A 72,089-nucleotide genomic window follows, 5' to 3' on the forward strand; every position below is an offset into this window, starting at 1 on the left:
AGCCACTTACAGATCTACTCAGACAATCATACACCCAGTCACAGATCTACTTAGACACTCATGTACCCACTCACAGACTCAAACACCCACCCACAGAACCCTCGGAGACTTACACCCCCTGTCACAGACCCACTCACAAACTTACACACCCACTCAGAGACTCACTCTTAGACTCATGCACTTACTCGCGGACCCACTCAGAGACTCATGCACTCACTCACAGACTCATGTACTCACTCAAAGAACCACGCAGATACTCACACACACCCACTCACACCCACTCATAGACTCATGCATCCACTCACAGACCTAAGGAGACACTCAAACACCCACTGACAAACCTGCTGAGACACTCATGCACTCACTGGCAAAAGTTAGTGGTTACAGTTAGGAAATAAAATTTAAAAAACTTTAAAAATTCACTTAAAAAACTAAAGGCTACAGGGACGTTTTAGTTAGGAAACAACATTGAAAAAAACTCAGAAAATCACTGGAAAAAAACAAAGGCTACAGGGATGTTATAGTTAGCAAATAGAAGGTAAAAAAACCTAGTAATTCGGTAAAAAAAACAAAGGTTACAGGGACATTATAGTTAGGCTCACATTTCACTCGTACAAAGTAGTAGGTGTGTGAGTAGCTATGTGGCATTAGTGAGTGACTGTACGGGTAGGTGAATGAATGTGTAAGTGACTGTATGGATGATTGAGTGGGTTTCTGAATGGCTGTATGAGCAAGTGATTGGCTGTGTAAGTGGCTGTATGGGTGAGTGACTGGCTGTTTGAGTGAGTGTTTGGTTAAATGAGTTCATGTGTGAGTGGCTGTATTGTAGAATAAGTGTCTGTGTGAATGGTTGTATGGGTGAGTGAGCGGATGTGTGAGTACTTGTATCGGATGTGTGAATGGTTATATACGTAGTTGTGTGGGTGTGTGAGTGAGTGAGTGTGTAAGTGCTTCTATTGGTGAGTGAGTGGCTCTGATAAGAGGCTGCATGGGTGAATAAGTGAGTGTGCGAGTGGCTGTATAGGTGAATAAGTGGGTGTGTGAGTAGCTGTATGTGTAAGTGCGTGGCTGTATGTGTAAGTGACTGGTTGTAAGAGTAGCTGTATGGGTGAGTGAGTGATTATATGAGTGGCTTTATGAGTGAGTGAGTGGGTGTGTGAGTGGCTCTGTGGATGAGTGAGTGGTTATATAAGTACATATATTGGTCTGTGAATGGGTATGTGAGTGGTTCTGTGGGTGTGTGAGTGGGTGTATGAGAGGCTGTATAGGGGTATAAGTGGGTGTGTGAGTGCTTCCATGGATGATGTCATCAGTGATGTTATTTGAGATGTCATCAGTGATGTCACAGACCATGTCATGAGTGATGTAATGTGTGACGTCATAAGCACCTCCCACACTCCTTGCAGATCGCAACGAGGTACCGACGGACAGAGCGGGGCCTCTATCACCGAGCAGTTGCCGGTTGAGGTGGGGCTTACTCCCACAGAAAGCTGGGAATGAAGACAATGTTCTCACCTACACACACATGGGAATTATGTCTGGTAGGGTGGTAATAAACCACTGACTTACTTAATCTTTCACATGCGAATTATCATGTTCAACACATTTTTAGATTGCTTTCCTTGCAGTAGCATTTAACCACTTCTAGGTCCTGAAGAAAGCCGGGCGAGTCAGCCAGACGGCTGAAACATGTCGACCTCACTATTCGCCAGGAGATAGTAATTTTGTTTCATACTATCAGGCGATCTATTTTATCCTATGGCATTTGGACAATACTTAATAAACTCATTTTTTGTCATCATAGTCATTTTTAACTGCACTTGTTTATCACTTGCACTGCACTCCATCAGTTGTCTCATGTCTTGAACAACTACTGTGGCTGAGATCACTGAGAGTAATAGGTCAGGTATCTATCAATGTTAGCCTTGGAGCAACATTTGGCTACGTTTGACCTTCCTCTCATAGTCTTCCAAATGACGAAGTTCCGCCAAAGGGGTGGGCTGATGGAGACTTCTCTTTAGCGAAGTATTGGGCAAGCTATTTAAATCTGGTGAACGGTTCCCTTCGAGCATTTGGGGTGTTTTTGTCATACGATCAGACTGACCTTCTCCTTATATTTGTGCAAGTCTTTGATTAGGGGTATGGAGTAAAGTTGGTCTATAAATACTATCCCCTAGACCCTCCCACACATATATTTTTCTAGGTCATAAGCAGTGCCTTATGGGGGTGTACGTTATAGTTAGCTCAGCTAACTATAACTGTTGAATTTTACTGGCTTTGTACCAGTAAAATGTGAGCCTAACTATAACATCCCTGTAACCTTTTATTTTTTAGTGAAATTCTAAGGTTTTTGTAATTATATTTTCTAACTATAATGTCCCTATGACCTTTGGTTTTTTCAGTGAATATGTGTGTGTGTGTATGTGTCTCTGTGTGTGTGCATGTATATTTGTATGCAGAAAAACATGAATAATGAATTAAGGAGCACATCTTCTTACTTTCCCAATACATGAAAAGAACTCTAAGATCCTTTGGGATGACTTATGCAGTATAGAAAAAAATAATAAATAAAATACTAAATAACTAATAAATAAATAAACTAAATATATGAGTTGCAAATTGTTGCCTCGCTTGAGGCTCACAATGACTTTTAAAATATATATTTAGCATTTATTTTTTGATTTAAAGAAGGCAAACAACCTTTTGAAGAATGGCAATTTGTCTTAATCAGTAACAATCAGTTGTACCATGCATTATGAAAACTGTGCCACATTTAGTAAAACACAACTGGAAGATATCAATAAGCAATTGTTCCTATTGACGGAAATTCCTATTTCAGTGTGTAGAACCAGATGCATGCCACTTTTGAATGGACAAAATATCATCAAAATGAATAATATTTACTGTGCCATTGGTAATAATAAAAATACAAAGTACACGGACATTTAGTGCCTCTATATTTTTGTCTTGTTATATAACATTATACAACCAGCGCTTTCATTTCATTTAAAAAGCTCCAGTAGCTGCACTATGCATATTTACTGTAGCAGATACTTTGTTACTGATTGACATAACATATCAGTATAGATATGATTGAATTGGTAGGCTATCCACATTGCCCACAGACGCTTCAGTGATCCTGGGCAAAGAGCAAAAGGTGATATTGTTTCAGCAGTGATTCTTAATGTCCATTTAGAAAATTAGACCTTGGACTGAGCTGGCATTTTCCCTTTGTCACCCTTAGAAGTTGCTGTTCTTTATGTGTCTCCTATGAAAGTACACAGCTGTCTACACACATAATAAGCAGGGCTGCCATGTTGCAATCCCTGTTTGCTGAAGCTAATGGGGTCGAGGAGGTCGTTTTGCTGGGTGAAAGGTAACAGGCAGACATTATATCCAATGCCTAGTTAGATAACTTGGCGGTACAAAAGGGGGTGGTGGGGGGCCTGGCTGAAGATGGCTGTAATGCCAGAAACCGGTCCTAGGATGCCTGTTTCCGGTCCAGGGAGGTCTTGACTTGGCAGTTCGGGCTGGACTGTCCCATGAGGCACAGGGCCAGACTGATTTGCATATGGCCATGTCTGAACTGGGGTGGCAGAGTGGGCTAAAGAACGATGATGGATTAAACCCAGATCTATTGACTGGGTGTGAGTGTTTGATTGGTTCAGATGCTCCTTCCATCACCACCCCCTTTTGTACCGCTAGTTAGATAACTTGTTCAGCATAGTATTTCTTTCCACTCTAGTGCTTGCTATTAATCCGCCTCTGCTATGATGGAACAGTCAACTATATGAAAACAAGCTTGGTACCAAAATCACCCCTTCACCTTATCTGTGGCCAGCTACACCATAATGGTTGATACCACAGGGATACCATGGGGCATATTTACGAGCCCAGTCGCCTAACTCTTGCACCATGCAAGGTAATGCAGGAGTGACGCATCTAAATATGAGATTTATGAAACTACGCAAGGCCACCTTGTGTGGCGCTGAGTGGTTGCATCAATCTCGAGTAAAGCAATGCAGCACATATTGCCGCATTGTCTTACACTGCGCCAGGGAGTGTTCCATGGGTAGAGCATGTCTGTTCCCACGCAACATGCATGTTTTTTCATGCATTCCTAGATTTTTCAGAAGTGGAAGACCTGGAAATGCACCAACCACCTACACCTTCCCAGGTGAGGCGTAATGAATAGAAATATGTTAATTTCTCCTTGTTTTTTCCTCTTTCTGTGTGTGCAGAAACAGAACAATTCCTCAGGGGATTGTCTTTGTGCAGCAATGCAGTGCTTTCTGCACAAAAACAGTCCACCTTACAACACAGGCACCCTTGCACCATGGCGCCCGCGTTGGTGCTAGGCTCCCAATTGTGCGCCAGCGCAGAAAAAAGGCAGGAATGCACTGTATTCTTTTCAATACATTGCATTCTTGCCCTCTCCCTGTCACACAGTGCAAGGTGACTTGCTACGCTGCATGACAATGTCATAAATATACCCCTATGTACGGCCAGTATGGGCAAGGTGGAGTGTTTGATCTCGTTAGTATCCTCCAAGAGTGTTGACAGTAATTAGTCAAGACTGAATAAAAAACATGTAAACATAGTGATATGTGCACATTTCAGTACATATCAGTGCTTTATTGTACATTGTGTCTTCGAAATGAGAGCAAAAGTTTAACAGCAGTCGCTAACAGGCCTCAGAGGAAATTTGGAAAAAAACACAATATCATTTTTAATATTTTAAAACTCATTCCAGTAAAACTAAACCTATGGAGGGTGCTCCCTTGTGCATCATTTGGACACCCCGGAACTATATTGGACGCCGCCGGTCAAAGGTGTACAAATAGCAAAATGGCAAAAGGGTTAAATCAAACAGAAATGCGAAGGGCAGAGTGTTCCAACGCCAGTATGCATCGTGGGAAAAGCCTGGTGCCAGGCCACGTTGTCCATAAGAACTTGTTTCTCCATTTCAAATGTACTTCTGTGCAGAGAGCTTCAAGACTCAAACTGCTGCTGGTAAGCACAGTGCCCTTTCCTGTATGAAGAGAAGACAACTTTGGTTATTGAGGTGAGCTTGGCAGCATTTACTCAAAAAAAACTAAGCCAATCCCTCTTAGCATCAAAAGGAAAGAGTTACCTTTTACCACCAGAGCATTCTGCATTTAAGGGGTTTTCTTGCAAGTTGTCAGAACTTTCCTCAGTGTTTTAACTCACATAGGGTAGTGATAAAATATACTTATTTGATATGTTGTCATTTACACAAATGTTATTTCTTTACCTTAAACATGTGAACATTGTATTATGAAAAACAGGATGCCGTTTTCATTCATGCTCGGCACCCACGTGAGTTATCCCCCCATTCAAGAATCCATTGGTGGCAGCTCTCCTATCTCTCAGAGTTACCACCATCTGACTGGTTCCTCTGGAGACTGGCTGTGCTCAGGTATATTGGAATGCTTTGGAAACTTAAAGGCCAGGTTAACGTCTGAATTTGTCAGAGTATTGCTAAAGTTTAAATTACAGACACAAACTACACAATCCCTCTTCTGTTTCCATATTTATATTTACCCCCGATACATTGATGAAATATCGAAACCCTGGTATAGCTTTTCCTTTATAAGCACAATTAATATCCTATGTCCTCTGATACTTTCCTCATCGCCCTAACTCAGGGGCATATTACCAACAACTAGCGATAATTATCGGTAAGTTGGCTTAGCGGGAATATTTCTATCAACACCCTTCACCTGTTTTTATCGCTTAGATACCTTGCTATTAGCAAGGTTTATCTCAGAAGCGATAAAAAACAGGCGAAATGCGTGAATATCGCTGTCAATACAGCGATATTCAGGCATTACCGTGACAATGCTCTTAGTCATGTTATCCAACTCTCATTGGATAACATGGCAAAGAACTGGTCAGGGCAGGCGTTAGCTTTTGGAGAAATTCACGCTTAGCGCGAATATTTCCAAAACTACGCCTGTGTTGATCATAGGTGATAGCGATTGCAGCGACTGTTTTCAGTCGCTGACATTTTGGCACGCCCACTTTGCATGTCATTAGCGATAATTATCGCTGACATGCAAAGCGGGCCCCAAAATGCCCGCTCTCGCCTACAAGCTGTCGCTAACTGGTGTTAGCGACAGCTTGGTAATAGGACGATGAAATTATCGCCGCTTTAGCGGGAAAAAGTCCCGCTAAAGCGGCGATAATGGCCCTTGGTAATATGCCCCTTAATTCACTATTAATGCCTTTGTTGACCTAACTTGATCACGGGGCATTAAAAAAACACTACTTTGTGTGCCAGATTGATTGGTCCAGATTGTGTTATGCCATCCAAACTGGAAACTTCTGTGCTCAAATTTGTAGCCAGTTACAGGATGTGTATGTCAATTATCCATTTTCTTAGAAGCTACTATTAGTTTATCTGTATAGTTCATAAAATATTTGTCACTTCTCCGAAAACTCACCAAAATAGCCTGAGCAGAAAACATGTTAGAGGAAATCTACCCAGTATCAAATCATTTACATGTATTCAAGTTACACTGTGCCTCATAGCGCTTTAATGCTTATTTTACACTTTTCAAAATGGAGGGTGCAATATGGTCCTGTCACGATTATCGGTACTAACTCACTATTCATTAGTCATTGTGGACATCTTCTAAGAGTAAGGCGACTCCTTTCCTCTGTTCTGTTCCTTTTCTGCTGGATGCTTCCTGCCTGCACCTCAATACAACAGCACACGGTGAAGCAGGTATAGGAGAGGAAAATATACATACTGCAAAGGGTAGATTTGGGGGTGACCTCCATTAAAAGAATGAAAGGAAAGGTTTATGGACACTTTCTGTAACTAAACCCACTCTTCCCCAAAAACCCCAGAAACATAAGAGTACTGGGTAAGGGTGGCACATAAAGTAGATGTAAGTGGGTTGAAGGAGCAGTTAATATAGCTGTGTGGGATACTTTTAGTGAGAACTCCTCGATGCCCCTATTACATGTTATTAGCATGAGAGTTGCAGCCGTACTGTTCCTAGGCACTATCTTTGTGAAAAAGTGCTTGCACAACTCAGTGCCATTGAAGCGATTTGACAATCTTGTGAATGCATGGGAGTGTGAGTGAGTGTGCAAGTGAAGATGGATGAGTGTATAGGTGTCTGGGTGTAGCATGCCCATCCTCCCCGCTTGAATTACCGGCTGCCACTGAGGTCAATGTGTGACAGAGTAAAGGAGGTGGAGTTACGAGGAGTGGAGCTTGAAAAGCAGTCTGACAGTCAACTTATACATTTATTAACAAAAAAACATGCTGTTAAAAAAATGGCAGCAAGAACAAATGTGACAGAAAATCTGTTCTATCTTACTTAATGGCTCACAAAGAGGTTGGATTTTAAAAACATCTTACCGGGTTAAGACACCTGCTGCTAGGATCTTTGTCTGCTCAGCAATTTTGGGGGACTATAATAGGGGTAAGATAACTTTGGTGGTTTATTGAGTTCTGGGATACCTCTGTGTTTTGTTTAATCACAGTTTTGACTCAGTGATTTCATGAGTGATGTCACTGACCATGTCATGAGTGATGTAATATGTAAATTCATACGCAGTGAATTGTGGGGACGTGACTTATAGTTATCTTAGCTAACTATAACTGCTGAATTTCTCTGGTTTTGTACAAGTGAAATATTAACCTCACTATAACATCTCTGTAACCTTTGATTTTTTGCCATGAATTTCTAAGTTTAGTTTTTCTATTCCCTAACTATAACGGCCCTGTAAACTTTGGTTTTTTTCAGTGAATATATATATGATATATATATATAAATATATATACATATATATATATATATATATATATATACATATACACATATATATATATATATATATATATATATATATATATATGTATGTATATATATATATATATATATATATATATATATATATATATATATATATATATATATATATATATATATATTCACTGAAAAAACCATAGCTTTCAGTAGTTATATAGTTAGGAATTCGTTTTTAAAAAACCTTTGAAATTCACTCGAAAAACTATAAGTTTTAGTGGTGTTATAGTTAGCTGGACATTTTACTCATACAAAACCAATGAAATTGCTCCTATATAGTTAGTTGTACTAACTATATTTCGCGCACCTGCAATCCACTGCTGATGATGTCACATATTAGATCATTCATGACATGGTCAGTGACATCACTGATGACATCTCAAATGACATCACTGATGACATCACTGATGACATCATCCAGTGAATGTGGTTTGCTTCGTTATTTAAATATGCATTATATATATAGCAATTTACATTGAAGAATGAGTGGATATATATAAATAAATATTTGGATGGAGGATTTAGTAGCAGTGTAATTGACTGTTTACTTGACCAATTTATAATGTCTCACTAAATATAGTGGATAGTGACTAAACTATGTGAATATCTGTATCACTTTGTCAGTTGTTGTGTAAACTGATTCTACAGTTGGTTACTAGCTATGTGAAAGTCTAGAGTAGTTATTGATTAGTTAACTGAGTATTTGTATGGGAGTGTGAAAGTGTGTGTGGTTCGGTGGGGGGTGTGTGACTGTCCAAAGATGTGTGAATAGTTGATTCAGTAGATATATGAAGTTAAAACTACATGTTCTAACAGTTTGGGTGAGGGAATCTCTTTATGGGTGTGGTGATGAGCAAATATAATTCTCAAAGGTACAGGTCCAACAAACTAGAAAAATAAAAGGCAGTGTATGTGTCAGTTGTTGTATATAAATAGGTATACATAAGACACAATGATTGTGTGAGTGACTGTATGGATAACTGTATACTTGTAATAATGATTTTATAATTCACTAAGTATGACTTACTATCTAAATGAATAGAAGAAGTGGTGTTTGTATAAGTGTTTTGCTAAGTAAATATGTAAGTATGATCCATTGTTTGCATAAGGGAGTAGGATGACTTCATATGTGAATAGGATGCGTGCTGTTGTTTAATGTCGATATAGATGTATAAGTATTTTTGATAGTGTTCTATTGTTCTTTGACAGCATGTATGAGTGAATCCATAGGTAAGTGATTAGATGTGTGTATACATCTATGAATCACTGAGTGGATTTTTAGATACTTGTATTGCTGTGACAATGGATTTAAATATGATACTCTGTATTTTACAAACAGTGATCAAAAATTGTAATAGTGTATGAAAAGGTGTATGTGATTGTCACGTGGATGATGTCATCAGTGATGTCATCAGTGATGTCATTTGAGATGTCATCAGTGATGTCACTGACCATGTCATGAATGATCTAATATGTGACATCATCAGCAGTGGATTGCGGGTGCGCGAAATATAGTTAGTACAACTAACTATATAGGAGCAATTTCATTGGTTTTGTATGAGTAAAATGTCCAGCTAACTATAACACCACTAAAACTTATAGTTTTTTGAGTGAATTTCAAAGGTTTTTTAAAAACGAATTCCTAACTATATAACTCCTAAAACCTATGGTTTTTTCAGTGAATTTCAAAGGTTTTTTTAAATGCTAATTCCTAACTATATAAGGCCTGAAACCTATGTTTTTTTCAGTGAATTTCAAAGGTTTTTAAATGCTGATTCCTAACTATATAAGGCCTGAAACCTATGGTTTTTTCAGTGAATTTCAAAGGTTTTTTAAATGCTAATTCCTAACTATATAAGGCCTGAAACCTATGGTTTTTTCAGTGAATTTCAAAGGTTTTTTAAATGCTAATTCCTAACTATATAAGGCCTGAAACCTATGGTTTTTTCAGTGTTTTAAAAAACAAAAAAATTGATTGGTTAACTGGCTTATTAAGTGTATCTTAGTGAATACATATATTAGCGAGTAATGTTTAAATATTTAAATATATGCATCAGTGATGTAATATGTGACGTCATCAGCAGTGCATTGCAGACGTGCAAGTTATAGTGAGTCCAACTAACTATAACGTGGGAATTTCAATGGTTTTATGCGAGTAAAATTTCCAGCTAACTATAACTGGTGTGAAACCTATGGTTTTTTCAGTGAATTTCAAAGGTTTTTTAAATGCTAATTCCTAACTATAAGTGGTGTGTAACCTATGGTTTTTTCAGTGAATATATATATATATAAAATTTCTATGGCAAAATGAAACCCCTCATTTTGTTCCTTTTCAAATTAAATGTATTAAGTGTTACCACTTTATTCCAATCAAGATGACTTCAGGTGTGCCATACTTTTGTCATAAGTAAGACTGTTAGCGTTCTAGTTGTTCTTTAGAACACTCTGGGACATTCTGTCATTGGGCTATAGTTGGGCTACATCTGGCTGATATTTGGGCTACATTTGGGCTCTTTTGTCTCTGGTGGCCATCTTGGGAGACTGCATATCAGAATTTTTTTCATGAAATATAAGAGGATTTGAGAAGTCACTCAAAATGTGCCCTAATTTTTCTTTCTTCAGCACTAATCATAATTTCTATGGCAAAATGAACCCCCTCATTTTGTTCCTTTGCAAATTAAATGTTTTAAGTGTTAACACTTTATTCCAATCAAGATGACTTCAGGTGTGCCATACTTTTGTCATAAGTAAGACTGTTAGCGCTCTAGTTGTTCTTTAGAACACTCTGGGACATTCTGTCATTGGCCTATAGTTAGGCTACATCTGGCTGATATTTGGGCTACATTTTTTTTTTTGTCTCTGGTGGCCATCTTTGGGCTACATTGGGCTACATTGGGCTACATTGGGCTACATTTGGGCTCTAACATATATATAGCCCAATGCAGCCCAATATATATTTTTTCAAAGTTAATTTTCGTAAAAACCACTGGAGCACATATCTTGAGACATAGCAAAGACACATCGGGCTACCAGTCCCTACAATTTTGCCAAGTTTGGTGGAAAACCATTCAGCCGTTCGGGCTAAAAGTGAGTCCAACCGCCCTATGGAAATTAACACGGGGAAAACACGTTTTGGGACACCCTTTTATCTCAGCCCCCGCTTGACGAATCCCCCCAAACCTTCAGGGAAGGAGCGGAGCGCCGCGAGGCAAAGTTAAGGAAAATTTTCGGAAGATTCCTCAACCGGCGCCAAAGTTATTCCCAATAGAAAGTTGCTATTTCCCTATGGAAAACAATCCTAACTATATATACCTACTGGCTATCGCCAGTAGGTAATATATATATATATATATATATATATATATATATATATATATATATATATATATATATATATATATATATATATATATAAATGTAAATGTAAATGTACAGGAATTTATATAGCGCAAATCACCAAGCAGTTTCTAAGCGCTTGCTTAGGGAACCCGTCCTGGTATTCCCCTGTGAGATAAACCCGGCAGGGTATCCGCAAGGTGAAAGCCAGGCATCCCGCCGCAAGGGGCCATTGTGGAGATTAAGCAAGCTATTGCCCAGAGTCGCAGAGTGTGAACCCATGAATCGAGTAGGCACCGGAGCAAGAATTGTCGAGTCCATGGACATTTTAGGACTCAAGACCCCGCCGAGCCGGGAATTGAACCCTGGTCCCGGGCTGACCTCTGCTTCCAGGTCTGCCTCCTCTAACAAGTGAGCCATACTTCTCCCATACATATATATGTGTATATACTTATTACCTACTGGCAGTCGCCAGTAAGTAGTTATAGTTAGGACCTAGTTTCCATAGGAAAAGCGTTTTTTGATTTACCAATAACTTTGGGTCCGTTTAAGGAATCTTTGTAAAATTTTTAAAACTAATGTGGGGGTCACATCAGCTGCTCTCTTGAAAATCTCGGAGTGATCCGTCAAGCGAGGGCTGAGAAAAAGGGGTTTCCCAAAACGTTTTTTCTCGATGTTAATTTCCATAGGAATCTGTTGACGCAGCGATAGCCTGAACTGCTGAACGGAATAACATCAAATTTGGCAGAAAGGTAGCTCTTGGACCAGAAAGCACTCTTTTTGTTAAATGGTGTAAATCCGTTCAGTAGTTCCTGAGAAATGTGAAGATTTCTCAGATCTACAACTGTGGCCACTGTGGATCCGTGAACCCTCCTGATCTCGTGCCTGAGATCTGATTGGCTACCAACACTTCAAACCAGGAAGTGTTGGCAGCCATCTTGTGACTCGGTTGAACCGAGTCACAAGCAAAAACATTAAAAAACAAGAAAATGGGGCATGGTAGAAACATGCTGCATTTCCTGTTCACAAAATTGGTTTATAAATACAAAAAAATAAATTTTGCAGTTCACAAGGTTTGCGGCCTTAACATAGCTTTGTTCACCAGGTCCATAAACGCTTTATTCTTTATTAGCATTCTTGCCCAGTGTTGCCTTTGCATTTTTGGATTGTGCCATTTGTTATCTGATCCCTTTCGCCTAAATACTTTGCTCAGTTATGGATATGTATCTCATGGCTAAGAAAGACCTTAAATGTTCACACACTAGCCCAACTTGCATATCTGGCATAGGATGTATTGTAAAACTTTTCTCAATTGGCCTCTCAATTGGCCCCTAATATCAATAGACTAACCAAATGTTCATAGCTGACCTAAGTAACCTGGTTACTTACAGAAAATCTGAAAGGGGCGTTGTTCAGCAACATTGTTCCCCAATAACTTATTTTCTGCAGCCAGGCTGTGGCCTCACTAGTTGTTAGTATTATATCTGGTATTCCACCAGAACATCAACTATGCTTATTCATGGTTTGAGGGTGCCCTCTGTTATAATGCTGTCCCTTGTGTAAAGGGGGTAATTCAGGGTGTATTGTGGGAACATGTGGCATTATGGTGCCATGACTTTATACAATATGACCCCTGGCATAACAGGGGCATTTCATAGCATATTTTAGGCACCCATCACATAGTGATGACACACTCTGGAATATTGAAGGCATATTGGTAACAATTCCTGAAACATTGTGGACGTCCAAGGCATTGTGGTGTTCACCCATGGTATAATGTATCCCTGGTGACACTGTGGTAAATCTTGGCATATGCCAACCAGTTGCTCTGCCCTGTTTTATTGTTGATCCTTGCACAACAGTAATAACTATTTGTATATGATGGGGTGCCCCGGCATGAGATGGTGATGCATAGGCTTGCAAGGCAGAATCAATCCATTTGTGCCAGGAGGACATGTGAGCACTTGATGCAAATGGTAAACTGTTATTTGGGCGTAATAAAAATTTATTAAAAATGAAAGCTTTTATATCAAGGCAAGTCAGCCATTTGCAGTGCAACCTGCTTAGATTGTGGAGCGTACAAGTTGTATCCTTATCAGGCTTGATTTCTGGAACAGGCTAGTCCGAGAAATTCATCAGCATGTAAACTGTAGGGCCTTGAGCACTACAGATAACACTACCTTACTCAGAGGTATTTGCGCTGCATTTTGGTAGCCTCTTCACCACATTCCCTCCATATTCAAATGTCTTCAGAACCAATTGATGAAGAAGACGAAGAAGGAGAAGAAGAATTTGTGAGAAGGAACTCAACAATTTCCTACACGAAAAGAAGAAGTTGTGAGAAGAATCTCAACAATTTCCTGCTACGTTCTTTGATGTAGATTTGATAGGGGAGAAAGGAAAGATAATGAGTTACCATTTACTGATAGAGATGAATGTGTTTGTACAGGTGATCCACCGTCTCACCTGCACAATTTGGTGGTGCACTCTAATCCTTGCAGGCAGTAGGCTCCCAAGGGTTTGCTACCAACCATTCTCCAGAATGGTGTCATCCGAGTAAATCTCCGAAGAGACTGAAGTCTTAAGTCACTCATCCTTGACGTTAACATAGATGCTCCCTCTCGAGCCAATGCATCCAACAACATTTGGTCTTCAAGGATGGGGTGTGAGAACACCTGTTGAAAAAGAACACATTTATAAATAATTGAATTTGCACCACTGATATGAAAAATATGCTGAAATCAACCATGCAACAACCAATGAGTTGTTTTTCACTGCCACACACATAGGTTGTCCTGTTAAGCTAATATTGTGCATCTCATTAGGCATTGTGACACAAATAACACTGGTTGCTCTCTTCTTCGAATCTAAAGGATACAAAAAAGTCATGGATGGAATTAATGAATTGACTGGGGGTGAGTGCTTGTATTGTCAACGCTCCGTCCATCATTTCCTTTGGTTTTTCTATGAATGAATTGATCACAGTCCCTGGTATGCACTCCGGGCCGCACTTAGGTTCTTGGGTTATTTGGTGGGATAGTTCACACACATATATACAGAGAGTGCAGCTTTATGCCAGGGTGATGTATGCACCACTTTCTCAGATGGCTACACTGGACACTGGCCTGGGGGCTGTATTATAGAAGTGCCCCAGGGGCACAACGGGCATTTGCACCTGCTTTGCACACCCTTTGGTATTACAGAAGGGACCACAGACACCTGTTCGTCCCCATATGTGGTACATAAAGCGCCAGCGCTATCTTCAGAGGGCGTACCCTCATTTGCTTGGGGGGTGGCCCCATGCAAATGAGGGAATCTCTTTGCCTCTGCACCCACGCCGTATTACAGATGGGGCGCAGAGGCAAAGAAGCTGTCAGGAGGTGCATTGACAGTGCGCCACCTAAAGGGAGGTACACTGTCAGTGCGCACCCTGATGGCAGCCCTCTGGAGGGGGTGAAGAGGGTCCCAAGGAACACCCACAGACATCTCCTTGCAGGTGGGTGCAGTCACTCACTGCACCTGTCTGCAAGGGGATTTCTAATCCCCTTTAAAAGTGCAGGCGGGTTGCCGTCTGCACTATGAAACACGGATTGGCTGCTACAAAGATTCTCTGTTTTTCACATAAATGCCCTGCCCCCAGGGCAGTGCAAGTTTGCGGCTGTCCTGGGGCCAGAGCATTCCATGTAATAGGATGCACTTTCCCGGTTTGCCCTTGGCGCACCTGTTTTAAGGTGCGGCAGAAGCACACAGGGAAAGTGCGCCCTTTACATAATAGGTCCCCTTGGTGCACAAATTAGTGGCCTCTAGTGCTCCCATTTTATTCAACTTCAAGATGGACTTTGATTCTGTCAGCTGACCCTTCCTCCATCAAATATTGAAGAAATGAGCACTGGCCTCTATTTCTGTAGAATTATCGAGGTATTATATTCTAGGGGCGGCTCCTCTGCTATGGCGGAGTCACGTCACCCAACTGCTTTCAAGCAGTGCAGAAGCAAAAACATAAAATTATAATAACTTTCAGTTATTATAATTTTATGTTTGGCTGCTCTGCAGGCGGGTGGGGATGCACTGATCTGCGAGCAGGGCAGTGGTGGAGTGGTTTGCCCACTCCTAAAAGTGTGCAGTGACTGTTTGGTCGGCCCTCTCGGGCCACCCAAACCAGTCATGCGCACTTTCCCATTTCTCTGAGCGCCCAATCTCAAAGCTGCAATTGCAGTGTGGTGATTGGGATTAGGGGATAGAGCCTGGCTGCCTGCTTCCTGTTCCTGAAATCGGAAGCAGGAGAGCAGGAGTAGCGATGCGGGACCGGGCGGTAGCAAGGTATGTGTTTTTCTAATTACATTTTTTCCCCTCCCTCCTGCAACCACAACCCTGTGCGACACCCTAGTCCCCCGGCGACCACTACCACACCCGCCCCCCCCCCTACTCAAGAGTCATGCCCCCTGCTGCTGTTATATACATTATACTGGGGTCAGGCCAGGGTCAACAGGACTACATCCCCTATCAACTAAAAGAGCAGGGAACCTGTTATGGCTCCCGATGTACCCTCAATTGTTTGTCCTGGTGATTGAGCAGCTTGCAGAGTGGATGAGATGTGATGCCTAGGTGACAGGTTTTGGGTGGCAGGAAGACAGAGAAGATAGGGCGTCACTGTACCTGGATGAAATGCTATTTATCCAGAACCACAATGTTACTGGGCTTATAACGATGCAAACTCTGAAAGTATACAAAGAGGCCCTTGGATTTAGGGATACATTGGATAAACCCACATATGTTTCGGTAACAGGTGGGACAATGGTAGCAGAGTTGTGTGTGTTGCACCGGGTTAAAAGTGATTGCTTCAAGTACCTGGGTATGTTCAGCTCCAAAGATGGCCAACAGTACTGGGACCTTAACATGGTCCCACTAGGAGGTCAAATATCAGGCGACTTACAGAACTGGGCTAGCCTTCCACTCTTGTTTATTGAATTAGAAGGGCCTGTAAATCAAATGCTACCACTGATTGTGCCACCCACGTGAGTGGCCCTAAAAAGGCAACTCAGACCTGCCATCGCAGAGTCTGCGCGCAGTTGGTAACTGCTATGTCGACTTGGCAAGTGCACCCACTTGCCAGGCCCTAAACCTTGCCTTTTCTACATGTTAGTCACCCCTAAGGTAGGCCCAAAGTACCCCGGAGAGCAGGGTGCAGTATATGTGAAACGTAGGACATGCCATGGTTTGTGTGGCATGTCCTGATAGTGAATTACAGCCCATTTCGTTTTTCACTATTGCAAGGCTATATGTTCCCCATAGGACAGAATGGGAAGTTTGTTCATAACATCTTATAAACATAATTGGCCCTGGGAACTAGGTAGGGAAATAACATTTAGTATGCCTGAACTCAGAATCTAAAGATTCATCTTTTAGTGAAGGTGATTTTTACATTCTGTGTGTGAAAATAACACTTTTAGAAAGTAGGTATTTTCTTGCTCAGTCATCTCGTGTGCCTCTGCTGGATTGTTAATTGCCTGTCTGGGTTTTGGATGACAGAAGGATGGGGAGGAGGAGTGGCTCCAGATAGTCTTGGTAGGGTCAGGAAAGGGCTGAATAGACCTGGGCTGCAATGGGGTAAGGGGGAGGAGATTTCCTTGCACCTCAAAGGGCCTGGTCTGCCTCTGACAATGCTGTCTCCCCCTCCTGCCAGGAAATCACACCAGAGAAGGCAGAACTGGTTCTGGGTGGGCACAGACACTCTCTGCGTAAGAGATCAAAGGACTTTGGGATATAAATATTGGGGCCCAGACCCCTGAACTTTAGAACTCTTTTGGATCAAGAAGACTGCCAAGAAGAAGAGCTGGAGAAGTTGTGAGGAGGGGCTACCACTTTGCTGTGTGCTTTGCTGTGTTGGCCTGCAGTGGCTGCTTCTGTCTTGGGCAGTGAAAGGACTGGACTGAACTTTCTGCAAATTACTTTTGTGAGTTTTTCCATGGGCTTGAGGTAGAGCTTGCCCCCTGTTCAAGAAGTCTCAGGAACAGCAAAGACTACAAGCTCTTCTGCCCTCAGCACTGGGGACTGTGTGTTTTGTGCTGCAACAGAAGAAAAGCAACTCGACTACGTCTACGACGCCGCTGCCAACTCCGTGTCCTGAAGGCACCGCAGAGTGCACCGCCGCAATGCCGCACCGTGACCCTGGTCTCACCGACGACGCCACTACCGAGCCGCTGCTCGCACCGCAACCTGTGGGCACCTCACTCCGCACCGCTTCACTTCACGATGGCGCCTTGGCACCGCCGCAATGCTGCACCGTGACCCTGGTCTCACAGACGACGGCTGTTGGTGCCACCACCGAGCCGTTGCTCACACCGCGTCCTGTGGGCACCGCACTCCTCACCGCCTCACTTCACGACGACGCCCTGGTATCACCGACGACGTAGCTCCATGCCAAAATCTGCGCTGCTGTTTGCACCGTGGTTCGAGGTCACCGCTCGTAAAGTTACACGACACATCGCCCTCATCCCGCACCGCAACCTTGGCCTCCCGACACCGGCGCCATCGACTCCAGTTCGTCAGCCGACGACAGCGCTTCAGCAACGACAACGCCTCTGCCTGCACCGTGACCTGCCAGCACCGTGACGAGCACCACCTTCATCTCCCACTGCGACCCTGGTCTCACCGACGCCGCCATCTGATGCCGCCACCGAGCCGCTGCTTGCACCGTGACCTGAGGGCACTGCACGTCGCACCGAAGCACACAACGCCTGTCGACACCATCGCTCCTGACTCCATCAGAGAGGAGATCGACCTGCAACACTTGTGACTTCGAGGGCCCCCAATGACTCCTGCACTGACCTCCGGAACCGACGCCTGTGGATGCCGTGTTTTCGGAAGCTCAACAAGAGGTTATCGATGCCCTGCATTTCTAAAAGGTACTGTTTGCGGGTCTTCCCGACACCGTAGCTGGCCCGTGAACAGCCAGAACTGTTTGGATTTGCTTGTTCACAACGCCGTGATAGCCCCGGATGGAGACATCAAGGAACTATTTTTAAAGCATATTTTGATAACTGTATATTTTTAAGTACTGTACTGTGGAAGTTTATCGTTTTTGGTCTTGTCTTAAAGTATATAAAAATATTGGCTATTTTTCTAAACTGTTGTGGTGTCCTTTTGTAGTGCTTACACTGTATTACTGTTGGTTATGTGCAAATGCTTTACACACTGCCTCTAAGATAAGCCTAACTGCTCGTGCCAAGCTACCAAGGGGGTGAGCAGGGGTTATTTTAGGAGTGTAACTCCCTTATCCTGACTAGGAAGAAGGGTCCCTATTTGGACAAAGGTGCAAGTCCTTGCCAACTAGAGACCCCCATTTCACAATCTTTCGTCCCAAATTATAAATTTACCGTTTTGAGACCCCTACGGCTTCTACACTCAAATATCCACATCTTCCAGTTGGTGGAAGATGGGGTGGCTGAGGGTAGCGAACTTTGGCCTTTACTCCTTGGCAGCCTAGCTGCTTCTTTTCTATGACTACTTTTTTCACTGATAGAGATGATCTGGGTGAAATACTGGATTGCCTTTCTAAATACTGGACTGACGTTGTTGTTTGGCCATTCCCCACACACTTCCTCTGGCCATAAAAGTGACCCTCTGTTGTTGGCATAAATCCCTTGAATGGATAAACTGGGAAGATACGTTTACACGTGAGACCTCTCTTTGGCTGACTAGGTGGGCTAAACCTTACCAAGCTAGAGGGTTCCCGATCCCAGGATTTAATATGAATCTCATAACTCAGGGAGATGTGGACAGAAAACAGCATTGAATCATTCTAAGAGTTAAAGGAGGAGTTTGCACTCCAGCTTCTACTACTATCTCCAGGAATGGCGTGCATTGGAAGAGTTGATTCATTAACAGACTTTACTCCAATAAAGGCTGAGTTGACCATCAACTCAGTTTGCAAGAAAAGAGATAATCTAGATACATAGATCTTTGGTAACTAACACAACTGATTCTCTCCAGACTCACAGAGAGAAATGGAAATAAGACTTAGGTACATTGGACGAATCGGAGTGGACCAAAGTGGTTCCTCAAGCCTTCGAGAGGCTATCCCGCCTGTGTCTGACACTATCGCCGACCTCATTAGCACCCTCGCCCTCGCCTCCACGGTCTACATCCCCCTCGGGGACCTGAACTTCCACCTCGAGAACAACAACGCCAACTCCACCGCCCTGATCGCCAACCTCGCCAACCTTGGACTCAAATAGTTTGTGACGACACCCACCCACGCCGCCGGACACACACTGGACCCCATCTTCTCCGCAAGTCCCCACGTCTCCTTCAACCATACGACCGAACCCCACTGGACCGACCACAGATGCGTCCACTTCACCTTCAAGAAAACAACCGCACCCAATAGCTGCCATGCCGCTGCTGGGGCAAGATCACCAAGGATCAACTGACCACCACCCTCGCCGTGGACCCCACCGACCCCGACACCGCCGCCATCAACCTCAGCCAGTGGATCAACGACTGCGCCGACACCTTTGCCCCACTCAAGACCTCCGCTACCAACCACACCAACAAGAAAGCCGCATGGTTCACCGATGACCTCCGAACTTCCAAGCGCACCTGCTGGAAACTGGAGAAGAAATGGCTCCGCGACCAAACTCCAGACAGCTACACTTCCCACAAGAACGCCACCCGCAGACATCACCAACTCATCAGGACCTCCATCACAAGACTTGTGCAACTCACTGGCCACCTTCTTTCACCGCAAGATCACCGACATCCACGACAGCTTCAATTCCGACACCTCCACACCCACTGCCGAGGCCACCGGGTCCACCACCCGAACGACCTCCACCCACACCAATCGCCTGACCACCTGGTTCTACATCAGCGAAGAAGACACCATCAAGACTATGAACTTCATCCTCATCCACTCCGGATCCCCATCTGACCCCTGCCCTCACCACGTTTTCAACAAAGCCAGCACAGCCATCGCACCTTATCTCAGGAAAACAATCAACACCTACTTCGAGACAGCAACCTTCCAGAAGAGCTGGAAGCACACCGAGATCAACTCCCTACTGAAGAAACCCAAGGCGGACCCCAAGGACCTCAAGAACTTCCGGCCCATCTCCCTGCTCCCTTTCCTGGCGAAAGTCACGGAGAAGATCGCCAACAGACAGCTGACCCCCTACCTTGAAGACAACAACATCCTGGACCCCTCACAGTCCGGCTTCCGCAGCAACCACAGCACCGAGACCGCCCTCATCGCCGCCACTGACGACATCAGGATCTTGATGGATAAAGGAGAAACAGCCGCCCTCATCCTTCTAGACCTATCAGCAGCCTTCGACACGGTCTGCCACCGCACCCTAAAAGCACGCCTCCATGACGCTGGAATTCAAGAGAAGGCCCTGGCTTGGACCACATCCTTCCTTTCCCGCAGAAACCAGAGCGTCCGCCTCCCACCCTTCCACTCCAAGACCACCGAGATCATCGGCGGCGTCCCACAGGGATCTTCCCTCAGCCCGACGCTGTTCAATATCTACATGGCACCTCTCGCCCACGTCGCACGACAACACAACCTCAACATCATCTCCTACGCAGATGACACCCAGCTCATCATATCCCTCACCGAAGACCCCCACACCGCCAAAGCCAACCTCCACAGAGGAATGAAGGCCGTCGCCGATTGGATGAAGGACAGCAGGCTGAAACTGAACTCAGACAAGACGGAGGTCCTCATCCTCGGCCCCACCCCATCAGCCTGGGACGACTCCTGGTGGCCAACATCGCTAGGAACAGCCCCAGAACCCACCGACCACGCACGCAACCTGGAGAACTTCCTCGACTCCGCCCTCTCCATGACCAAGCAAGTCAGCGCCATCTCAGTGTCCTGCTTCAACACCTTCAGAATGCTCCGCAGTATCTTCAAATGGATCCCCCCCCGACACGAGAAAAACCGTCACACAGGCCCTCGTCACCAGCAGACTGGATTACGGGAACGCCCTCTACGCAGGAACAACAACCAAGCTCCTGATACGGCTGCAACGTATCCAGAACTCCTCGGCATGACTTATCCTCGACGTCCCTCGACGCAGCCACGACGCAGCCACATCACACCCCAACTGAGAGACCTCCACTGGCTCCCCATCAACAAGAGGATCACCTTCAAACTCCTCATCCACGCACACAAAGCCCTACACAACACCGGACCAACATACCTCAACGACCGACTCAGCTTCTACACCCCCACCCGCAGCCTCCGCTCTGCCAACCTTACCCTCGCCACAGTCCCTCGCATCCGGAAAACCACAGCCGGCGGCAGATCCTTCTCCTACCTCGCCGCCAAGACCTGGAACACTCTCCCTACCAAACTACGACAGACCCAGGACCTGCTGGCCTTCAGAAGAGTTCTCAAGACCTGGCTCTTAGAACAATAGCACCCCCCCCCCCCCAGCGCCTTGAGACCCTCACGGGTACATAGCGCACTTTACAAGTGCATTGATTGATTGATTGATTGATTGATTGATTATCTATCAATCAATCAATCAATGATGGTTGCTGCTCTACTTGCTGTGTTGTTCAATGTTATGGAGGTGCATCTGTATATTTAATTGAATTACATTTGACATGGTTTTGGTTCTATATTGTATTTTCTTTTATATGTTATGCCTCTTGGTCAGTCTTAGGGAGGTGCATTTGTATGTATTCTTTTGAATTAGATTTGATATGTTATTGGATTTTATATTGTATGTGTTTTTTAAGAAAAAAGTGAGACAATAAAGTATATTACGTACTTGCTAGATTAGCAGGGCTTGAACCACAAGGCACGAGTCTGTTGGAGATAGGAAAGGTTTCATAGTTTTTTAAGGGAGAGGAAGGTCAGCCTGTTTGCTGAGACACTGCCCCTCTCTGGCTGTGATTGTTAATTCGCTGTATCCAGGTGAGGCAGAGTGGGTACCCGCTGCCCGCACTGGGGTACTGGGTTTGATGGAAGGACAAGGGAGCAACAGTGTTGAGTTCTAACACTTTGCAAGTCCAGACAAATGGCAGACACCCTTGTGCCCTCTGTCTTTTGTGATGACTTCTACCCCAGCAGCCAATATATTTTCCCCATCTGTTCCACCTCCGCAATATTATAGGCTGTTTCCAAAATCATGTGCTTAAAAGAATCTGTGAATGTAATGAAAGCCTTGTTTTCTATGTTACTTCCTCACACTCTTTCTTCTATATGAGCTCTAGTTCCCAGGATCACATTTTGAGACAATGCCACGTTCCTTCAGAGACTTGTTCATTCCGAGTTTGTCAAACAACAAAAGCATTAACCACCCTGAGAGAAGCATCCTTATAAACCTAAACTACACAGAAGCTCGTAATAAGTGTCTAAAAACAATAACACTTTTTTTACAGCCTGTTATTGCCACCGCTATAGGCAAAAGGCATTTGTACCCTAGAGTAATAATCTGTTGCAGTTTACTGGGGACACTTGAGGAGGAAGTATCCCTCTCCACAAACTTCTTACCATCCTAAACTGTACAACCTCCTACCCTTGGTGGGATCACAACTCACAGCCCCCCGCGAAACTTCCCCGTAAGATAGGAGAGTTATATTCTTTAATATGGTACTTGTGGTCTATGGGAACAGGGTGAGATGCAGATAAAGGCCCAGATATATCACAGAATCCTGTTACTCTCGCGTCACGCAGAGTGACACAAGGACAACTCAATCCTTACGTCAGAGTTACCAAGCCACCCAAGGCCACCTTGCGTGGCCCTGCGTAGCTTGGTAAATCTGTGGCAAGATGTATTAAGATTTGACACAGCGCAACACAGCAAGACAACTTGCTACACTGCGCAGCATCCAATCGAGAGGTCAAGAATGCTCATATTTACTGACATATGGCGCGTTCCTGCGCTCTCTGCGCTGGTGCACTTGTGGCTACAAAGTGCCAATGCAGACACTCATGTGCCATGGCGCAAGTGTCCCTGTGTTACACCCATAACTGTTGTGGTAAAACAATCCTTATGGGCATTTTCCTCTTTCTATGTGTGCTGCAGAAAGCGCCATACTGGCAGCACAATTAGAAAGGTGTACAATTTTTACATATTCCCAGTTAATATGGCAAAATACATGGATGGATGCACAAGAACACTCACTCTCCACCCATGTAATGCCTTCCCTGCGCAGAGTAATGCAAGACAGAAAGTTGTGCTGCCTTGTGTTCCTCCAGATTTGCAAAGCAACGCAGTGCCAAGCAAGGCGGCTTTGCGTGGCTTGCTTAAGAATTGTATTGCCCTTGCGTCACCTTGTGTAATGTATTACTTTGATAAATCTGGGACCTGGAGAAACGCAAGGCAGCTGTTATCCGTTACTCTACGGCGGGAAGGGGTTGCATGGGTGTAGAGTGGGTGTTCCCACGCATCCACCCATATATTTGGTGCATTCATAAATTTACCAAGCCTTCCATATAAAGGCACAACAAGGAGAAATATCTTTATTTATTTCTCCTCGTGTTTCCTCTTTGTAAATGTGCTGCAATTTGCAGCACACTAAGAAAAAAGAGAAGACCTTTTAGGATTATTTTTGTACAAGAAGGTGTCCCTTCCTGCACAAAAACAATTCTGCCTGCAATGTAGGCACCCTCGCACCATGACGCAAGGGTGCCTGCATTGGTGCTAGGCTGCACTTAGTGCACAGGCGCAGAGAGAGGGAGCAGAAATCCACCATATGTTAGTTAATATGGTGCATTACTGCTCTCTCCATTTGATGCACCACAGCAAGTTGACTTGCGGTGCTGCGGAAGGTCAAATAGTGATAAATGTGTCCCAAAATGTATGGACTTGGAAAACAACATATAGAGATGCTTGTCTGATTTGTGAGTGGGGATGAGATGCACAAGTGGAACATTGGACTGCACTGACCCCTGCTCAGGGATGTTTGCCTACTTCTGTTAGTACAAAGTGGTGTCATTCCTGATTCTATTCTATGAGGACAGTAACTTATAACCTACACCCTAGTTCACATTCTACTTAAGGGGACCATTGGATTCCAGGGCATAGGACCATTTTGCAACAGAGCAAATGCTTTTTTTATTTGTATATCCATACATTTAAACCTCATATGATGTGTTATCTGACAAGCATAAAATTAAAACAGAAAATATGAAATACATCGTCGCTGTTCCCCTGCGCAAATAACAATTGTATTTATATAGCGCTTGCTACCCTTGACGAGGCGGCGAAGCACTCTTCAGGGAGTAGTAAGACTACTCCAAAACCCAAAACGATTAGTGGTGGATTAGTATAGGGAAATATAGTATTAGTATGAGTATAGGGAGGTATGCGTTAATTTGAGCGGAGGACATAGTGAGTTTGTTAGTCTGTATGTAGGCCTCATAGTATTTCCCAGTAACCAAGGTGCTAGGAAAAGGATTCCTCTGGACAGTGAATTTTATTTTTACAACTTTACTAATAGTGCACTCCATTAGAGTTGTGGTCCGATTCTATGCTTTGAAAAATGTCTTTAGTTATTTATCGTCCCTGTAATATGCTATTTGAACAATGTTTACTCATTTCTAGGTCTCCCTTGCTGGATGCCGTGTGTACAGTCTGTTGCAAGATGTATTGTAAGTTTAGAATGGGCTTAGAGCCTGACACTTGTTTACCATGGGTTGGCTTGATCTTCACTCTCATTTGCTTGCTTCCTTTTTAGGTCTCGCCTAGCGACCTAGCGACGCAGCACATGCGCTGCTCCCTTGTGAGAGCTATTGTTGTCGATTTAGCTTCCGAAGGAGGACAGGAGATGTGCACGCGCCCGGACAACAGATGTGCACATGCATGGCGTTTCTTCTCTTGGCATTTCTTCTCTTGCGATCCCAGCTTTCACTTTCGCGCGCTCCCACCGCGCTTTCACTTTCGCGTGCCCAGACTCAGCTTGCATGCAATAGACAGCTCCTGGCTGGAAGAGCAAATTTAGCTACATTTTGAATGATGTAATGGTTCAAACCTATTAAATCAGCATAATAAGAGTACTGTAGAAACCCAGAAGAACATCTATGTGCATTAGGAAATACAGCACAGAATAATTGATAAAACCGTTGTTTGCGTCTATGCTGGTGCATCAGTGGCAGTCATGTAACACCGCCAATTAATTTACAACAGTGCCAATGAGGGGGGCGATGCCGTAGGCCCCAGGTTTCAAAGCTCCCACCTGGGGATCTCCTATCGACAACATCATACTATTATTTTAGTACCCCCCCAAACATACCATACAGCACCCCTGGCACCACTGTGCACCACAACTGGCTTTGAGCAGCCTCCTACACCAGTCTGTGAAACTGCCCGTCCTCTTGCAGATCCAGCGAGGTGGCACTGACAAAGTGGCTGCTGCGAGTTGCTGGACGGCGCATTAACCTCTAAGCCCAGCTGCAGCATGATGTTCCCCGACAGAACGCAGCAACATGAGACATGTGGAGGTGTCCCCGATGAGCGGGTACTCTACTACCACGTCTGCCGAGGTTAGAAGTGGCTCAGGGGGGCTGCAGGGACCTCGACTACACCGGGAGGCAGCAGCGCCAGATGGAGCTTTGTGAGTGCTGAAGCGAGGTTGATCGAGCTCAGGCTCACTATGGGAGACAGGAACTGCCTACCACTGCCTCCCTCACCAGGTGCTACACCAGGGGTGGTAAGACCGCGCCACAACATACGGGCTAATACTGGGGAACTGAGAAAAGATATGGCTGCTGGCCACTGATTTCCAGTGGGGAGGAAAATGGATAGCAGAGTACAACAGCTCCTGGCAGCCCCTCCATGCCCGCGCTCCGCAGGGAGTACAGCAGCACTGGTGGCCACTGCCCTGCAGCCTAGAAATGGAGCCCCGGAGCAGTGGGTGTCCTCCACCTGCCCTGAACTTGTCTCAGGAAGTAAGTTCAGGCCCTGCCCATATATGCAGGCATCAAAAAAGAGTAAATTGCCTCTGATGGACCCCGGGGAGCACTGGCTGGGCATTTGGCCTGATGACCTGTGCATGTAACTCTGACAGAGAGACGCATTACATACCCCAGGACTGGGCGCTGTTCAACGTTAACGCATGGACTCCCCTGGCACCTGTGGGATAGAAATGCAATAGGATGGGTGCCCTGGGCTGCTACGAAATTACAGTAACATCTGAGAGAACACGCTTTAAAAATGCAATAGGTCTTGCCTTTCATTAAGTTAAAGCCATTTGCTTTGTTATACACTACCATTAGCAAAGCAAATGGCTTTAACTTAATCAAAGGTGAGACCTATTGCATTTTCAGTGTTTGTTGTTAGTTTGTGATGGCTCTACTTCCTCTTCTTGTATTTGTGCCCCTTCCCCAAACCCCACTGGAGCATGGATGTATTACTTGTGTTAATCCACTGCTCACTTTTCTGGTGATACATTTTTTTCTTTTAGTTTTAGCACTCCACAAGACTGCAAGTGTTCTCCAGCTGTCTCCCTGGTGCATTCCCCCCATGTGCTGCACTTGTGTTGCTCTTTCCCTGCCTGCGAGCTTTCCCCACCCCTCTGTAATGTGCTCACCCGGGTCTGCTTCTCCCCTCCTGTTGTTTTCTCGCCCATGTGCTGCTCGCTCCCGTCTCTACATTGCACTCCCTCTCATCTGCTTGCTTCCCCCTCTCCACAGTCCTCTCTCTCAATTTGCTACCCCCGGCTCCAGGTTCCTCTGTCTCAGTTCGCACCCCTGTGTTGCTTGCCTCCACCTGCACCCATCACGTTGGTACCACTTGCCTCCCGTGTAGATTCCCCCATCTTCTCGTTGCTTTCTCACCCCCATTGCCTGTGAGTCCAACACCCCCTCCAAACTGTTGCTCACACCCACTTTGCCGGCCATCACCTGCTCACACTTTCTTTTTGTTTACCGATCCGATAAGATGTATTCCATCGTGGACAACACATTTTCTATGTTCACTCTCCTGGTGTGCAGCACACTCATGTTAGAACCCATATTATTCATGCCTAGCCATATCAGTCAGAGAAAGACACTATTCTCTAAAGCATGTCTAGCACCCACTGTCAAAGTTCAAAGTTGAATATTTTGGTGGCAAGAACAGAGAGAGGAAATTATTTACATATTGAAAAGTTCAAATAGAACTTTTTAAAATGCAATCTTGATGACTATGAATAAATCAGGCATGGTCACTGGAAAATAGTTCATTACTTCCTTACATTCCATGATGGTCAGTACTCTTCACAGTTTGTTCCCCATAATCAAGCCCTAAATGATTTTTTTGCAGCTGTATCTAAAGATGTTTATGGAGATGTGCACCTTTCCTACTTTGTGGTTTTGGGCTTGTTGGTTGTGACTCATGCCATCAGAAGCACCACAATCTTGGGCCTAGCCACAGGTGCACGAGAAACTGAGGGGCATATTATCAAGGAGGGCGATAAAAGATTATCGCCGCTTTAGCGGCCGTTTTTGGCCGTTTTCGGCCGCTAAGCGGCAATAATTCTATCGCCCTATTAGCAAGCTGACACTAACAGCAGTTAGCGACAGCTTGTATGCGATAGCGAGCGGCTTGGGGCCCGCTTTGCATGTCAGCGATATTTATCACTAATGACATGCAAAGTGGGCATACCCAAACTGTTAGTGACTAAAAACAGTCGCTAACATCGCTATCGCCTATTATCAACACAGGCGCAGAAATGGAAATATTCGCATTAAGCGCAAATATCTCCAAAAGCTAACGCCTGCTCAGACCAGTTCTTAACCATTATATCCAATGGGAGGTGGATATTATGGCTAAGACCCTATTGGCGTTAATGCGTGAATATCGCTGTATTCTCAGCGATATTCACGCATTTCGCCGCTATCGCCGGATATTTTATCGCTTTAGAGATAAACGTTGCTAATAGCACGTTATCTCTGCGATGCTTGGCGATAAAGAAAAACTCCCTAATCCCATTTATCGATAAATATCGCTAGTTGCTGGTAATATGCCCCTAAAGTTATACAGCAACGTATCTCATGTGAGGATCTTGGAAGGTGGGTTGGCCTTTATTCGTAAAGAAAATAATAAGTGCAGGGACTCAAAGGTTTTCTAAGGAGCTTGCCACTGGTGCTGCTGAATGATAAGTCTGCCTCATCATTATTCCACCTCTTTCTTCTGGGTCTTCCACCACTTCTTGCCTCTTTACCTTTTTGCATCCTTACTTTCTCCCATTGTCACTGCCTTCCTATCTTGATCCTATACTATCTTTCTCTTCCTCCTTCTTTCTCCCTTGTCTTCCTTTCTCTCTCTTGCTTTGGGTCGAACTGTGATGATGAAATTTAATCCCCTGTCTCTAAATATGAGTGCCGGTGTCCAGCACCAGCAACCACCGGCACAAATTAAGCACTGAAAAGGGGTTTAGGTGTTAGCGCTGGATACCCTCACGGGTGATAAGCCACGTTCTTCAAATCCTCTAACATAACAACGCATAACATTAGATACACTGGGCTATGACAGTGTTTGCTTTACAAAGAAAAGCAACACCAAACGTACACAGTACGTATGTCAAGCGGGGTAACAAAGAAGCAGTTCGCATATTGCTCCAAATGTAGGCTGAGTGGACCAATGAGTCCACTGCAAGGACCTGTGTTTGACCTCATGGTCACAGGTTTAACCCCTTCGGTGCTGATGAGTGCTCCCGGTCGTCATCAGTTACGGTGGGCGTGTGCTGATGACGGCCGGGAGCCGTCATGACCACGCCCGCGATCGGAATGTGCCGCACAGGCGCAGAATTCGGCCGCAGCTAGGTGGTTAAATCCCAGCAGGTCTACTCAGCTGTTCATCCTTCTCAGGTCGAGAAAATGAGGACCATTAAGTTGGGTAACAATAAACATCTGTTATTCAGTGCCAAGATACTCTAGGGTGAATGTGCGCTCTACAAATACATATGTCATGTGTACATTTATGTGGCTTAGGATTTCAATGCCCATTCATTCCAAAGGGGCACATTACTATAGCCGTCTTCTTCCTTTGCTGCAAAGCCCCTCCTCCCTTTTGTTACATAACACCTAAACCAACTTGCACATTTGGAACCGCACTCCCACCTGCCTGTAATTATTGCATTAGAACTGCATCAAAGGAGATATAGTCTGGTGCCTAAATTGTGGATTGACGATCTTGGAGGCATTGATTCTAATCCCTGTTTATTCACCTGTCTACCCTGTGTAATCCTTGGGCCTCATCAGTGTAACAGCCTATCTTATACTATGTGTAATACATGTTTTAAAATAATGACATACATATTCACAAAGCTGTCTGTCTCAACCTGGGCCCTCAGCACTAAATGCATGACACTATTCCCCCGTGTATCCACCAGGATTCAAATCAGTGACCTTCCGGCAACACACTTAGACATCTGAAGTGATCGCATTAACCCACTGAGCCTTCCTAGCCTAACAATTCATTCCCCACAGATACGTGTAGCCTGCATTAATGTTTCATTTAAAGCATTAGCATTACATGTTATGTGCAGTTACTTGTAGGTGAAAGGTCAACAAAAAGGTGCAGAATATTTTGTTCTATTTTGCTGTGTCTGATCCTGCCCCCACACTCACTTCCCCCCCCCCTCCGTTCTTCTTTTCTTGTGCAGTTGGATGCTGCTCACAAATCAGTAAACTGCTGGAACATAAAGGGGTAAAGCAAACATTAACAAAAGTAGACATATTTTTTCTATCAGCCACTCACCGAGATATGCTGCACAGATAAAATAAAAAAAGGCTCTGAGCCCCTGCACTCTGCTCACTGACAATTTAGCAGGGAACCGGGGGGAGGAGGGAAGTTTGGCAATCAGGGCTCCTGACCTTGGAGTCCAGTGCGATGGCATTGGTGGCCCACCATGAGGCTGGCACCGCCAGTGATTATTATACACACACACTCAAACGCCCCCTCCCCGGGTTCAGGCACAGATAGAATTTAGTGGTATCACAGGCTGGCTGTGCTTGTGTTGTAGGTGGTGCTGCAGCGCCAAGATACCCTGTAAATGTAAATGTGTTTGTATTTATATAGCACACTTCTACCCAGAGGTCTTTTAGCGCTGTATTCATACCGCTGTGGAACCCATCCTGACTTTCCTGTGAAATGTCCACTCCTGGGCACCCCCAAGGTGTAGCCAGGCATCCAAGCGCTGCTGGGGCCGTTGTGGAGATTAAGCAAGCTATTGCCCAGAGTTGCAGAGTGGAACCCATGATTAAAGTAGGCACCGAGGCGAGAATTATCAGGTCTGAGGACATTGAGCCCAAGACCCTGCCGCATCGGGAATTGAACCCTGGTCCCGGGCCAGACCTCTGCATCAGGGTCTGCCGCTCTAACCATTGAGCCAAGCTTCTCCGCAGGTGAGCAGTGCGCTGTACATATACACATAACATAACAGGGCTTCACACAAGAGCCGGGAGACATTCAGGTAGGAGGTACATACTCGTTCTTTTCTTTATGTTTGCCCCTTAGGTTACAATCACTGCAGGTTGGTCTCGTTAGGGCTTCATTCTCCTTCAGTTCTTCGGGGACTGGAGCCCTAACAGGTCCCATCAGGCTTTGCTGTAACCTGGCCTAACATGAAATAACAAACTTACCTCCAACCTGAACAGCTCCTAACTCAGTGCGACGACCCATCCCTCCAGCTACAACAGCTCTACATCAGTCTTCATAAAATGAACAGGCTTACTACAACTAACCCTAAAACAGCAGCCATACAAGTCCTAAGCAGCCGTAGCAGACGGGGCCAAAATAGCTGGCCTTGAAAGGTCTATCCTGTGAACCGGCATCAAGAAGAGGTTCTTACAGAACACGATTCATTGCAGACCTGGGCCCAACTTCTTACAGAGGAAACTCCACCTGTGCAGGTGAATGAGAAACCTGTGGTCCAAAATAGATCCCCTCTTCGTCATTACCCCTGTTAAAGAAACCCACATTAAGGGAGCGCCATCTCTGCCCAGAGGTGCACGCCATGGAACAAGCTCCCAAAAGCCATTTATAATTTGGGAAAACCATAAAGACCTGTCTTGTCCCAAAATCATGACTCACCAACTTGTCATGCTGTAAGTCACTGTGGGTTGTATGTGCATTGTGTAAATCTATGCCTGACACTACATTAACATATGCTTGGTGCATAAAATGCAGCCACACACTGTAGGATGATGTCTGGAGCCTGTTTCTGGGCTTCACACACTACTCCAAAACACTGATTATTGTTACCACCTCATGCATCATCTTGAAACCTTACACGGCCAGTGGGGCCACTTATTCTACCAGCTGACGTGTGTTGAGGCCTTGTCAAAGGGCAGGATGGCACAATAGAAGTGCTGCAATACAATGCAATGCCCAATCATGCTTGCACCCCCACACATGCACCTGACCATTGCACTGCATACAAGTAAATCTGTGATTATTTCACTGCATTCATACCTGTTTCTGAATATTACACTGGAGAATGATATGCATGTGCATACTGCACCGCACACACACACACACACACACACCTGTAAATATTGTCCAGCACCCAATCCAACTGTTAATATTACACTGCACCCACAGCTGTCTCTGAAACTTGCATTGCAGAATGACGTGCATGGGAATATTGCATTGCACATATAGACACCCACACCTGCACATATTAAACAGCAGCTACATTGCATGTTGTTATTACACTGCACCCATAACTGTCTGCAAATGTAACACTGCAGAATGGCATGCATCTGAATATTGCACTGCACCTACACACACCAATACCTGCACATATTGACCAGCACTAAATGACCTGTTATTATTATACTGCACCCACACTGGTCTGTGAATATTACACTGCAGAATGGCATGCATGTGAATATTGCACTGCACATACACACACACACACCTACACATGTTGTCCAGCACCCACCTAATCCAACTGGTATTATTACACTGCACCCACACTTGCCTGTGAATATTGCTGCACACAAAACCCTTGCTCCCTATACTGCCATGCAGTCAGACTTCCCCATGCTTATTGCACTGCAGCACATATGCCTGTTGGGTAAGACAGCACAAACCGCTGCACTGGATTGCTGCAGTAAATCCACACATCTTGGTGATTACTGAACGACATCTACACCTATGCGTGGATATTGGACTGGCAATGCATGTGATTATGTGTAATCCACCATAACCAGAGATCTCAAGTTTCCCAGGTCCATGTGAGGTAGATCACCCTATACAGGTACTTCCTTTGAATTATGGAACTTGTGATCGGGGTTTATAATAAGTTAAACAGGACTATGTGTTCCAACATGTGAGAAAAAACCAGGCCTGAGGAAGCTACTGACGCATGGACCTTGGAAACTTGAGAGCTCTGCGTAATCTACTTGGCTATTACACTAGGTCCAAACTTGGATGTGATTGTTGCACCACATTCTCACTTGACTGTAATAATTGTGTTATAACCACAGTGACTGGTTACAACTACACTTGCATCAATGATTATTGTCATTATTGCAATCTGATTATTTCACGACACCCGCCTTGTGTTACTCAGCTGCCAAGTGATGTGATGCCATATGTAACACCTTCTGCCAGCTCTAGTTTATTAACCCCGTTGTCCGCTGTAAACAAATAGGTCACTTCCAATGTGATACCTTAACCCCTTCGAGGCGGATGACGAGCTCAGCTCGTCATGAGTTACGCCTCTCGTATGCTCAGCTCGTCATGAACCGCGGGTTTTTTAAAAACCCAGCGCACAGCGGGAAAACCGCTAGCGCGCATGCGGTTAATTTAGGATCACCATTCCGTAGGACGCTCAAGATATCCAGCAAAATGCCCATCAGATATGTCCTTTTCAAGGTTGCGCTTGCACAGCACTTGCGCTATGCTTGAGAAATCTCTTGTAATAAAAAAAACAACTTAAAAGGAGCATAGAGCCTTTACTCACGATTGGCTGGCTCCCACGTCGCTCAAAGTTCCTGTCTTCTTATTGGTCATTGGATTCCCCTGCCCTCCTAGGCTACAGAGTCTCAGTCCAAGCCGTGGAGCTTGGACCAAGTAGTTCTTCCTGTGGCAAGTGTCCTATCACTGGCTGCAGGTACTGCTTTTGTCTCCCTCTCTATGCGTCTGCAGTCTCTCGACTGTGTAGATCCGATCCCATGCCTAGCAGCAGCCCTGGCCCCTGGCCTAGCAACATGGCTTAAAGTAAAAAAAAAAAAAAAAAAGCTCTATGATGCAGTCAATGAAGACCAAATCATATTGCTTTCTTTTTTACTTTATGCCATTTTCCACAGAAGCTCCACTGCTGTACAACATGTAAAAAAAACATTGGCAAAGCCAATAGGTCTTGCATAGGAGAGATCTATTGACTTTGCCAATGCTTGTTTAAATAAGATGTTGCATTACAATACTCCTGATGCTTCAATTTTAACATGTGGATGTTTGCTGCAGTTATTCTGGTCCCTGCTGAAGGCCACTTACAGAGGCTAGGCTCAATTTCACCCTGAGAGTGATGGCTGATATTTGCAATCTACACCCACAGGATACATTTGGAGCAGCTTTGCAGGTTTTCAGGAAACCCAAGCGTATGCTAGAAAACAGTGATGTTCTCTGGATTAATCCAATGCATAACATGCACACATGCAGAATATCGACCAGGTTTATATCCCACATGGATTGATGATGTAGAAGTGTGAATTAGCATATGTAACTTTTTTCTTTTTTTTCTAGGAGGAAAATATTTTCCCCTCTGGGTAAGCCCCTTCCCCGGCAACCCATAACAACATGGAAACGTGTTTTCTTCCTTATTCAGGAGTCAATTTACCTATACGGTAGCAAACTACCTGAATATCTCTAGATTTATACATTTGTGGGTTTTCATCTAGTTTTGCAAGGTGCACCAACCAGAAACACACGACCGCACCCTTAAACTTGTGAAAGAGGCTCTTCTGCGTATTATCAGATTTTCTACTTTTTAAGTGCACCTTGAAAACACTAAGTTCCACCTGACCTTATTCGATGAAACAGGAGGTGGAATTTGTATTTGCAAACCGCTTGCCCTTGAATTGTGCCCATGATTTGCAAACACCACTTTTGATTCTCTTTTAGAAGACGGACACTCGTCAGGACAGTAAACATGCTTTAGTTCGGTACAAGAAAAAAGGAGACCCCATAGGGAATACAATTTGCAAACCTTGGGCCTCATTTATGAGGCCTTGCGTCAGTTTTGCGCTTCCGATGCGTGACTTTTTGTGACGCATTGGCGGCGTAAAACATGCCTCCTGTTGCGCACTATTTACAAAGTGACGCATCTAAGCAGATGCGTCACTTTGTAAACCCCTGCACTACATTATACCTGCGTCAGGTATAATGTATGCAGGGGGGGCATTCCCCCGCAAAAAGCTTCGTAGAAGTGATGCAGTGAAATCTATGAGCTTTCACTGCGTCACTTCTAGGACGCCGTTGCGTCAAAATCTTGCGCCTGCCTCACAGCCCCATGTGAAAGGACGCATTGCTGGAGTTGTGTCACTTTTGTGACACACTTCAGCAATGCGTCACTTTTGCGCTTACAGATACATCAGAAATACTGACGTATCCGTAAGTCCTTGCGACATGATGCGTCATACATTAAATATGACGCATCAGGTATGTCGCAAGGAGTGCGCACTGAGAAGTGACGCATCACTGCTTTCAAGCAGCGATGCGTCATTTCTCATAAATGAGGCCCCTTGTGTTCAAATAAGACGTGCAACAGTTTCTTAAAATCGAACATCTGTTTTAGTGGTTGACCTATTGTATATACTGTTCCAGGCAGTACTCATTTTTATGGGCTATAATGGGTAATGTGTGGTGTATGCCTCTTCCCCCTCCCCCGTTTTTCTTTTTCTAAGGAAACACTCAGTCCCTGATTTACTAAGATTTCATGCAATGCAGCGCAGTGCTGTGTGAGCAGAACTGGGCCATATTTACAAAGATAAGATGTAGTTCAGCTCTCTCCTTGCTCTAGTGCACTTTGGCCCAGAGTGACTAAACTGCCATACCACACAGCACAGCAACCAAAGTTGCAGTGCTGGGTTGCATAACAGGAGGAGCACCATATCTACAGAGATATGGCACTGTCCTGCTCTCTCCCTTGTGCTGGTGCACAATCAGGCTGCCAAACCTATGCACACACCATAGTGCAAGGGTGTCAGCATGATTCTAGGCTAGGAATTTGTACTGGAAAGTTGCCCTTCCAGTACAAAATACTATGCTTCGACTAACTTTAAAACATTTCTTGCTGTACAGTGCAACACACAAGCAAAGTGGGAAAAGTTAGAAGAAATAAAAGCATTTCTCCTTTTAATGCCTGCTTCAAAGTGGTAAATGTTTTGGGTGCAAAACCCTGTCTACTATTGTTAGCTGATAGGGCTTTGCTAAAAAAAACATGGGTGCTTTGTAAATCCCAAAGTAGATATTGAGTCCCTGGTGCAAAATGTTATATATGCATGTGACAGTCTTTTGAGCAACTAATACTTTTCAAAACTAGTTTTTCCCAATATACAACTTTTACCAATGAATGTGGGCTAAGAATCACACGTCTGCATACATTAGCATGACAAACTGGGACTGTTTGAGTTAAACTGTGAAAAAGAAACACTTCTTCAGAAAAAGTGCAGCATTAAAAAGTATTAGATGCACAAAATATGTAAACACTGGTACTTGTGTGAAGGACAGCTCTATTTCAAAGGCACCCGACAACATTTCTTCGCATTCAACTTTGGAATATTAAAAACCTTATCGCCGATTTCCTTGCAATTATCTGGAATTTTGCGGAGTCAAAAATAATCATAATGAAAAAGCTTCCTTTAACACCTAAAACCAAAAAACCTCAGTAAGCAATCATATGTCAGGTGAGTCCATTCAAGCGAACAAAGGAAATGTATTTGTACTAGGACCTTTAAACACACCGTTTTTCTGTAAAGTAAATGTATTTGAAATGCAAATAACTATCACTGTTTGCAGAATCAATTTATGGCTGTGGCCTTTACCTAGTCTGTACTCTGACTGTAATGAATATTGAAAAAGATGTCACATTTACATTTTATAGTAAGTGCAATAAATATTTTAAAAAAGAGTCCACATTTACATTTTATAGTAAGTATAATGAATATTGAAAGAGTCCACAGTTACACTTTATAGTAAGTGCGATTTTAAGTGTATTTTATATTAAAAGAGTAAAGCGTAAAAACTAAAGAAATGTAAATGTATTCCATTCAAATTGTTGTAATAAAAAGAATGGTGGATTTCAATACCCTTCAAACTGTCACGCTTTATAGCATTCCCAAAACTGCATTTGTGAGCCCCACATTTGTAAGTTTTTGATGGAGGCTAAAAGCTGCTGTGATTTCTAATGCTCCATGCAATGCAAAGATGCATGTAAAGATGAGAGTGCATGCCTTCTTACCTGCCAGGTGCAGAGTACCACCACCATGGCCAGAGCTGAGGCCAGGTTTCCCACTGTCCTCTGCATGGCCAGGGGGGTCTTGGTGCGGCCCATGCCTCTTCCCTTCTAGACAGCAGCCTGGACAGTGTGTGCTGTCTGCTGCACTGCAGGGCTGTGTATTTAGCTCATGGCTTGCATCCTCCCCCAGCACACTCCTGCCCTTCTCGGACGTCACTCACAGTGGTCAAATATTTGAGAAAAATGTCAGCAGTTTAACTGGTAACTTTCCTCCAGCGGGTTTCATCACAAAGGGGAGCTGTGTGTCACAGCCTTGGAGAAAGAATCAGCTCCAACTGCAGTGTTCGAGTCATTGTTGTAACAAACAGGCATATTATCAAGGGATTTATCTCCGCTTTTTTGGCTTTAAAAGCCAAGAAAGCGGAGATAAAATTATCTCCCTATCAGCAACAGGGTGCTAACACGCAAATTCGCATGTTAGCACCCTTTTTCTCTACGCTTCCCCTTGCATCTCTAATGAGATGCAAAGGGGGCGTTCCAGAGAAAAATAATAGGAGAAATGTTGTTAATCGACATTTCTCCTATTATCAAGGATTTCGCTAACCCGGTTAGTGATAAAAAAAGCAGTGCTAACCGCGGTTAGCACTGCTTTTTTTACACCTGCTATTTTCCTGACTTAGCCATGATATCCTATGGAAGGTGGAAATCATGGCTAAGTTTGTGAGCCCCTATCATCAAGCTAACTCCAAACTTCGAGAGATTATCGTTGGTTTTCCAGTGATAATCTCTCATTTGGCAGTTAGCGTGAGGATTTTTATCACCTCTGAGATAAACCTTGCTAATAGCAAGTTATCTCTGCGATAATTTCCGGCGATGCTTAGCGTTAAAAAATTCGTTGCTAAGCCTCGTTAGCGTTAAATATCGCTAATTGTTGGTAATATGCCCCAGGATGCTGTTTAGTGCACACAAAACTATGGGGCATATTATCAAGGGATTTATCTCCGCTTTTTTGGCTTTAAAAGCCAAGAAAGCGGAGATAAAATTATCTCCCTATCAGCAGCAGGGTGCTAACACGCAAATTCGCATGTTAGCACCCTTTTTCTCTATACTTCCCCTTGCATAAGCATCGTTAGCGATAAATATCGCTAATCGTTGGTAATATGCCCCTATGTTTCGGTGTAACAGATAACAACTTCATAAGAACGTGGTTAAAATGTGCTTATTTGGGATCAGCCAGTCCAATTACTAACAATTGGCAGAACTTATGAATACTTTTTCCATCAGTCCTCATTTAGCTAGGTGTAACATTTGCACAAGCTTTCAAAAAATAAAACTAATTGAATTACCAAATTGTACAGCCAGCATTTCACTTAAGCAAACCGTTGTGTCTTCGAAACACTATGCAGTGGTCAGCTCCACCCACCATCACTCTACGCTCATTCAGAATCATACTATTCCTTTCCCCTGGTGACTCCACACAATATATTAAACAAGTTGTATTGTTGCGGTGGGAAGTGAACATCAGAGACACATTCCAATGTGAAAGGTCACACGACCATAGTTAAGAAAAGGTAACCTGAGCGAGCAAAAAAATGAAAAAAGAATGAACCACTGCTAAATAAAAGGCCCGTGCTCACTCTGCAACCTAAGCCCAACAATAACCCAGTGCAGAAGGAGTCCAACAAGCGGCCTAAGGAGGCCAATAAGTGGTGTCTAAGGAGGCCAACAAGTAGTGTCTAAGGAGGCCAACAAGTGGTGTATAAGGAGGGAAACAAGCGGCCTAAGGAGGCCAACAAGTGGTGTCTAAGGAGGCCAACAAGCGGCCTAAGGAGGCCAACAAGTGGTGTATAAGGAGGGAAACAAGCGGCCTAAGGAGGCCAACAAGTGGTGTCTAAGGAGGCCAACAAGCGGCCTAAGGAGGCCAACAAGTGGTGTATAAGGAGGGAAACAAGGGGCCTAAGGAGGCCAACAAGTGGTGTCTGAGGAGGCCAACAAGCGGCCAACAAGTGGTGTCTAAGGAGGCCAACAAGTGGTGTCTAAGGAGGCCAACAAGCGGCCTAAGGAGGCCAACAAGTGGTGTCTTAGGAGGCCAACAAGTGGTGTCTAAGGAGGCCAACAAGCGTCCTAAGGAGGCCAACAAGTGGTGTCTAAGGAGGCCAACAAGCGGCCTAAGGAGGCCAAGAAGTGGTGTCTAAGGAGGCCAACAAGCGGCCTAAGGAGGCTAACAAGTGGTGTCTAAGGAGGCCAACAAGCGGCCTAAGGAGGCCAACAAGTGGTGTCTGAGGAGGCCAACAAGCGGCCTAAGGAGGCCAACAAGTGGTGTCTAAGGAGGCCAACAAGTGGTGTCTAAGGAGGCCAACAAGCGGCCTAAGGAGGCCAACAAGTGGTGTCTTAGGAGGCCAACAAGTGGTGTCTAAGGAGGCCAACAAGCGGCCTAAGGAGGCCAACAAGTGGTGTCTGAGGAGGCCAACAAGCGGCCTAAGGAGGCCAACAAGTGGTGTCTTAGGAGGCCAACAAGTGGTGTCTAAGGAGGCCAACAAGCGGCATAAGGAGGCCAACAAGTGGTGTCTAAGGAGGCCAACAAGTGGTGTCTAAGGAGGCCAACAAGCGGCCTAAGGGGGCCAACAAGTGGTGTCTAAGGAGGCCAACAAGCGGTCTAAGGAGGCCAACAAGGGGTGTCTAAGGAGGCCAACAAGCGGTCTAAGGAGGCCAACAAGTGGTGTCTAAGGAGGCCAACAAGCGGCCTAAGGAGGCCAACAAGTTGTGTCTAAGGAGGTCAACAAGTGGTGTCTAAGGAGGCCAACAAGCGGCCTAAGGAGGCCAACAAGTGGTGTCTAAGGAGGCCAACAAGTGGTGTCTGAGGAGGCCAACAAGTGGTGTCTGAGGAGGCCAACAAGTGGTGTCTGAGGAGGCCAACAAGCGGTCTAAGGAGGCCAACAAATGGTGTCTAAGGAGGCCAACAAGCGGCCTAAGGAGGCCAACAAGTGGTGTCTAAGGAGGCCAACAAGTGGTGTCTAAGGAGGCCAACAAGCGGCCTAAGGAGGCCAACAAGTGGTGTCTTAGGAGGCCAACAAGTGGTGTCTAAGGAGGCCAACAAGCGGCCTAAGGAGGCCAACAAGTGGTGTCTAAGGAGGCCAACAAGCGGCCTAAGGAGGCCAACAAGTGGTGTCTAAGGAGGCCAACAAGCGGTCTAAGGAGGCCAACAAGTGGTGTCTAAGGAGGCCAACAAGCGGTCTAAGGAGGCCAACAAGTGGTGTCTAAGGAGGCCAACAAGTGGTGTCTAAGGAGGCCAACAAGTGGTGTCTAAGGAGACCAACAAGCGACCTAAGGAGGCCAACAAGCGACCTAAGGAGGCCAACAAGCGATCTATGAGGGACAACAAGCAGTCTAAGGAGGCCAACAGGCGGTCTGAGGCCAACAAGCGGTCTAAGGAGTCCAACAAGCAGTCTAAGGAGGCCAACAAGCGGTCTAAGGAGTCCAACAAGCGGTCTAAGGAGGCCAATAAGCAGTCTAAGGAGGCCAGCAAGTAGTCTAAGGAGTCCAACAAGCGGTCTAAGGAAGCCAACAAGAGGTCTAAGAACTACAGAGAGGATGGACTCCTTTGTAGTGAGAGCCCAAACTCCTCACTTGCTTTCCTTACTGGGGAGCAGCTGACAGGTGTTCATGTGATGATGAGGTCCTCAGTCACTATTCAGAGTGTACATACGGATGCATCATTTAAGAGTGGGACCAGGACCCACAGTGGTGCCTGCTTCTTCCTAAGTGAGTTGAAACTGATTTGTGGGGTGAGCTTATAAAATTTTACCTTGGTGTGAAGCATATTTTATATAAGATGAAAGTGAGAGAAGACAAATGCAAGACCGGTTTGGACATGGCAGAAAGAGTGGGTCAGGTCCTCTACTACACAGAATGTCAGGAGATAAACTCAGTTGGTGCCTGAGAGGAATCCCCACTAGAGACTCAGCAGTACCTTGCCCTTACAGGAGAGACGGCCTGAAGGACACAGGATGGCAGGTTGAGACGGACTCTTCCTTTAGGAGCAGGATCAAGGCTGATTTGTACATGGCTGGCTCTAATCTGAAGGGGTATAATGAGAAACAAAAGTGGGTTGGAATGTTACTCAGAGCGATTTCCAGTGGTTATATTATTTGCAAGCACTACAACCAGACTGCTCTACCAACTGCCAAGTTTTTGGTCCATGGGTGAGTCCATTAACCTGTGGTGAGGGTATCTCCCCGTGCCCAACTTTGCTAAACTGCAAAGTTTGCAGTGCTATTCGTCCACCCTTTGCCAGTGGCCTTGACATTATGCCTAGCATGACTGACCCCATCTCCAAACCACCGGGAGAACCCATTCATGCTAGGGGGCTTAAGTGGGTACAGATAAGAGAGTCACCAGACTTATTAGATAACATCGTGCAGAGCTTAGATCTCGCTATTAAAGAACTTGAGGCTTGTGTATATCAAAAAAGAGATCATACTAATATATTGAGTACTCACTCCGCCTTCTTTAAACTCTTGCGCTCATATTTTGTAAAGCAGGGAAAGAAGCCCAAAGTATCTGCCCCGAAAGAGGGGCGTTGGTATAAGGTTGACTGTCGGGTGGTGCGCCTGGCCCTAGGGAAAGCCATAAAAGGGGGCGACCCAATAAAGGTTCGAGAAGCAAGGATACTCTACAAGCTTATGCAAACAAAAGCCAAGAAAGCCTTGGATGATAAAAGGTGGCAGGATTTAAGGGACGCTTGTGCCATGAATAATCCATAGCAATTCTGGCACGTCTATAAATGGTCTACCGGGGGACAGTTTGAGCGCCCTCAAAACCACGTCTCCGTATCTGACTGGGTAAACCACTTTAAGCCCCAATATGCTTCAACCCCTTATTCGAGTGATAATGAACTCATAAGCATCTATGCCCTACCACTAGGGTATTTCTACAAACCATTTGTAAAAAGACCAATTTTTAATCTCGATAATTTCACATTCCCTGTAGCCTTGAACAGCTTCCAAGAACTAGCTTCTTTGGAGGCGGTGGATTGACCACAAATGATAAATAATATAGTTTCAGAAACTCAGGAGGCTCCTATAGAGTGTGATTCAGAGGGGTACTACACTCATAGTAAACGTAATATGTGAAAGTTTACTTGTAAGGGCAGTTAACGGCACTGAAAACTCGATAAGGAATGTATCTACTAGTGCAACAGTCTACAAGCATAATGCTGATTTAAAATTGATATCCTGGAATATAGCGGGGTTGGGCAGAAATGTTAGTGACCCCGAGTGGAATAACTACATTAACAAGAGTGATATCTGTATTCTTCAGGAGACATGGGCCATTAAGACTATACATAGGGTAGGGTATAAAACCTTTCAAAAAGCTGCTGTTCCTTCTGTGAGAGGTAGGCCATCTGGTGACCTTATAATCTGGGTGAAAGTGACTCTTAATATTAATACCACCCAATTATGTATTGACTCTGTAGATGTTTTCAGGATTAAAATTGTCACCATAGACAAACGGGTTGTACATTTATATAATATTTATAGTAGACCATGCCCATCATACAGGGAGTCACCACAAATAGAAAAATTGGGCTCACTTCTAAACGCGCTAGATCCTGGAATAAGTATAATATTGGGCGGTGACCTTAATTGCAATTTCGAACCAATTACAGGGTTTGGAAATCCATTAGATGATTAGGATAGGGCCAACAAGATACCGGCAATGTATAGTAGTGGGACAGTCCCAGGAACCACCCTAGCTCTCCAAATTACGAGGGTATTGGTTGGCAAAGGTTTGAGGGCATGTAACGGTCGTTTACCATCGGACAGTCCAAAGGCCCCCACCTTTTTCAGAAATAAGTGCCAGAGTAAAATTTATTATTTTATTCTGTCATTAGATATTTGGCCGTTTGCTGTAGACATAGAGATTAGACCTAGAACAGAAAGCGACCACTGTCCTCTTGAGCTTCTCCTTCGCAGCAGTATAGCGCTTAGTGAGATTGAGAGAATAATCCACACTAGTCCAGACGACATTATAGTCCGCAATAATCGCAGCTCAGTTAAATGGGCGTACATGCTGGGGTGCGACGACTTGTTGCCAAATATCTACAATATTTTTGCCAAAACGTTCGGTCTATATGATGCCTCAAAGGATGGGGAAAAATAATTCCTAGATTTACATAGCGGGTTTTTTAAAGAACTCATTCCACTGGTCACAATAAAAAAAAAAAAAATGGTGAAGATAGTAACTCACAGAATGTAGGAAAATCCTGGTATAACAAGGAATGTCGTAGTGCAAAGGCCGACTTAGTTCACGCAATAAAAAGCAAAAATATGTTGGTAGTCAAAGAGGCTAGGACTAAATACAGAATAATCCAAAGGAAGGCGAAAGCATCTTGGGATGAGGAGATCTGGCCCAGCATGTTAATCGCAGCTAAAAATCATGACCAAATGTTGTTCTGGAAAATAGTGGCCAAAGGTAACAAAAAAGAAAAAGGATCCAGGGAAGTCTTTCTCGATGAGACCACCTGGATCGATCATTTTACCAAACTATATGACGCTCCTGTGGAGGAACAGGTTTCAACTGAGGCTGATACATTGTTAATTTCAAGTATGGATAGTTTAGTCTTTAATCTACAGGAAACCGAAATAGCTATTAATTCGGTTAAAAATGGGAAGGCCCCTGGACTAGATAAAATCCCAGGTGACCTGTACAAACATGAGATTAGTATCTGGGGCCCATACATCAATTGTTTTTGTAATGCTTTAGCAGCAGGTGCAGATTTCCCGGAGACATGGAGGGGAGCGGAAATCATTAAAATTTTTAAAAGGGCGATAGGAATGATGCCGCAAACTATCGCCCCATCAGTTTAATAGATATCTTACAAAAGATTTATTCAAGGCATATTTTAAATCGTATAAACACTTGGATGGAGGAAAAAGCGGTGCTTACAAAGTACCAAGCAGGGTTTAGAGCCAAAATAAGTACTATTGACTAGGTCCTAAGGTTTTGTTGCCTGTGCTGGAAATATGTTACTCTGAGAAAAGGTCACCTTTATGTAGCCTCCGTAGACCTTCGGGCTGCGTTTGATCTAATTCCTCGTAAATTGCTATGGGAGAACCTTAGAGATTTAGGGCTACCAGATAATCTTTTAGAGCAGCTCATAAAGCTACATGATAACAACTATGCAAAGGTCCCAGGAGGAGAACTGACAGGACAAATACCGATAAAGAGGGCGGTTCGCCAAGGATGTGTGCTGGCCCCCACATTGTTCTCCTTGTTCGTCAACGATATTCCTTCTAGTATGGAGGATTGTAGTAATGATTCTCCTAAACTGGGGGGTGAGAGAGTTCCAGCCCTCCTCTTCACTGACAATACCATACTCATATCTCAAACACCTAGGGGCCTACAGAACTTACTAAATACATTTGAGGCATATTGCAGCAAAAAAGGCCTTGAGATCAAAGCTAAGAAAACAAAATACATGGCTATAAACCCCCATAAAAATTGTAAGGAAAATGTGACTCTAAATGGTCACAAAATCGACCATGGACAACATTTTAGTTATCTGGGTGTCACCTTGGATTCTAATTTATTATGGAAATCCCAGATAGAAAAAAGCAAAGTCAAATTTACTCAAAACTTGCTACCTTTCACGAAAAGACATGGAAACAGTCTAAACAAAGCAGTTTTGCCAGCTCTAGAAATTTGTAAGTTCAAAGGCCAGGTAGCTGCATTATATGGAGCTGAATTATGGGGACCCATGTGCAAAAAATCTTTTGAAGCTGATGAAAACAAATTTTGTAGAGCTTTGTTGAGACTACCGATCAGTACACCGTTAGTACCACTCATCTTAGATCTTAACTTGAAACGTACTGACTATCATGCAACTTTGAGACCTCTGATGCTCTGGGTCAGAATTTGGTCGAGCCTCGGATTGTTAAACTAGAAGGACGGTCTGAAAGAAATAATGGACTAGAATTGTAGTAACACAATTTTATGGTTTAAACACGTCAGATCTTGGTTAACAAAAATTGGGTTGGCACATTTTTGGGACGATCCATCCACATTATCGTCAACCTCAAAGAAAACTTTAAAATTATCATTCTGGGCCCACTTAAACCATAACGTATTGAATGGAAGAGTGTATGGATCAATAACGAATAATTTCCTCACATTTAAGATACGGCATACTATGAATGCTTTTTAGATGAGGTAGAACCACCGCTAGCCAAGACACTTTATAGGAAATATAGATATGGCACTCTGCGGATAAATGCTTGTGTAGCAAGGTGGTCTAATACTAATATTAACGACCAATGCACTCTATGCCAAGGTGAAGTAAAGGAAGATGAATCTCATATTTTGTTCTTTTGCCAGGCTTACGTGGCCCCTAGAAAAAGATGGATCAAACCTCTTGGCCAAAACATAGGTGTAAGATCATGCAAAGAAGCAGGAAGGATCTTAAAAATGGATACTAGCCAGCTTATTGTTTTTGGCATCAGCATATTATTTTTAGCCACAAATTATATTACAGTTAAATTGGGTCTGAAATTCGAGTATAAATCACATGTTTTACATCTTAGTACAAATTCCTTGTTGCTTTTCAAAAAACGCAAGGTGCTCCATGTTTTATGGTTATAAATGAACTGGTAGACCATTCACTTATTTAACCGACTCCAATTATTATTAAATGTAGGAATGTCGGGGTCTTACTGGTAATTGGTTTTTTTTTATACTTTTACTCGTATATATGCCTTTTTATATTCTTAATTATTTATAGAAGTTTTATATGTAATGATGATCGCCCACGAAATTGTCTCCCCGAATTTTTGTAAATCGTAACACACCTTGCTTGTCATTGCTTAATCATGCAAATTAAGTTTAATGCATTTAGGTAATATGTATATGTAGGTGCTTTTAATGTATCTTTTATGGTAAAAATGAACCGAAATAAAGATTTTGAATTGAATTCATAAGTGTGTTTACTCGGAGGAAACTTTTACCAAGGCCGAAATAGAGTCTGCACTGAAATCAATATTGCCGGGAAAAGCACCAGGGCCTGATGGCATCCCTGACGACATTTTTTTACATGATAAAGCCAGATGGTGCAGATATATCCTCTTGCTATAAAATGCGATTGCACAAGGTGCCCCGATACCCGCTTCTTGGAAAAGTGCGGAAATCATCCCTGTCTATAAGAAAGGGAACAAAGCAAGCCCGGGGAACTATAGGCCTATCAGCCTAATCGACTGCCTCCAGAAAATAGTTGGTAGGATGATGCTGAATAGATTACAGGGGTGGATTGAGGAGTCCTGAGTTTTATCTCCATTGCAGGCTGGATTCTGAGCGTTCTTAGGCACCATCGACCAGGTGTTTAGATTTATCTTAATACACTGGAAGATTGTGACGATAGGCAAGGGTAGTCTTTATGCCGCCTTTGTAGATCTTAAGGCAGCATTTGACCTAGTTGCCCATTGGAAGTTATGGCTAATTCTGAAACAGCTTGGGCTCCCTTTAGACCTCTTGACTCTGATTAGAAGGCTCCACGAAGATATCAGCGCTCAAATTAGATGGGGGGGGGCAGGAGGAAGTAACTGAATTGTTCCCTGTTGAACGTGGCGTGAGACAGGGATGTGTGATGGCCCCTACGCTATTCTCGTTATATATTAACAGGATAGTTGAATGTATGACTGCAACATCGATGATGCCCCCACACTAGCAGGAGAAAAAACACCGATATCGATGTTTGCCGACGACACGTTGATCTTGTCCAAGACCCCTAGTGGGCTCCAGAGAGCCCTAAAAATCTTTGAGGACTTTTGCTCACAGAGGGGCTTGGAGGTCAACGTGTCCAAGACAAAGCTAATGGCATTCAATGCGCGTAAGGCTAACTTGTGGGGCTTCAGTATGAAGGATGGGCTGTTAGAATCAGTTAAAGAGTTCCCCTATCTAGGGGTGAACTTCCAAGGAAACATGAAATGGGATCGCCAAATTGAATTAGCATCTCTTAAACTTAGGCAGATTTCAGGGATTCTCTGTCAGGAACATAATCTTTCTCATTCTAAGCCCATTAGCCCAGCCCTAGAAATGTACCACCTGAAAGCTGTTAGTTGAGCACTATATGGCTCGGAAGTCTGGGGTTGTGAGAATCTTGCAGCTCTTACCATCTCATAAAATAGGTTCTTAAGAAAAATCACAAGATTACCCCAGAGTACTCCAATGAGCCCATTATTAATTGATCTAGGCAAAAAAACCTATTGCAGCAGTTGCAAAATTGCTTCCCCTCCTGTATTGGAGGAGACTATGGATTACACCGGAAATTGCAGGCTGTGCGAAAGGTTTCCTAGAACTAATAAGGGCCAATACCTTACATCGTATCAAATGGTCATGGCCGGTTAGAAATCTCTTGGAGGATCTAGGCTCTAGGCCTGATCTCGTTGTGCGTAGACCCTGTAAACTCCCATTTTCCAAAAAAAGAGGTGCTGAAGGCTATGTATTGGGAATGGTTTCAGGAAAAAAACATCAGACAATTAGTGTCATATTCCCTCACTGGCTGCTTCTTGGACCATAAAGCCGCCCGAAGCTGGACTCTTACTGGGACGTTATCACTAAACCACTGGACCGTAAGTTGTACTTCCAGTTCAGGGTGGGAACGCTCCCGGTGAGATCTTTTACTGTTAAATGGTCAGCTCAAGTTTCATCAAAGTGCCCGGGGTGCAGATCCCGCAACGAATCCTTGGCCCATATTCAATTTGCCTGTGTTGCTTACGCGGCCCCGCGCCGGGCCTGGCTGTTACCAATTTGTAGGCTTCTGGGCACGAGGCGGGTAGCTGAAGCGGAACGCATTCTGCGGACTGATACATCACCGCCCATTGTGATAGCTATGGCAAAATTTCTAGGGTGGTCATGGACCTTGAGGGATCGCCTAATAACCCAGAGTGAGTGTACAAATTGAGGCGCCCCAAAGTATGGCTCATTTCATCGAGCTCCTCATGGGGGGGGGGGGCAGTGTGTGTGTCCCAATTACGCTTTATATGATTATATACCAAGAAGTATATTAGTTATAATGGTATTTTACCCAACGATGAGACTTGTACATATCTTAATTGTTTTTATCTCGTACTCTAACGAGTTTTTAATTGATTTTAATTCATGAATTTCATATATTGGGGCTGTGAAGTAGTTTTATTAATATGATCTACGTATGTCTTCCTAATGCTTCATGTTTTTGTATAATTAATTCCATTTGAATTATTGTGAATTGCTTTTATGACTGTAAATTGTCGAATAAAGCTGTTGAAATGGAAATGGCTAGGGAATTTAATTTCTGCAGCATTAATTGTCGGCCCTTGTCTAAACATCAGCAACATCTATTTGACTTTTATGGGTTTTTAAACCAGATGCTTTGTTCCTTACAGAGACGTGGATTTTCACCAGATGTAATTGCTGCTCCCCCCCAACTACTCTTTATTTTGGAAAGACAGACAAGACAGCACAGGTGGGGGGGGGATTGCCATGATCTTAATTATTTCCAGTGTAAAATTGAAGACTTCCATGTTCCTGCTTGGGAAGCGCTAATTTTTGCGCTTTCGCATACACTCAAATTCATGCTATCTGGTGCATCATCCCCCTGGTTATGCGGGAAACTTGTGCACCACCTTTCCAGATCTAGTAGCCCCACACATTTTAAAATCAGCCAATTTCACTTTACTGGGAAATATTAATCTTCATCTAGAAGAATTTAAGTGCCATCAGAGTTTCATCTTCATAGAGATTCTTGGTATCCTTAATCTGAATTTGTGTAATTCCACTCCCACTCATGCAGTGGGTCATCTTTTGGACCTGATCGTCTCAAATTTGATGGACTTGGTCATTGCTCCCCTTGGTTCGACCATCTAGCCATGCTTTTCAATGTCAGAACACACCAACACATCATACCCATACGGTTAAATAAAGGAACTGGTCTAAGTTTAATATCCCTGCTTTTAATAAACTACTCCATTGCACCAGGCCTGATTTAAAACAACTGTCTGTTATGGATCATGATCAGATTTACAGTTGGCTTATGGTATCCATAAAGGAATGCTTACCAACCACTGATAAAGATCTATACCGCTCTTTTTCACCGGCTGCTTGGTTTATGAAATGCTGAGACCTGAGAAGAAACAATGCAAGGTTCTAGAAAGACTGTGGAGAAAGTCGTATGCGGAGGATGCTAAAATCAGTTACAGTCAATGGGATCAAATTTTAGAAGGGTTACATAAAGGTGTTCGGGAAGCTCGTCTTAAATTCTGTATTTTCAAAATTCTCCATGAATGGCACTGGTCTCCTGTTAAACTACACCAAGCTAAATTGTTATCACACACTTCCTGCTGGAGATGTTCTGCTTCCGGATGTGATATTACACATATCATTTGCGAATGTCCTCGGACTAGATCCTTCTGGCTTTTTGTGAGGAAGACATTGGCTTCTACAATGTCATTACCCTTACCTTTTACAGCTGCCAACATTATTCTACACGATTTTCGAGGTTTACCGAAACTTTCCAAACCACAAATTCGTCTTCTTCACACTGCTTTGGCTACGGCCAAAAATTGTATACTGCGTCACTGGAAATCCCCCTCGACTCCCTCTCAGGAGGAATGGATGGTGGCAATGATGCAAACAGCTTTACATGAACGCACAATTTATAATCTACAAGATCAGGCCTCCATTTTTCTCCAAACTTGGTCCCCTTTCTTGGAGACCACGGTAGATGATGACTCTGCATCTACTCTTTCTTCTTCTCCACATGCTGTTTCTACTTAATTCTATTCCTTCACAATGGTTCCTCTTCTATCACTTCATTGTGGGTACCCTTTCCCCTTCCTCTCTACCAATTCATTCCCTATTCGTTTCTGTTGCTCTGGTACTCTTCTCCTTTGTTTTCTCTCTTTCCTTTTTTTTTTTTTTTTTTTTTCTTTCCCTTTTGTTCTGCTTTTCTTTTCCTTTTATATTAGGATTTACTTATTATTCTTTCTATTGTTACCTTATATTGGATTATGGAATATATGTTATTCTTTATTTCCTCATATTTGCTATATCCTATGTAAGTTTCATTCTCACCTATATTCTCTTCCATTTACCATTATATAATTTTGCTTTGTTACCATATTTGTATTTTTATCTGTAAATTTTAATAAAAAATTTCAACACAAAAAAAAAAAATCAGTTACAGAACAGCGCAAGAAGAAATATCACAGGCTCTGCAAATCTGCTTGAGCATCATTTTATTCAGATAAAATTCAAAACTTGCAAAATTGCTGTAAAACTCTCTTTAATGTGGTTAAGGAGTTATGCGACCCTTGTAACTTGCATCTCACTCTCTGAAACTCAATGCGAGTAGCTTGCCTGCTGCTTTACCAAAAAAGTGATACATTTCCACTCCCAAAAATTGATCAGGGACTGTACAAAGGGAGCACAATTGAGTTACACTCCTATGGATACTGACACTCAGAAGCCATCTCAAGCAATTTTTGAAGGCAACTCGACAATCTACGGCATGTCATCAAAAGGTAGTACATGGTCCCTTTTGGAGAACATATCTTTCAAATCCATTCTTCAATCTATTAAGTCAGGTTCCCTGCTGGACCCTTGCCCACCTAGCATGCATAGGCAATTGGACTCTTGCCTGCTACCCATGATTTTGAATCTTCCTAATGACTCGCTTCATCAGACGTGGAAGCATGCCATGGTTCTTCCACTCCTGGAAAAAGCCAACTTGGACCCGGACAATCGGTCAAAATTTCCTTCAAATCTCTCTGATACCCATCTTCTCCAAAATTTTGGAGCCACATGGAAATGCTTATCTGACCTAGTTTGTAGATGCAAAAAACGTTGTCCATTCTTCCCAGTCTGACTTTAGGGTTGGACATTGTACAGAATCTGCAGTTTTGGGTGTAATGGAGCACTTAAGGTAGCACCTGGATACGGGCAGAACAGCCGTTCCCACTTCATTAGACCTCAGCATGGCCTTCAATACTGTGTCTCACTTCATCTTGATGGAAAGATTGATGGCACTAGACATGGAAGGCCCAGCTCTGGACTAGCTCAGATCTTTCCTAATAGATCGGTCCTTTGAAGTCTTTTTTTCTAGTGCCAGGTCCGAGACACAAGGGCAAACCTCTGGTATGTTCTGGTTCAGAGAGAACCTTGGTTGGCAGTTCGAGCAGAACTGTTCCTATACAAGCAGGATCAAGGCTGCTTGCATATGGGCAGGTAACTAAGTGACCAAAATCAGCTTTATATTCTCAATTGTAAGGGGAAAATTGGAATGAGCGATTTAAAGCACTAGATAAATTCCGATCCTCTGGGTGTCGGGTTTGATTCAATACAATAAATCGTACACCCCCCTCTGGTGCCCACGTAATTAGGACTTTCCTTCATCTATTTGTGCTACCCTTACATGTGTAAATGTCTGCAGATCCTGATTCTAAGAATAAAACTCGCCAGTTTGTGCCCACTTTTTGGCCATCTTAGTGCAACATCAGAATGTATGGCCTCTTGGGCTGACAGCGGAAGGTAGATTTCGGCAAGTGCCTTGAACGCTTACTTGAAATATTTCTTGACCACAATCAGCTTCCATCCTGAGACTATATTCAGTCCACTCGCCAAGGCCCTATTTAGTGTTTCCTTAATTGCCAATCTTCAAAGATATTACAATGTATTCCTTAGAATGCACTAAAGCAACCAGAGTACAAGATGCAACAAATGCAAAACATTACCTTGCGATGGACAACAATTTCAGTTCTCCTAGGACTTTGCCAATGCAGCAGTTCCACGATGAAACAAGCTCCTGTGATGATAGGAGTCAGCATGCCTTCAGCATCTTCACCCGGGATCTAGAACAAAGCCATTATATCCACAAGGACCACCTCAATGCTGCTCCAAGTCCTGAAATAGTTGACACACATTTCTTCAAAGAACACTACATCTCAAATCAGTAAAAAAATCTACCATGCAAACCAGCTGTCTACCCAAGCACAGTACAGTTCGAGAAACAGGTTGAGTTGGCCTAAGTCACCTATGCCATTGAAAGTCTGCAGATAGGGTGCCAAAGACCTTGTTGCCAGTGAAGCATGCAGAGGAAAGCTGGTAGTCACGGATACGGTTGGTAAAAGTTTTATTGATCTTACAATACCATGCAGGGGTGAATGAAGCCCTCATTGAACTACGCTTTCCTCAGAACTGGCCCTGCATGTGTGGAACGCGTACAAATATGCACAGTGTCCCGCCACTGCAGGTTCCACACTTCAATGTGATTACCAGTGATGGTCTGTAACACGTTGACCAATTGCCAGGTAGCTTTCATTGTATCCCTGGGGCGGGGCAATGATGAAGGTTGGTATCTTCTTTCTCTGTGTTCGAAACAGAAGCCTTCGAGTGATGTCCATCAGTGCCTCCTCTAGATTCTCTCAGGAAAGAGGACTCCAGGAACTTTGATCAAATTGGAGTTTTGGCGAAAGAGCGATTATGTATGAGAGTGGGCAGTGAGGGAAGAGGAGAGGGTCTAAATGTATAGGATCAGAGTGATAGTTTTTTACTTGAATCCAATAGAGTAGGGCACTATTACAATGGTATTTGAGTTTCAATTTGACTTACATAATGCGTATGTGCTTCTATATATCTTACCCTCTGATCCGCCTTTTCCTTCAGTGTGTATGGGGGCTAGGCTGGAAACCAAAAATAACCCTTGGAATTGCAGCCCGCTCCGCAGAAGGCCGCAGGTAGAATGGTGCCGTGGGGGCACAATCATGGCACCGCAGCCCATCAAGCCCTGAAATCAACCAGGCAGAATGACTTCTCTTCCCCTGATGTGCCAGGAGGAAGAAAGGTCCTGGACCAGCTGCATAATTCTTCTTAGGAAGGTACAGAGGCTACCAACAGATCTCCCAGATGTCCTAAGTAGCTGTCAGACTTCAATCATTTACCAAACAGAAGCAAAGATAGTCTAGTGATTGTGCTATGAATCTCTGTTTGGAACTTATCTCGTTGGCAAGACATTCAAGGCGGGCACAGGACCAGATGTCAGGGTTTCGCACACTTCTCGATAAAATGCGGAGGCAGGTACAGGAGCTGCTGGATAACCTGCAAATGAATACTGGGGATGGCCCTGAACAGGAAATTTCACATTGCACCGATTATACAAATATTTTTATATTATACTAGTTTACCCGTCGCGCGTTGCTGCGATCTCCGAAGAAAGGAAATTCAAGGAAACGCGTAATGATAACATTCAATTTACATTGTGTCATTTTTATTGAAACTTATTCATTTCAATATGTAAAACATTTCAAAGTGTTGTTTTAATTCTATATATTTATTCGAGTGCTTGTGGATACACGATTTTTCGTTTTTCCATCTGGTGCGTACATCAGTATTCGAAAGATTATGAGAAGTTTCCTGGCGATCGGATGAATGCTGTTTTAATTCTATTTATTTATTCGAGTGCTTGTGGATACACGATTTGTTGTTTTTCCGTCTGGTGCGTACATCAGTATTCAAAAGATTATGAGGGCCCTGGGGGGCCGATATTTTAAAGAAAATTATGCCAGAAACCTTCGCTGGAGTGTACTCAACAGCTTCCCAAAGTTTCATGGCGATCGGATGAATGGTGTTTTAATTCTATTTATTTCTTCGAGTGCTTGTGGATACACGATTTGTTGTTTTTCCGTCTGGTGCGTACATCAGTATTCGAAAGATTATGAGGGCTCTGGGGGGGCCGATATTTAAAATATTTTTATGCCAGAAACCTTCGTGGGAGTGTACTTAACAACTTCCCAAAGTTTCATGGCGATCAGATGAATGGTGTAGTAATGCATGAAGGACAAACAGACAGACAGACAGACAGACATAATTTCGTTTTTAGATATATAGATTATGTGTGAGTCACGTATATGAACTATAGGTTTGTGGGACCAGTAGGAGTTTTGCCCCAATTCCATGGTCTCTGCCTGTGGCAGGACCAGACATAGAAGGCATAACAAATCCAGATATACTGCTGGGCCAAGATAGGACACTTTGTTGTACATTGAAAGAGAAAGGACTTTACTAGTATGTGCGAAAATATAAGAAGTGGACACTGATTCATGTCGCCTTTCTGGATGTTGTTTCCCTGACAGTGACTATGTTGCTTATGATGCCTATTCCCTGCTGACGAGAGGTAACACCCTCGAAACACGTGTCCAGGGATGGCCAACGCAACAGTGATTTTTGCTCAAGACTCTGGCAGAGGCGCTCCCACTGATGCTTACTTCATGGACCACAATGCTTTGGGGCAACACGCTGATAGGACAAGCAGTGTGCGACCAATTGGACTTACTTTTATATTCAAGCTCCCTTGAGCTGGTGGGGCTGACGGGCCCGGGTTACGCACCTGCGTGCCACGAGTGGTACCGGACCTGAGAATATTTTTTGCCAGCCTACGCAGCACACCTACATATATGCCTATTCCCTGCTGACGAGAGGTAACAACCTCAAAACACGTGTCCAGGGATGGCCAACGCGACAGTGATTTTTGCTCAAGACTCTGGCAGAGGCGCACCCGCTGATGCTTACATCATGGACCACAATGCTTTAGGGCAACACGCTGGTAGGACAAGCAGTGTGCGACCAATTGGAGTTACTTTTATATTCAAGCTCCCTTGAGCTGGTGGGGCTGACGAGCCCGGGTTACGCACCTGCGTGCCACGAGTGGCACCGGACCTGAGAATATTTTTTGGCAGCCTAGGCAGCACCCCTATATATATGCCTATTCCCTGCTGACGAGAGGTAACAACCTCGAAACACGTGTCCAGGGATGGCCAACGTGACAGTGATTTTTGCTCAAGACTCTGGCAGAGGCGCACCCGCTGATGCTTACTTCATGGACCACAATGCTTTGGGGCAACCTGCTGATAGGACAAGCAGTGTGCGACCAATTGGACTTACTTTTATATTCAAGCTCCCTTGAGCTGGTGGGGCTGACGAGCCCGGGTTACGCACCTGGGTGCCACGAGTGGTACCGGACCTAAGAATATTTTTTGGCAGCGTACGCAGCACCCCTACATATATGCCTATTCCCTGCTGACGAGAGGTAACAACCTCGAAACACGTGTCCAGGGATGGCCAACGCAACAGTGATTTTTGCTCAAGTCTCTGGCAGAGGCGCACCCGCTGATGCTTACTTCATGGACCACAATGCTTTGGGGCAACACGCTGATAGAACAAGCAGTGTGCGACCAATTGGACTTATATTGCTTTAAGATAGCAGCCAAACGTTCACCATCAAACCCTTTTCATCTCTTTTAACTCTAAAAATCAAAGGCTGGTTTTCTGAAAAGATGATGACTGTATGTCAGTGCCTCACAATGTTCAAGAAAACTTTGAAGGGAACTTTGAAAAGGACATTTGAGGGCTCCACCTGGCATGGGTCTCAATAGAGAACCATGGCCATAGGGTGGAAGATCTTAGGGGCATATTATCAAGGGATTTATCTCAGATTTTTTGGCTTTAAAAGCCACGAAAGCGGAGATAAAATTATCTCCCTATTACCTAGCTGTCACTAACACCAGTTAGCGACAGCTAGTAGGAGATAGCGACCATCTTGGGCCCCGCTTTGCATGTCAAAGATATTTATCACTAATGACATGCAAAGTGGGTGTGCCAAGATGTTAGCGACTGGAAACAGTCGCTAACATCGCTATCTCCCATTACCAACTTTTGGAGATATTCACGCTAAGCGCGAATATCTCCAAAAGCTAACACCTGCCCTGAGCAGTTCTTAGCCATGTTATCCAATGGGAGGTGGATAACATGGCTAAGAGCATTAGCTCGGTAATGCATGAATATTGCTGACTTTACAGCGATATTCATGCATTTCGGCCGATTTTTATCGCTTAGGAGATAAACCTTGATAATAGCAAGGCTCCTAAGCGATATAAATCGCCGCAACACGGCGATAAAATCATTGCCGCTAAGCCAACATAGCGATAATTATCGCTAGTTGTTGGTAATATGCCCCCTAGACTGTTATACAAGTTACACTGAGTCTTTAGGACCCTAAAGCTTCCTCCCAGGGCAGGAACCGCTCAGGATGTAACAGCTCTGCAGCAAGACTGGTATTTTGAGTACAAAGAGCCTAGGATTGGGGGAATGTAGAATGAAAGGTACTGGATTGAACATATGTGTCTCAAGAGACTCGTGGAAGGATGAACTGCAAAAGTATGTATACATATGGTTTGGAAAACTGCAAGCGTCATACCAATGGGGTTCTACTATTAAACGTGATGGTCTACAGGGCAAACAAAGGTTTCATGATGTAGTATCAAATAAGGCCAGCTGTGCATAAAGGATGAACTGGAACTAATGAGAACATTCTCCCGAAGTTGTGGGTGAATAACACATCCTGCTGCGAATCCTAAAAGATGTACAGTAACAAAAATTACCCTCTATGAGGTTATGTAGGATCTTGCCAATGGCAAACTCTAATCTTGGGCTTTGAAAATATTAGCAAACTTTGTTTTGCCCTCTTTCGACTGCGGTCTACTGTGCAATGAATCTCGAAAACACACACCTTGATTATGTGCCAAAGAGTTTAGTCAACAGGAGCAGACTAGTGTTCTCTGTACCCTCACACACTATTAGTTTCACCTCTGCTCTTAGCCTGGCTCCAAAGGTTGAGATCTGTCCACCGTAAGCAGAACCGAAATCTTGGTGTGTTATTTGTATCAATATCTCAAACAAACATGACACCCAGACTACCCAAAGGTTAGGTTTATTTTTGCAAAGTGACATCACTAGAGATCTTGCCAAAGGGGAATTGATGCCCAGTAGTCAGGCTTGCGAGAAGGCTGGTTATAAACATTTTCCTCACCCAAGCGCGAAACTAGAAGCCACTTGTATTGGCCTATACCGCACCCTAAGAAGACTTCTGAGATGGCTCCCAGACCCAACATGTAGAGTGGTGGTACAAGGCCTGGTAATTTCCCGGCTTGACTACGGCAACTCCTTGTATCTTGGAAGCCCTGAGGCAGTCTTGAAAAGAATGCAGGTCATACTAAATGCTGAGGCACTCATTCTCTTAAAAATACCCACACACCAATCAGCAAGGACAGCACTGACAGCCCGGTACTGGATCCCAGTGGACAAGACAGTACATTTTAAGACTTGATGCCCTGTACATAAAGCGATCCACAATAAAGGTTCTAAATTGATCCAAGACCTTATTACCTCTTATAATTCAGTGAGATCTTTACAGTCCACTACCCAGCTGCTACTCACTGTCCCCAGAATCAAGAGAGCCAGAGACGGTGGTTGCTTCTTTGCCTACATTTCCCCAAGACTGTGGTACTCTCTCCCGGTGCAAACGAGACTAATGGAATCAGAACTGAAATTTAGGAAACTACTAAAGACTAGACTGTTTGAGTAGGTTCTACATTATAATTGTCCTGTAGCTAGTTAGCGTTGGGTAGCCCTTCTGGGTACCCATGCACTCTCTAAATCTAGGAGAATAGAATCGCATGGTCCACTATACTATTTTCCAGATGGAAGAAAATAAAATGTGCTAATAGACATGTCCAGTATTTATTCCTGGGGGCAATCTGCGGAAGTAAACATAAGTAAAGGGAGTTTGAGCTTGCAAGGAAATCTAAATAGTTCCCAAAGATATTTGTGAATTTGTAAATCAGAAATAAATGCAAATCTTACACTTAAGCCCACAAGTCCTAGATTTACACATACTTTTGTAAATCATGCAGCTTGAGAGATTGTTGCCCCCAAGAATTTTTCAGTGCATAATTTAACAATGAAATTGCTCTTTCTTTTTTCCAATGCATATGGTATTGTATTGTATTTGCATTTATATAGCACTTACTATCCCTGATGAGGGTCTAGGAAGTTTTTTTTTTACATCTAACCATAACTTTATCACTTTAACCAAATATGCTGATAATAAACACTGCATTAAAATGTGGACTTGGATGGCAACAGCGTCATACCCCTGGGGGCAGCCTTCTTTGCGTCTCGCTAGCAGAACCACACCCACATCAGTAATCTAGTGGGCCTATTAGAAACTGTGGAACCAGGGGGAATGGTTTTTAATCCTGGTCTTCGCATGGGACTAAGTTGTGAAATCTTAGACATTCATTTTCTGTCCTTGGCTATCTTTACAAGATTGGACAAATTTAGAATTCGGCTTAGAGTTTGTAGAAGTGTGTGGAACCCAACTTATGCTCATCGGGCATTAAGGGGCCCATTACGATGTCGGGCGGATTGCCCCCGCCAGGCTGGCGGTAGCCACCGCCAGCCTGGCGGGGGCAATCCACCCGACATCCTCACTCATTTTCCCCCCTGCCATATTAGTATGGCGGGGGGACCTCGGCGGATGGAAAGACCGTACGACGCTTTTCCGCCCCGGTCACCTTGCGTCCGGGGCGGAAAAGGAATAATATGGTGGCGGTGTCTATCAGACACCGCCAGCCATATTATGATGGTTGTATTTAGGTGCTGCCACGGAAAGGCATGCGGTCTTCGGCCCCCAGAGTGAAGTATAGGTGGGGGGTGCACAAGGGGGCGTACCTGTTGTACCCCCCTTCATTTGCATTTACAAAGTGGCAGGCACCGCGCGGTGCCTGTCGCTTTGTAAATGCAAATGCTGAAATGCATTTTTAGCATTGTGGTGGCGGTGCAGAGAGCACCGACCGCCACAAAGCTAAAAATGCAGGATGTGCCCGCCACTGTGGCGGGCACATCCTAATACCCCCCATGGGACCCCCGCCCTTATGGCGGGCGGTCCCGAATACCGACAGGATGGCGGGCGGACAAAGTCCGCCCGTCATCCTAATGACCCCCTATGTATTTGAAGACTGAACCCAATCTTTTGGTTCACTCATCAAAATGTAGTGGGAAAGCCATGATCCTGGGAACAAGTAACAATTGTAGTTTTGGTTCTTCAGCTTCACCAAACTATCTGATCTTGTGCAGGTATGAAGTAAGTTATATAAATGTTTTTATGGCCGCAAACAGTCCAAATAAGTAATTTTTTAACAGCTTCTAAAATGGGTTTGGACTATATTGATTCAGTACTTGGAAGGGCATATTGGGAGTGTCCCTATAAAAAAGCCAAATTGATATGAGTTCAGTCCTGTTTACGTTAAGGAAAATGGGCTGATTTAAGAAACAAAATAATAATAATTTTCATTTGAAAAGCTATCAGAGACATGGTGGCCTGCTGACCTTTGCAGATCATTATCCCTGTGATTGTGTTCAATCGAATTGAGTCGATATTTGTGACCTACCTCATGAATAATAATTGAGACTCATTCAGATTTGGAATTTGTACATAGCTTGGGTCCACACATGTAGGAAAAATACTGGTTGCAAAATGAGACTACTGTATGCCGATGTAATAGTGCAACTGACCCTTAGTTTTCCCAAAGCCTTTGCACCTTTATCTTTTGATGCTTCTTGAGACAGACTCACTACCAAATTTGAGTACCAAGGACAAGCACAGTTTTAAAATCAGGCGTGTTTAGAATGTTATGTTTTATGGTTAAAAGAGAACTAATGGTAGTTAATGACTATCTGGTAACCACGGTTCTGGATAATGAATCACCATGTGTCGAAAGGTGCCCTATTTGCATGGTTTCCCCCTAACGTTTTGCCAGCTGCCTGATGCAATTTGACTGAGTGTGCCCTGGGTTCCTGCCAGTCAGATTCCCAGGGCCTGTGTTCTTTTCCTAACCTGTACCATTGTTTCCACCAGCCGCGGGCCGTGGAGGGAGTTACGGTGGGGCAGGGAGGCGGGGAGTGGGAGGGGCAGGGTGGAGAGGGCTAAAAACTGGCGCATGGATAATTACAGGTAAGTAAACAATTTGATTAATAAAACGAATTTCGTAGCGCGCACTGCATCACATTTTGCCCTGCACCTCCCCCTCCCCGCCTCCCTGCCCCACCGTAACTCCCTCCACGGCCCGCGGCTGGTTTCCACAACTCTTGCCTACCTGCAAGTCACTTGTAAGAGGTACCTATAGTATCCAGAGCATGGTAGCCAGCGAGAGGCATGCATTATGCCACCCTCAGAGACCTCTCACCACAAACAGGCACCACTGACATTGTAGCCTGTGTGTTGTGATGCAGCTAAAAGTGAAGAGTTAACATGGCACACATCCCTGTGTGCCATGTCTGCCCAGCACTGCATGAGGCCTTGGTAAGTCACCTTTAAGGCAGGGTGCCCTATAACTCATGTGTGGACCTATCTGCATGAGAAGAGAGGTCCCTATATTATCTAAGGCCATTCTTAGATATTATAAGTACCCAGTAAAGCCATCATGAGTATATGTTCTAGAAACTGGTCATTACGCGTTTCGTAGCCCCATACTGGCTTTAATGAACTGGGATGTTTGGTATCAAACATATCAGAATAATAAACCTGCACTGATTCCAGTGTCATATGTAATATTCCATGCACCATGACTTGGGTTAAGTCTAGTTCCATTTTCCCCAGATCTTATTTCACTTTGTAAGTGTAGAATGTTTAGGAAAATTGAATTTGTCAAGCTCGGACTTTATTGTCTAACTTTTCAAAATGTAGCTACATCAAGGGGATGGGAATCAGTTCACCTTAAGAAAGGAATCGGAAGCAGTTTTTGTGGGTTTTAGATTTGTTTTGCAGGATGTGTTAAATTAGTGTGGCTTGTAAAGACTTAACAGATGCATCGCAGATCAGAGATCCAACTTATTTCTATGAAAACAAGGTGTAAGGTTAAATTATAATGAATATAACCAATAAGAAGTGAATACACCAAAAAAGCCATCTTTGTATAAATCTATTTTTTCAACAACAAAAAATTAAGAATTGAATGCCAAATCAAAGTCCAAGTCTGCAATGAAAGCACACTGCCTGAAACACACATTTCTATTACATAGAAGAAGTCCCTAAGGGAATGGAACATGTCATGGCTGGCTGGATTATTGATGCTATCTATAATAACAACTGTATGCCTTCTTCACATAAGAAATTCACACAAATGAGGAACTTAGACTTTGATTTGCCATTCAATTGTTTAGAAAACTGTTTAATTTTTTTTATCTGGACATAGATTAATTTATTTGTGTATGCACTACGGTTTATCGTCTTTGTAAATTACACTGAAAACAACGTGAATTGTACTTGAGTGACATTATTGTGACAGTATGTAACATTGTCCATGGCTTGGGCACTATATTCAGAGTGAGCAGCATTTCTCCTTCACCTCTCTACTTTCATGGTAATACATGTGTCCAGTCCAGGGGGTTGGATAGTATGTTTGGTGAGAATAGGTTAAATATCTGGGAAGATTTGCTATTGCAAACCACATACAATACACAATAGTGTGACAAATTCACCAACTTTCCTAATGAATAATGAAAATGAAAAAATGAAATACCAATACTTGTAAAGCGCACAGCTACCTCCGGAGTTGTGTCCCGGCGCTGGGGGCCCTCGGGAAGATTAGGCAAGCTATTGCCCAGAGTCACATGGTGCTGGGCGGCCCCCTGCCGCCGGTGCCGGGGATCAAACCGTGAACCCTGTAGTCCGGAGTCAGGCACCCTGGCCACCAGGACCTCAGACAAACAACATTATTGATACTGGATGGGAAAACCTCACCCACAATTTAGTGGCCTGCTTCATCATATGCTTTTCCATCTCATCCTGATAAGGTAGTATTATCAGAGCGGCCTTGACCACAGTGGGAGGGAGTTACGGATTAAAAACATGCACAGACTTGCACCACATTCCTACTTACCCTAGCATAGGGAGTGTAGATCCAATGGCCTGCTCTACAAATACTGACATATCACAGAGGCACTTCTGCCTTTGACTACTGACTCGGCAAAGTATTTTAGAGACCCTTTATGAGAAACAAGAGATCCACACTCTGCTCTAAAAAGACTGACACAGCGCAGAGGCACTACTGCCATCAGCTACTCGGGAGACAAAGTATTCTAGAGGCCCCGGGTGAGGAGTAGAAGATCCCGAAACACTGCTCTAGAAATACAGACATCCCACAGAGGCACTACTGCCATCGACTACTGAGCGGAGAAGGTGGTCCGAAACGGAAGATCCACAAACACTGCTCTAGAAAGACGGGCGTCCCCGATAAGAACAACTGCCATTACTGCTGAGTGGTCATAGTATTCTAAAGGCCCCAGATGAGAAACTAACACTGTTCTAGAAGTAGTGACATCCCACAGACACACTACTGCAATCGGATTCTGAGAAGACACAGTTAGGTCAGAGTTTCCATAGGAAGAGCATTTTTTGTTTTACTAATAACGTTGGGGTCGTTTGATGAATCTTCTCAAAACTTTCCAACAAAATGCCATCAACCTCAGCTTCTTCCTGAAAGGTTTTGGGGTGCTCCAATAAGCGGGGTTAAGAAAAAGACGGTTAGTGGGGGGGTTTGTTGCTGTGAGGTGTTCATGAGTGCCTGTTTCTCCACCTGTGGCTAGTGCTGCTTTTTAGGGCTCGGGCCTACGCCACCACGAAGTGGGGGGCGGAGCTTCCGAGCTCTTATGTGTTAAAAAAAAAAAAGAATTCTGAAAGGGGTCCTGCTGGCACATTCCTTAGTGCGCGCCGCGTTTTTTCTGGCATCTGCCTAGTGATTCGTCTTCGCTGTGCTGTCTATTTAGTAGCCTTGACGTGATAGGCTATATTTACTTTTCGGCCGTCATTTATTTCAGTTTCATGGCATAAAGTGTGCGGTTACGTGCCCGGCAGATTTATTAATCTTAATTAGGAGCTGTCAGAGTGCCCGTGTAATGCAATGCAGATGATGGGAGCGTGTTCACCATTGCAGGAGCTGTCAGAGTGCCGCGTTCACGGCGGAGTTAATTGAAAGAAGTTTCCTGTAGCTTCAAGGGCAGTCACAGTACTTTTTAAGAAACACGCGCAGAAGAATACATAAATCCTCAATTACCAGCTGTCCGAGGTGCCGGTAATTGAAGGCACATGGAAATGAGATTTTAACCTTAGATTTTAGTTCAGTTCTAGTCTGGCTGTCTTCTATTTCGAATTGCAGCTTCTTCTACAGATGTTTTGACTTTGTGTTATTTTGCAGCAACAGTGTTGTGTTTTCGTGTTGTTGGGTTAAATATTCGTATCATTAGCGTTTTTTTGTCAACTACATTTTATGTTAGTATTATTGTTTTTTGCGTTGTATGCATTAGCAGAAGCTTTTTTTTACCTCTGGTCATTGGTTGTATACATTATGAGGGCAAGTCACACACAAATAAAATATCTGTACATGTTAAAGTACTGAGAATGGGTGCAGATGACTACTTTTTGGAATTTCAAACTTCTATTATATTATATTATAATTTCTATTATGTTGAAAATCTACTCCTTGTGCAGGATTGCAGGAATAATAACTGGGAATGCCAGGCCACATATCACCCCAGCTCCCATTTCTCCAATACATAATTCTACCTCAAGGTCAGCAGCTAGCTATGTGCTGGAAGGCACGCCTGCGCCCCTCCCCCCTCCATCCCAAAATGGTTGCAAGACTTGCACAGAGCCCTCACGGCCAAATAGGGCTTTTTTGGGGAGGGGGGACCAGCGAGAGGCTTGCCGTCTCGACTGGGCCCCACGCAGGCAGGACTGAGTAGCTCTTCCTATAAGACAGTCACGATTAGAAGCTAAACATTTCCCCACGCAATGTACCCAACCCTCGTGATACCCGAATTTACTAAGGATACCTCTGGTGCAATTAAGGTAACCACACTGTGATTGTGACCCCATGTCATTCTGAAGTCCCCTGCAACGGGCTGAGTGAATGGGGCGTGCAGTGACAGGGGTGGAACGAGAGTTATAATAAGGTAGAGATTTTGCTCATATCGCTCTTCCCCCGATTTTTACTTTTATTAATATGCTGAATATTGTTTCTGATGTTATAACAGATATATCAAGTAATATTGTAAAACGTGCGCAAACATCGCTGTAAGTTGTGATCACTGATGCACATATGACCGAGAAATTGCATACCGCATGACTCCGGTACTATTACTAAACGTTTACATTGTTATACATTTGTAATGACAAGCGGAGACACTGTGCTATGTTGTTATGTCTCGTGTAATTGTATTTGTGGCGGATGCATACATTAGAAAAACTAATAAAGACAGCCCCCAAAAAGTACACTTCAGCACTGGGGAAATGATGCCCAAAGTGCAAAGGTAAATATTTTACTTTCCTGTTTTTTAAATGGAAATCCCTCCTCTCTGCATCGCCTCCAAGGTTGACCCATTCCCTCCCCATTTTCGGAAGGGAGTTACTCCAGCCCGCTACTCCGACCGTTTTCCGATCTCAAAATAGTCGGATTGAAGTTTGTGAATGCTTTCAAACATAAAACTCACAAGGCAAACCACCCCTTCGTCTATCCCCTCAACACCCCTTAAAGATAGTCACCACAGCACATTTCTTCACACTCGTGGCGGGTATATATATTCAGTGCCAAACCCGTTTACACGTGCCAAGATGCCTTTTGTGAATTCCTAGGCAGCATAGGGTACTAACCCAGCAATACAATTAACACCAAGTGGCATATTTACAAGGGGGATATCGCCACCCGAATGTCACTTTTAGCGCCGGTCTGGTGGTAATATCCTCCGTATATTACAAAGCAGCGTTAAGCCACTTAACTTGGCTTAATATTACCTTGTGAGTAGAAAGTAGAGTAGTGAGTGGAGAGTAGTGAGTAGTGAGTAGAGTAGTGAGTAGTGAGCAGAGTAGTGAGTAGTGAGTGCAGAGTAGTGAGTAGTGAGTAGTGAGTAGAGTAGTGAGTAGTGAGTAGAGTAGTGAGTAGAGTAGTGAGTAGAGTAGTGAGTAGTGAGTAGAGTAGTGAGTAGTGAGTAGAGTAGTGAGTAGAGTAGGGAGTAGTGAGTAGAGTAGTGAGTAGTGAGTGCAGAGTAGTGAGTAGTGAGTAGAGTAGTGAGTAGAGTAGTGAGTAGAGTAGTGAGTAGAGTAGTGAGTAGTGAGTGCAGAGTAGTGAGTAGTGAGTAGAGTAGTGAGTAGTGAGTAGAGTAGTGAGTAGTGAGTAGAGTAGTGAGTAGAGTAGTGAGGTGAGTAGAGTAGAGTAGTGAGTAAAGTAGTGAGTGCAGAGTAGTGAGTAGAGAAGTGAGTAGTGAGTAGAGTAGTGAGTAGTGAGTAGAGTAGTGAGTAGTGAGTAGAGTAGTGAGTAGAAAGTAGAGTAGTGAGTAGTGAGTAGAGTAGTGAGTGGAGAGTAGTGAGTAGAGTAGTGAGTAGTGAGTGCAGAGTAGTGAGTAGTGAGTGCAGAGTAGTGAGTAGTGAGTAGAGTAGTGAGTAGAGTAGTGAGTAGAGTAGTGAGTAGAGTAGTGAGTAGAGTATTAGAGTAGTGAGTAGAGTAGTGAGTAGAGTAGTGAGTAGAGTAGTGAGTAGTGAGTAGAGTAGTGAGTAGTGAGTGCAGAGTAGTGAGTGCAGAGTAGTGAGTAGAGTAGTGAGTAGAGTAGTGAGTAGTGAGTGCAGAGTAGTGAGTAGAGTAGTGAGTAGAGTAGAGTAGTGAGTAGGACATCACAGGCAGCAGCTGTGCAAGCTTCTTACTCTCACAAGGAGACCACAGGCAGCTGAGGTGCAATCTTCTCCCACTCACAAGAACGACATCACAGGCAGCAGCAGTGCAAGCTTCTTACACTCACAAGGAGACCACAGGCAGCAGAGGTGCAAGCTTCTCACACTCACAAGAAGGACATCACAGGCAGTAACGGTGCAATATTCTCACACTCACAAGGAGATCACTGGCAGTACACACCACATGAACACACTCCATAACACATAGCAACAATACATTGGCATTTACAATGCCATTAGCTCAAACTCAAATAAATCCGAGCCCGATTACATTTCTAATGCTTGTTGCCTTTTGGGAAAGCTTCTCTTTGGTGCAGATTCATATCATCCCAGTGATTCTAGAGGTCATCCATCAGCCTTCTAGTGGGCGCCACAGCACTTATTTTTAGTAGGTTGTTTTTGGGAAGTTGGAAGTTTGGAAGAGACAAATAGATTCTCCTCGTGTTTGTTGATTTCACTGATGAGGAATTTCACCTCTTCATATGTATTTTGCATCCTCCACTTCCTTCCATCAATGGTCAGCAGTCCTGGCTCCCTGGGTCTCCTGCTAGCCTCTCACTTTCAAGCAAGTCTGTACTTTACTGTGGTTTCGCAAATGTTTGGGGAGAATATCAAATGTGTGATTCCCCATGCAACAAAGTAAACTTGACTCAGTGCAATGCAAATGACTTGCTCAGCACTACACAGCTGTGTTTAGTGCAGCATTGCAGAGTAAATAGTAAATCAGTGCCTTAACTTTGCGACAGATGTTGTTGTTGGATGCCCCTCTCACCTAGATAGAGTCCTTGTATTGAGAAGACAAGAGAAATGTTTGGGACATCTTGGTAAAAGACTGCCATTTTGCAACGCGATTCCCAATGTAAAGTTAGATTGCTTAAGAACATGGGCCTAGTTTACGGTATAAAGTGAGAGGACAAACATGGCATGTGAAAGACAAACACTCAGATTAAAAACATGGGATGTGACCAACTTCTAGTTTTCAGAGTCACTGGCTCACATTGGGAAATCGAATATCCCATAAATCAAGTCTTTAGGTGCTGCAGGTGTTTACAGAAAGAGACGGAAAGTGAGAATATGTTTGCCTAACTACTGACCTTGTTATTATCGATTTGGAGTACTTGACATAGCTTTTTCACAATTTCCAAGCACTCGTGTTTTATGGAAAAACACCTCTGAATATTAAGTACCAAGCCTTAGTGATATTTTTTTAAAGCAATCTTTATTGATATTTTAAACCTGTTCATATCATGTGTCACATTTTTTCAATAGTTATTCAGTTCCTAGAGAAGTCAAATATGTATAACTTTGTTAAACTTACAAATAGAGCTATGTCAGAAAACGTTCTAGGCTAATCAATGGATAAATGTTATTTATCACATTTACCCTCTAATAATTTTAGGTCCACCCAACCACCGCCCCTTCTGGTTACTGTAGCACTTCCAATGTTCGCTGTCATTGGAGTAGACACCACATACCATATACGGCTATTCATTCATAAAAAGGGGGTGTGGGAACCCCCACGTCGTACCACATTCACAGATTATTTCCAATTAGGCACAAAGAGTTAGCAGCACTGATAAATATATCAGAAGCAGACCAAATTCTTACCACATGGTGTGGTTGTGTGGAACTTTGGAATTTTAGTGGGTGCTCTCAAACCAACTCTGCTTGAGGTGACGATGTAGGCACCCATAGAAATGCTGGGAGGAAGCAGAGTGGAGTAAGTTTTAAAGAGGACGCCAGGCTGCGTCTGATACAGGAATGAGTGTTTATGTCTGTAATATCCTCCTGATACTTGATCTGACCTTAATAAGGGTCAGGTTTCAAGACAAGGCACAAGTCTGCTTTGTTATTTTACGTGTGCCTGATTACTCAAGCACCTAACACAAACAATTGAAATCAAGTCACAAAGTAGTGTAGGTTACAGTTATTTAGTCCTGATGAATTGCCAGGAGATCCTTTATGGACAGATGTAGGCAAGAAACATGTTGACCTCACGCTACAACTAATGATTCAGACTGCTCCTTTGGACCATTGCGTTCCATATGAGCACCACAGTTTTTAATTAGGTTAGTGAGCTTTATCAGTAAACATTCTCTAATCAAGCATCACTTCATCTATTTTAATCCACTTTTAATTCACTTTCTATCACCCCACTACACGCTTAACTCAACCCACAAACCCACACCTCATCATACGGCAAATAAAAGATCTCCGACAAAGAGCCCCTTGGCGGGTGCCCGCTGGGCATTGAAACACCCGCGCCCAAAGAGGCGCATGCCCAAATGATGAAGCATGACACATCTTGGGGTGAGTGAGGCACTTGCTCCTATTGGAGCCGACTCCCTTGACCTGGATTCCCACTTGTTCCCTTTCCCCTTTTTCAGAAGGAACTGCACACCACTGTGTTGCTTTAACCCCTTCCACGCTCATGACGAGCTGGGCTCGTCATGCAGTAGCCTCCTGCTACGCTGATGACGAGCCCAGCTCGTCATGAATAATGGGGTTCATGGAGTTCCAGCACAGGAGAAAAATCCCCATAGCATTCAAGGTGTTAAAAGCACCCAATAAAATTCCAAAGTTCCACACGACCAAACCATGTGGTAAGAATTGGGACTGCTTCTCAACATCAGGCCAATAATTGGGGATGCCAGCGTCACTGTGATGCAAGCACAAGGGAGTCAAATGCTGTCTGTGGAGATATTTAAAAGGCATGTCTTTGAACCTGGCGTTCCTGGACTCTTTCATCAGGGAAGGCATAACTCTGCCCCATTCCACATCTGCATCTGTGAAAGGTCAACCCAAAGGTTCCTTCTATATAAGTCTGGCACATCCATGGTTTGTAACTTAAGTCTGAACACCACAAATAGTTGGGTCACTGCCTTACGTCCAACGCCCATTGTGAGAAAAAGATAAAGCATCTCTGGACTAAAAGTTTTGCACATTTTCACCCCCCCTATTGTACATAAACCAACACTTTTTTGCGATTCCAGTCTGCATGGGCACCTTTCTCTTCCTATTGGCTGCCTGCCCAGGGAACCAAAAGTAGCAAATTTGGTGAAATATTGTTTCAACTGTAAAGGCCTCTTGTGTTTTAAGATTGGTCATCCAATGGGCTGTCCATTGGAGCTGTGCTGCTATATAGTATGATTCCAGATATGGGACTCTAAATCCACTCTCCTTTATTGGGAGTTGAAGCTGGTTTAGGGTTATTTTCCTTCTACCCGTACCTCTGACCATCTCCAGACTCAGAGAATTCAATCCCTTGAAAAGCACTTGAGGAAAGCACTGTAGGGATATTGGCAAAATAATATAGGAGTCTTGGACGCACCACCATTGTTGTCAGGGCCACCCTCCCCATCACTGATCTTGGGAGGCGAGGCAAGAAAGTCAGAAATCATGGTAGGGCTGATATAAAGTGCCCATAGTATCTATCTACTATGGCACTCTAAGGTCTAAGGAAAGATATGAGACTTGGCATTGTTAAATTTTGACTCCTACGATTCGTCCAAAATAATTGAAGGGCTGGAAGACAGCCTCTATTTAACTGATAGTCTTGGCCAGGAATGTTAGGATACCTTCAGCATACCAAGACACCATATAGGTTTCATCGCAGCCTTCCCCGCAGCCTGTGATTGGAACCCTGCTACCTTCGCTTTCGCAAACAACTTAAAACGCTGCTTTTCCCCAAATAAAGAGTTCCGCTCCTCCTTCCTCCCCTCTTAGCCAACTTACAGTTTTATAGCGCGGGGATGCCCTCGGGTCACCAGGCGCTTTACAAATCCTTAAATAAATAATAAATAAATAAATCATATGGCCTCACCCCTTTACACCTCTCCAACTTTCTAATCTTCCATTCCTATGCCATTGCCAGTACATCATTCTGCTTTGGTGCCCTGTCATTCTTTACATTGGCAAGAAGCGGAAACTCAAGCAGACAAAACCAAACTGAAGGTTGTGGTGACTTGAAAAGGCATTTGTGACTGATGCCTCCTTTGCGACCAGGCATGACAGTTGCTTCAATGGAGAGCAGCGGTGCCTTAATGTCAGAATGCGGCATTTCCAGATTCGGCAGATATGGTAAAGGATTTGCTCAGAATTAACATTTTACAGAGATTGACTGTTGCAATAGTTTGTGACGCTTTTGGCAAATTGCGTCACGTGCAGTAGCGGCTGGTGTCAGGGCAGGATGGGGGTGGAGGGGATGACGAGGAATATATATAAACAGAACAAGAAAAAAAAGAACTTACCTGCCACTGCTGCATCGCCGCTCTTCTGCTCCTGGCTGCAGCATAGGCTCCCAGCAGGGTCGGATTGGGATCACAATTCGGCCCGGGCACCGACGAAAAAAGTGGCCCACATTCAAGAGGCGTGGCCCATATTTAAGGGGCGGGGCCCACATTTAAGGGGCGTGGCCCACATTCAAGGGGCGTGCCCTTTCATGAAACACCATTTGCACAGACAAGGAATGAAAGTGGGAGGATACTGTTCTTGCACAGGACACAGGGCCAAGGTGACAATGGCCTACATGCTGAGCAACTAAAAAAAATAGCAAGGCCCCTTTCTGTCACAAAATTATTCCAGCCCTCCAGCACAGGAGCACCTGAAAAGCAGCAAAACCCCTGCTATTACTAACCTACTTAGCCCTCCCCAGACCTTCAGCTCAGGAGCACATGAACAAAGGTAAGGCCCCTGCAATTAGTAAATTAATCAGCCCTCCAGGCCTCGGGAAAATGTCCTGGCAGGGGAGCACAAAACACAGCTTTCTGGGTCATCCAAGGTAGCCAGGTAGCCAGTGGGGAGGCCTAGGTGAAGCTGGTGCATGGGAAGTGCCTTCCCAGTGTGTTCTGGCAGTTTGAGTGTTTACCATTTACTGTAGTATTACCCTTGTACCTGTGTATGGTACCCTTTTGTAACTTGCACAAGTCACTTTTCTCTGGTATCACACTGTATGTTACCTCTCACTTTTGTTTGCTTTAGATACTTGCACAAGTTCCACCATTGCCTACGTAACGTTTGTTCTTGTGCTGGAGTGTCTGCCATTTATTGCAGTATTATACCTCTACTTGTAATTTGTACGTTTTTGTAACCTGCACACATATCACTTTTTCCTCCTGTAATGTAGCGATTGCTACCTCATGTATTTTGCTTGCTCACTATTGTCACTTTTGATTCATGTAACTTAACGTTTGCTTTTGTAATTTGTCCACTTGTAATTTTTCTCCTCATGTATTATTGCTGTTCCTAGTGTGAAGCGCTCTGACACCTTCAGGTAAAGTCCGCGCTATATAAAATCGCATAAATAAACAAATAAAATAAAAAAAATCCAAACATCACCTGGCCCCCACAGCAAGACCCATTCTTCCTCGCCCACTATGCCCTGAATGTGAAGGGCTGTGGGCGAGGTGTTAAGACTAACACTGTTTCTGGGCTGCATGGGCCCCAGGGGGGGCCGAGGTGAAAATGGCTCAAAGGACTGAGAAACACCTGGCCCCCAAGGAGGCCGATTCTTGCAAACAATCACCCCTCCCCAGCCCAGCCTCAGCTTGATTGCTTGGCAGGGCAGGGGTGAAGGAGAGGCCACAGCTGACAATCGCTGCGGCACAGCGAGGCTGCTTTCATTTTCTCTGTCTGTCTCCGTGCCCTCTGTGGGACGTTTTTTTTTCTCCCCCTTCCTAGTCCACGCTCTGTGGACTGGGATTGAGGAGAAAAAAACGGCCCTCAGAGGGCACTGAGGCACCGGCCCTTCGGCCCATGCCCGAATGCCCGCCTTGCCAATCCGCCCCTGGCTCCCAGACTCCCCTACGGCCATGGCAGCATGAGAGCAGCGCCAGGATTGGTCTGGGCAGTCCAGATGTACGCTCCCTCCCAGACTTGGATCCTGTGCCTGCTGTCTCTAGCTCAGGGCATATGTTGGTTTGGCCGTCCTAAGACAAACGGCCCAACCGACAAGTGCACTGGTAGCAGTATCCATCACTCCACCTCTGTGACTGCCCCCATGATGACTCCACACCCAAGACTCAGCACTTAAAAGTTCAAAAATAAAACGATAATAAACCTGTTTTATTAACGTTTTATTTTTCAGATTTCGAGGCTGCTGACAAGGGGGCGATTTCCCCTCTGCCATAACGGATGAGCCACCGCTAGTCAAGTGCATTTAAACCAGATATTTTGTGATGTTCTGCATGCAGCATTATCACATTGCATGGCTGCCATTTTGGATACCTGGGCATTTCTCTATTTTCATAAGTATCATATCTGTGATTTGCAATGCTGAGCTGCTGTGTGCTGTGATTTCAATCTCTACTGTTCAATTATACAACATATCATAACAAATGGTTTTATCACATTTTTATTGCCGGAACACGGTGACAATATAGACAATATTCTGGACTGCAGATCCAAGATGGCGGAGTGAGGACCTGCACTGAGCAGTTCGCCTAGAGGCTTCTCTCCCTACCCTTTACGGAGCAACCCGGTGCTGTACTAACGATGCGATAGCAATAGCAATACTGAAATACTGAAATTGGCACGCTTGCATGCAGAAAAGGGAATGGGCATTACCCGGTGAAAAGAGAAATATTAGTAAACGCTGCCTGGATGGTGATTGTATGAGGCACATTACCGATGTTACACTTCACCGCCACAGTTGAACTCTTCCGTCGGACGATTCACGGTCTGCTTAGGAAATCCGGGCTCGGCTGGTCTGGCCTCAACTTTCGAACCACACACACCTGGTGGCTGAAGGGAATGTCTCCGAAAGGACCTCGGCGGACTACGCGAAACAGCAGGCACCCAGCAGGACTTGCGGCACCTCTCCCTCCTCCGGCTTCTCAAGCGCTGCAAAATACAGCTCA

The 72,089-nt window shown here is 44.2% G+C and overlaps 1 protein-coding gene across 1 annotated transcript; it reads right to left on the reverse strand.

The window, feature by feature from the left end:
• Window positions 1–4,604: 4,604 nt before the first annotated feature.
• LEAP2 (liver enriched antimicrobial peptide 2) lies at window positions 4,605–36,767 on the reverse strand. The gene is made up of 3 exons (XM_078663816.1): window positions 36,594–36,767; window positions 13,650–13,858; window positions 4,605–5,032 (listed from the first exon to the last, which is right to left on the reverse strand). Exons 1-3 carry the CDS (start codon window positions 36,684–36,686, stop codon window positions 4,993–4,995), a joined length of 342 nt encoding a protein of 113 aa, XP_078519942.1. The 5' UTR covers window positions 36,687–36,767; the 3' UTR covers window positions 4,605–4,992.
• Window positions 36,768–72,089: the final 35,322 nt, after the last annotated feature.

The sequence above is a fragment of the Lissotriton helveticus genome, chromosome 10 (assembly GCF_964261635.1).
Source record: "Lissotriton helveticus chromosome 10, aLisHel1.1, whole genome shotgun sequence".
In the NCBI taxonomy this organism is placed as follows: domain Eukaryota; kingdom Metazoa; phylum Chordata; class Amphibia; order Caudata; family Salamandridae; genus Lissotriton; species Lissotriton helveticus.

Coding starts and splice junctions, on each gene's coding strand:
- LEAP2 (XM_078663816.1), bottom strand. CDS start 36,686: ATGGGCCGCACCAAGACCCCCCTGGCCATGCAGAGGACAGTGGGAAAC. Junction 13,859..36,593: donor TGGTACTCTGCACCTGGCAG/GTAAGAAGGCAT, acceptor CTTTTTCAACAG/GTGTTCTCACACCCCATCCT. Junction 5,033..13,649: donor TGCACCACCAAATTGTGCAG/GTGAGACGGTGG, acceptor CTCTTCATACAG/GAAAGGGCACTGTGCTTACC.